We start from the raw sequence: 53,467 nt of genomic DNA, 5'->3' as shown, positions 1-53,467 counted from the left end.
GCGCAGGCTGAGTGTTTTTAAAGTGGTAGTGACCTCCATCATAGCTGCTGATGCTTTCATGTTCTACAGGATAAAATAAACTGCACTATTCCCACATGTTATTTTATGTTCACAAAATCAAAACTGGTGATTCTACTTTTTGCTCAGAGATGCACACTAAAGCATGACTGGATCTTTGTCATTATGGAACCCTTAGTCACCAGATAAGGGACAGTCTGCCTACTCAATACCTCACACTCCTGCCCAAATCACCTGGATTCTCACCTCTGCCAGCATTCATCCACGTTTGTGAGCTAAACAGTAGAAGATATTTTGAGCTCTTTTCATGTATGGAGCCCCTTATGATCCTGTAATAGATAAGCAGGTAAAGACAATTGATGAATGTGTGTTTGTGAATAAATATTTTAGAAACAGATCAATATACCAGTCAATATTAGCTCACTACAGGTAGACTGGTGTATATGTAGGATAATAAGCAACAAAAGAAATTGCGGTACAGAAATGCCACACTACCTTTGACACAGTTTAGAAATAGTTACCATTACATAGTTTTAACTTTAAAACATTCTGCTCAGTAAAACAAAACTAAGAGAACAATGCCAGATTGTTTATGTTAAAAAAAAAGTTCCATTTGCTCACATATCATCAGATTTCTTTAAACTCTCAAATACATATATCAGAGTTGGCCTAAAAGAACCTGTATCAGTTGGACTATATAATGATTTATATGCATCTGTGTATGCAAGCTGGAGGTTGTTATTTGAAGAATGAGTCTGTCTTAATGCTCCACAACCTCAGCAGCTGCAAGCTGGACTTATGAAACAAGGCCGTGTAAAGCTTAGCCAAGTACTATAATGAAGATGGTGCCATGAGGTGACATGAAAGATGCACTTATCTAAAGAGTGAAGTGTGGAAAAACTCTCAGTCACAACACACTGTACTACGCCGACACTGTCTGTGGAGCAAACAGACAGATGCTGAAGATTGTGATGATCTTCAGTTGCCCTACATTTACACTAGAGTTCCTTAGATAAGCAGCTCCACTGATGTAGCCAGATGGACAGACACAGCTTCCTTAGGACACTGACACATAGTTAGCTCTGCCACAGCTCACTAAGGACAACTGGATAACACAAGTTAGACAGGCTGCCAACTGTGTCACATTCAGAAACTTGGGCCAGCCACGTTACTGTTACTATGTATAGCATGACAGGCAGGCTATAAGGAATCAATGTTATGGTACAGTATATGATCAATTTAAGAGATTTGTGAAGATTAAGTGTAACCTATGGCTACAAACAAGTGAATCCACATTTTTAATTACTACTAAAACAAGTCAAGAAAATTATTTTAAAAAGACCATTAGACAAATACTGACTAGATAGTGAGTCTGTCTGTAATGAAAAACTGATAATCATAGTATTTCACCACTAAAGTAAATGCATCCCTCCATCTCATCCAGTTTCAAAACTGTGTAAGGTACAATGTAATACAATGGAAATGACAATAAACTAATATTGCATTAACATTTTAAATAATAATAATAATAAAATAAAAATACTACAGCAAAAAGTCTGATAAATGGCATTAACTTTTTTCTGACATTAGCTGCTGTTGTCTGATATGAAAGTTGTTGTTTAGCTAGCCTTACTTGTGTTTGTGTTGTCCCATGGTGTACCCACAGCATGATGGGTTACATTATCTGATCTCAATCAGATCAGGCTTCATTTGGCAGATCCCAGTCAATTAAACACCAGCTGAGGACCACAGATTACACAGCCCAGTGGAAAAATTAAAACCAGCTGCTGATGGCCGTCAGTGAGGACCTACTGACCCTGACTTTGTAAATCCACAGCCTACTAAACAGACTAACGCCTGTCATAGTGTAGGCTGAGACAAAACAGAAGAACCGGTTTTAAATGTGGCCCATTACACTTACAAAACAACAGCAACTGTGAAAACGCCTTGGATGACACATAGCAGGCTGACAAGTTTATATGTGCTGCAGATCACTAACACCCAGCTTTACGTGCATGGTAGTTATCAGTTCCTCCCCTACCACAGCTTCAACTGAGGCTGAAGTATTTAATTGTATTCACACACCTGGGTTGATGGCAGAGTAAGAGAGCACAAGTTTGAATTTTTGTAGAAACCAGGTTATTTAGAATTATCATTTCATTCTCATTATTCATTTTAGATAAAAGGAAGCATCACTGCCTTTCATCACTCTGAGATTTTCACAGCATTCCCTGTCTGAAGCCTTTATTATTGCACATACACTTTTCTAACAACCACGCTAAACATGCACTCTAAATGGCCGATGTCTGGTCTAGGAATTTAGCTGTATTAACTAAGTTTCTCTTGATTCCTAAACCATATCAAGAAAACAGGGTTTCTTGCTAATAGCAAGGTTAGGACTCTGGGAAGGGAATAAGGCTGGCCAGAGGACAGGACTGTTAATGGCAGTTGAGCTAGGAGTGGCAGACATACAAAGGAATGCTATTCACAGGACAGTTTATACCCTGGCACAGCCTTTGACTATCTTAAATAAAAGATTATGTCATGGCACTATAACAGAATTATTAGCTACAATGTTGTCGCCATTTACAAGAAAGCCAAACTTAACTCTAGGTACTGACTTTCCTGCACACCTCAATGAACAGCTCAACACATTTACATCGTGTAGCCCACCGTTCGCTCACACAGTTAATTATTTCCTGGATTTAAATATTACTTTCCATCTGTTAAAGTAGGCAAATACTGCTTGACTCCATCCTATTAAATGCAGTACTATTAGAAAGTAGTTCAGACGGGTAATACAAGTCTGTTCTGACGTCAGTGGAGCCAGTGAGCAGCAGCAGTGAATGTGGAGGCTATCGGTGGGGCTGTGTGATGAAGGGTGATGAGGCTGTCAAGGCTTGGCTCTGCATGAGAGATGATAACCAACACTCGAGTCATTACAGCTTACACAGGGTTTTGAACATGAACCATCTGTTCCAGTGATTAACACACAAGCCCTTCAATGACACACACTCACAAAAATCTAGACAACCATTAGCATAACACTGAAACTCTCGAAATAAGATCTCTGTATGTGCAAAGTAGACGTGCAGCGACTGGCCAATTTACTTGGCCAATTTCAATTTTCCAATTTTGGCCAATTCCGATTTTCTTTCTAAAAACTGCACAGATATTTTTATAACTTTTCTTTAATGAAAAATGAAATTGTACTAAAAACAAAACATTGTATTCAAGTTTAACATTTCCATTTTCTCTCTTTTTTCTAACAAAATTCAACCTAAAAGTGCAATATTTGTACTACTCCCAATATAAACAAATGCGACAGGTAACAGAAACAGAAGAATGTTACTACTGAGCAGTTCTTTTTTATTTTATTTTAATTGTATGCAGTTTGTATTTGCTGTGTTTTACCACTGGTTGGACACACTGTACATATGTACATGCATTTAATGTGTACCCAGTAATTCCCTCACTGTGTACTATTTGTCAGGGATTTGGACATAGTTTCCCTTCTCCAAGGTGTTTCTCTACGTTCCTCTGTGTGCTGCTTGTACACCAAGCGCTCCCAATATGTGAGTGAACACCCGCCCGGTACAGACACAAGCACGAGCCTTGCTCAAGGTGCACACGAGATGCTACACGCCGCACGTGCTACACTTTTGATCTGTGCCACTGCGTGCGCAATGCGGACTTTCATGCCTCTATATCTGGCTGGCACAGAATTGGAAATCTCAGAGTGATCAGCCAGTCACCAGTCAAAGCCAATCACTCGGTGCATCTCTAATGCAAAGAGACAAAGAAGTACAGCTTTTCATTAGACATTTGATCCAAAGTAGACTGGACAACAGGGCTTAAAATAAGATCTTAGCATATCTGAGCAATAAAACCTGTATACCTCATAAAAGATCACCATGTTTGGACACTGACTGGCAAACTGCACATGCCTTCACCAGATCTAGCCTTAAATCATAAAACATATATATTTTAGACAGTGGATACCTAAACCAAGCCCAATGGGACACAAAGGTTCAGGCCAAGTTCTGACAGAAATTTAAAAATTATATTCAGGTCTGGGTCAGATTCAGACACATAGGTCAAACTTTAGTCTGGATGGCAGGAGCACTCAAAGGTCTGCTTCATTAAATGATAAGAGTAAAAACACCATACAAATGGCTCAACTGCATCTGGCTCAGGTCGGGTTCAGACATTACATACTACAAGTCTGTAGGGTCCAAACAGAAATATGCAGCCCGATCCATGCTCTAATATATTTATCTCCTACACACAAACACAGCCACCTGTAGCAACCTGAACTGTGCCTAATCTGAATGTTTATAGAGGTTTTCAGCTGTCCTCCACTGTTAGATGTCCTTGACTCCAGGCACAATCAGACATACACACACTGCCTCTTATCGCTGCCTTGGAGATAATTATTTCCCAGATTTCCTGGCACAGCTTAAAAACAAATGCACACACAACAACACACATACTGCATTATGCATACCCAAACACATGTGGGAAGTAATGCTCAAGGTTAGATATTTCTATCTTTGTGACCCATGGATAAGTCCATAAGTGCTTAACTGGAACCCCTTGTACATTGTGGTCCACTGGGCGAGAGGTTAACTCGGCTCATCAAAGCCCTCCTGTGATTAGTGCCTGACAAGGAGAGAAAGTAAGTGGGCTGACTGATCATGCTTGCTAATTCATCAGAACCACCATAATAGAAAGAGTTCCCATATTAGCCCCAGGATTAAATCTGTAGAATGTAAGGAGTATATAAGGTGAGGCTGGGCAATTAAAATGTAAAGTAAAAATACAATAATGGTTCATTTATATCCAGGAAAAGGAAAAATCTATCATTCATGTTATTATTCATTTTAAACAGAGAGGAAAATGTTGTTTGTTTCCGTTTTGACAAGGCATAAAATGTAGCTGTCCTTGACTGGTCTGTGCATCAAAGAACCCGTTGGCTGAAATCCTGCTTTCCAGAGGGTCCAACCTATTCTGTGACCCTTCCACTGATAAATACTGACAGCTCACACTGACAAACAACACAGTCAGGAGAGCAAATACTGGGTAAATCTAGCTGCTCACTAAATCAAAACCTGTGCTGTGCAATCCCCTTTAGCCTTTAGCTACAATTAACTGAACTGAAGATTTGTTAGAGCAACAAGTGCAGCAGGAAAACAAAAAGACAAGGCCACAATGATCCACTCTAACAATCTCACAACAAACCCAGCAAATCATACCTGGAAAAAAAAAGCATAACCTGGCATAACTGAGCAGACTCTTCTTTTGTACTCACAGTAAAGTAAATGGTGTCGGACTAGCAGAGTGCATCCCCTTCCACAGATTGCAAGTGAAAGTTAAAATGTACAACTGGGTATGTGTGAGTATACGCAAAAATTTATTAAGAAGATTCATTTACACTAGGTGTACAGTGGGGATAAAAATGTATGAGGATTATGGAATTATGGAAAATGTCATTACAACTGGGTATGTGTGAGTATACGCACAAAATTATTAAGAAGATTCATTTACACAAATATTTATTAAATAGATTGTAATATTTGGCACTGCTCACACTTTGCACTGTAATGCACTAGGATGATCTGGACAGCTATAAGTGCAAGGCCATGTTCAGACTGAGCTTCAACTCATCACGTGACCAATGCAGTCCTTTGTGTTAAAACACAACAGGAAGTTGTATTTTACTGCACTCAAGTCTGAATGCCCCATTAACTGCACAAGAAGTAGTAGAGTTTCTGAGGTAGTCATGGATACACGAGAGCACATGTAGTATGGATGACAAATTAAAGAAATGAATGAGTGGAAAGTATAATAAATGTAGATGTTTTGGGCTAATGTGCTAAGATGCTCTCCACCACCATCAATACAGAAATCCAATGAATACTGTGTCAAAGAATGGTATTAATCTCTCCAGAGCACTGACGCTTGTCTGTCAGTCTGTGGTGGTGAAACACCTCATCAAGACTCTTACTGTTGTTTTTTTCACTTGATCTGTCACCCCGCTGTAGCACATAAATCCCACAAACAGTCTGTTGCCAAGGTGAGGTACCCTCACTCTATGGTGAGACAAAATAACAGCAATATCCAATTATAAGTGGTGACCCAAGTCCAATTCTGATGCCAAATCTCAAAATGACCTAGACATACTCTGGATATACCTGGATGTAAGACAACACGGATCTGAAAGCGGAATAACTCTTGAATGCTATCAACTTGTTTGACAGGGAAACCAATTCTACTGACAGAATAAAGGAGGGAGATCTACAATCTTAGATGGCAAGCAGGCCTGATGTGACACTGTGTGGGCCTTAATGTCAGCTGCGCTTTGATTAAGATATCTTAATGAGATTTAGCCTGGGGGAAAAGCAGTGAGATCACTGTGGATGAACACAAAAGGCACTCACATCCCAAACAATCAAACCAAATCAGTGCACAAAGGTATATTGATCAAGCCATGTGGATATGTCAGTCACTCACATGAGTAAATACCAGAGAAGAAAAAAAGTTTATGCACTACATTATTAATGCAAAACATGCATATAATATCAAATGATGCAAATAAACAATTACTAAAACAAACAATTGGATTAACTTGGACTTAACGTTAAGTTTAAAAAAACATGTTGCATGCCTGTTGATGCACTGTTTCTGTAGAGAATTGCTGTAAGGGTGGAGAAGTTAACTATGTCTGCATTATGCCAGTTAGAATGTGGGGTTTCTCAATTACCTGCTTTGTTTAGTGTGTCACAAATCTCCTTTCATCAGTACATATACTGTTGTTTACCTATCTATGAAGGAAAGAATTCAAATTAATTAATGCTGTTGCAGTTAGTCGTGCTGTCCACTTTCAAATTGTGGCTCAAACACATCAGGTAGAATTTGAGGTATTGTCATTGTTGAAAGCATAACTTATTTGTCAGTGTTTTTTGTTCCCTCATTGAAATGTGTTTCATGTAGCGACTCCCTCAGTGGTTTTGGTTAGGATAATGTTAGGATTCAGGCCACATCATTAAATTTGTGTCCCCTCTCTGCTGCAGATTGTCCTCTCTCTGTCCCTGTACCTTTCTGCAGGTATCCCTGGCTCTGGAATGCTACATTTCTGATGAACAGTACCCGGCCACATCATCCTGCCCAGTAGGGCTGCATGATAAATAATGTTGTGAGCAAGATTTAGATCCCAGTGTGATCTCATCCTCATGTGACAATGATTCCACCGTGTTTGCATTAGCAGGGAGATGCCTTGAATCAAACCAAGTGCTTCCTTGTCCTCACTAAGCTGCGTTAACCAATAGCAGTGTTACATCACGTGATGAGCTGTAGACAGGAAGAGAAGATCGATTCAAAAAACAAATCTAACATTTGACATTGTGAAAGATATTGCATGCCACCCACCAAGAGCTGGGGTCTATCAGAAGTTTCTTCTGTTAAAGTTAGTTTTTCCCCCCACTGTCACCAAGTGCTTGCTCAAGAGGTAGTTGTTGGGTTTTTCTTCTATAATAATAATAATAACAACAGTAAGGTATAAACCTTACTATGTAAAATGCCCTGAGATGATTTTTGTTGTGATTTGGTGCTATACAAATAAAACTGAATTGAATTACAATCCATCATTTAGCCCCAGACAAGCCCATCATTCACTTCAGACTAAAGGTTAGCTGAGAGCAACATGTAGCAACTGTCAAACTGACATTTAACACATGACTGCACTTTACATAGAAATCACTGCTCCTTGTCAGGCATTCAGAATAGTGCACTGGCAGCTAAAGGCTGATTACCAAGGTTATGCTTAAATTGGTGGAGAGGTCACCTGGCGCTCAGGTGAGGTGGGCAGTGCAGTCTGTGTGTTGGTCAGCAGATGTCATGGCCAGTAGTCTACACAGAGTCAGGAAACCAGTGTGCAATGAGAAAGTGCATGAAATAAAAACTGTAGACAAACTAGAATGCCATCACAAGTCACACTAAAACTGCTGGTCAGGCTGAATGATCACAAAGTCAAGGTGTAGTCTCTATAACCACTGACCAGCAACATCCGACTCTACACACATTAATATTTTAAACAGGCCTGTGTAAGATCAGTTTATACAACGGACCTGTTCTATCACACAGCCTGGCTACTGAATGCAATTGGAAACGTCTCCACCAGACAGCTGTATGTTCAAGTAAAATGAGAAGGAAATTCCACAACATCATCACCATCCAACAAATAGCTGTCACTGCTTAACATGCTTATCACCAAAATGAATGATAGCTATAGCGAAACAGTTTAGTAAGCGGCAATGTTAGCCCACAACGGTGCTGTTAATCAACCTTTTTGATACCAAATACATTTCTTTTAGCCCTTTTAGCCGTGCTAACAGCTAACGCCCAGCTCACCTGTGTTTGTGATGTCGAAATTCGCTGTTGAGAGAGGTTACTCATTAGTCTACGCGTGTACCAAAGACATTGCCAGTGCCGAGTTAATTTCAGCAGTGTTGACAGTGCAGATATCCGGAGCTCATAGTATTAACTTAGCATTAGTTATGTTATCCCGGGCTGACTGTCACCTACTGCAACCAGCCTTTCTTGAAATACAGTGGCTGTGTGCCGTCCTCTGCCTGTCAGGCTCTGTGTTTACCTGTGGGGCTAACGCTAAGGGGCTAGTTGCTTCAAGCTAACTAGCCATGTACATCACTGTGAAACAAACTAGTTGCAGCGATACACACACGTCTATTTCACCGGTGCTTACATACCTCTGCAAACATCGTCGAAAAGGCTGTGTGTGCGGTGGCTCTGGCTAACCCCACCTCATTGTAACATTCGAACAGGTTATTTTCTCAGTTAAAAACGGTCGTATTTCCAATCCTTGTACTCTATTCGGAGTGTCGCCATGTTTGCAGGGTTTGCCTCTTGGACGCCCCGTATGTCGACGTCGCTATGCGATTGGCTGGGAAACGATGACGCAGAACATATCCGTGGCTGATTGACAGACACAAATGCAGTGATACAGACGACTGACTGACTTAAAAACAACATTCCACCACCTTCCGACATCTCTTACGAGGTGTATTTAAATTCAATGTTATGGTAGCCTGTTAAATGGTCTACAATACTTATTATGCTGCTCAAATGTAACCTGCAACACCAGTCAGCAGATTTCTATCTAACATGATCTAAACATGTATAGGCTATGTGTACCCACAGAAGAAAATGTACAATTTTTATGCCTGTCTCTACAACATGTGTAGCTCACAGCTGAAAGGATTAGGACTGATGAGCTACAGCTTTCATCTAGGCCTATACTTTAATACTGTAGGCAGGCTAAAGGAGTAGTGGAAAGTTCCTACTGTTCTTGAGTTAGTTGTACTGTACTTACTTTCATGACTACTTTGCTCTTCAGCTTTGCTACATGGCAGATATAGCAGAAATATTGTACTTTTTTCTACAGTATTTATTTCACACACAAAGCATATGATCAGTTTAAATAATAGAATTTGTGATTATAGATTAAACTACACAGCCAGATATAGCCTAAAGTAGTCTAAATTTCCTCATCTCGACCAATTATGCACCAGTAACAAAAATCTAATAATATAACATTTACAGGACATTTTTTTCTGTATTATGAGTATTACCTTTTAATACTTATGTAAGATTTTATAATGAAGTTTAATTTGCAATGGAATATCTCTGATACTGTGGAAATGTTATTTTATTGAAGTAAAGGATCTGAATGCTTCTTGCACCACTGAATATGCATTTTAATATTCATAATATAGTCACCCCCTGATTCTAGTCACACAGGTTAAATAAAGTGCATTATTAGAAGACAGAATAAAAGAGCAGTCTGATCACACAGTTGGCCAGCAGTTACCTGCAAACTGGGTGATAATACATAATTTATTGCCACAGTGGCACCTTCATTAACCTGAGCTGTACCTAATACTGCCTGGCAAAGAGAGAACAAAGAGGAAGAAACAAAGAGTTCCAGTGTTACTGATAAATATTGCTGGCTACAGGTGATCTCACCATAGATTTGTGTTATGATGCACGACTCCAGGTGGACAGAGCTGTCACTGATGAAGCAAAAAATTGTCCCTGGCTCCATCACATCCAGAAGAGCGAAGCACACTCACCAGACTGCCCATTCTTCTAATTTCCAGGTGAACACAGACGAGATCTCCACTGCCTTCTCATATTTCTTGTTTCTCTATCTTCCCCTGTCTTTCTGTTTATTTCTCTCCCTCTCTCTATCACACATCACTGAAACACATGGGCACCTAATGACAGTAGACTTTATACCCACACTTTATGAGTTATGAGTTACAAGCTTGTTATGAGCAAAACATGTGACAAGCTAACTGGTGCGTTTGCATTCAGTAATGTGAGTGCATCAAAGTGTAAGTGATTTTTCTGAAGCAGCAACCAAGATAACAGCAGTTTGCTGATCAACCTGTTTTACAGGTGTGGTCATCTATGCACCATGGGCATTGCTTTTATAGTGAAGTTTAATTTTATGCCATGATTCTTTAAAAGATTGAACTGCACTTTCTCTGAAGGGCTCTGAAACTGGTGACTAGTGGTTTTAAGCAGGTTTTAAGAGACTGCATAACGTTACTAACATGCAGTGTGGTATCTTAACCACTAGAGGTTACTGCCAAGCCATTATAGACTTCTGTAAGGGTGAGTGGGTGGTCCAAGAAGAACTATTACTGGAATGCCTCAAATAAATCAGTTTGTGCAGTCCAGTCACAGTTTGTCAGATTAATAGAAAATCAACAATCCCTTTGAAGGAGAGCACAAAGGGACAGCAATGGCCAGCATAAAGCTGTAAAGTCAGAAGCCTTGCAGGTAAATGCAAAGTGAGAAGATTTCAAGCAGAGATCATTAACACACTTGATTTTAAAAAGAAGTCATGCGCTAACGGCCCATAAGATGAAACAAAATGGAATTTGTAAGATTGTCACATGCTGGTGTTTCCTTTTCGCCTGCTAACCCTTTTTGACAGCTAAGCACTGCAAGATTAATTTGAGAAGTTTAGATGGACAATTTTAAATAATTTTTTACTCTAAAACTATTTACCATTGCAATCATTTGTTAATGATTCATTTGACCGCTTTTTTAGACTGTAATGTATTAAAACCCTGTGTGCAGAACACACAGCACACAGCACAGCAGGTAATGTTGTAAGAACATTTAACATGATTAGCAATAAGGTTGGCTGATTTAATGGAAATTTTGGTTAAACATAAAGACATAATAATTATGCACATTTGTTGAATGATTTTAACAGCTCAAACTTCATTTGTCTTTTAAAGGAGTCACTGACATAGCATACTCACTTGTTCTGTTTTGTAAGCCAACGAGTGACCTGAGGGATGGCATCCATGATGGTCTGGCCTGGAGGAGGAGGACCGGTGTGTCATAGTTCAGAGATCAGGAAGTGGTATGTGATGGCCAGTGGTAATTTAATGACAGAGGAAACACAAGTTATATATCTTAGTTGTTTGCTAGAAACATGTCCAAAATGTTATTTTTAAATTTTCTGCCTGGTGCACTGCAGATTTAGGCAATGTGAGAATTTCACAAATACAGAAAGCATGAAATCTTTCAATTGAAGCAAATGTTACACTTAAAAATGTATCTTTTGAATACCAGATATCCCAAATAAACTCACACCATTCACTGGGTGAGAGGTGGCGTACACCCCGTACAGGTCAACAGTCTATCACTGGGCTAATACCAAGACCATTCGTTGTCACACTTACAGGTAATTTAGAGTTGCTAATCAAATTAACCTGGAGGTCTTTAGACTGTGGAGGAAGATGTACCCAAAGAAAACCCATGTAGGCCTGTGGAGAACATGCAACCAGCACAACAGCCCTCATCAGCCTCAAGGTTCAAACCTAGAACCACTTCGCTGAGGTAGCAGGGACACACAACCATTGCATTATAGTGCCACCCTATAAGCCATAATTGTGAATTATAGATAAACAACTGTGAAAATTAGACACTGATGTTGCAGCATTGTTTTTACAAAGAATTCCAACAAACAATATGTCCAGCCATATGTTGGCCGAGTGTTTGGAAGCTGAGGAGTCACAGTCAATAATCACTGTTTTCTGTCAATGAGGAAACCATAAACTTTTTACAGCCACTTTAGGTAAATATTTGATGTTCAAAGGATATATTTTACGTAGAGCATTTTTTTAAGTAATGAAAAAAGATCAGAGTTACAAGGTTTACAAGTTGTTTTTTCTATCTGATAGCACTAACACATGGAAGATGTGTTAGTTTTGTTGGCTGTGTGGCGCAGTGTGCGTCCTTGCATGTTTGTGCGTGTGTTGCTGTGGTGGCAGAGTGACACAAGGTAGATTAGGGGTGACACTGGCTAAATGTTTGCAGATGAGGGCTCCCAGTATCTAATCACCACAGTAACAAGGGTCACCACTGTGGGCCAGTGGGCCAAGTAGCCTAAGGCACTGTGGGTATTGATTGGGCAAAATATTTTCTTCAGAATCATCCATTTGTGGGTACATATGTGTGTGAGTGTGCCCTCAGTTGTTCCTCTGACCACTCGCCTGAGGGGAAAGTATGTTTGGCTGCTGTGCTTGCAAACTCCACTTAACACAACCTTCTCCCCCTGACCTCAGCATATTCCACACAGTGACAGTCCTGGCCGGAGGATGAGAGTGGACACATCTTGGGGCACAACAGCTGTGTCACTCTAGTGCTGTGTGCAAATTCCTGTGGTCTGGTAGTATCCGCTGTCAGACATGCACAACATAATTTAGATAGTTTACTGTCCCTGTGGGGAACATGCTTTTCAGGAAAAATATTTGGCATGACATTGCATGAAGACAGAATAACAAGCCACATGACTCTTCCCTATGAACGCAGACCCCAAAGCTACACTGACAAGAGGTTGCTAACCTCAATGGGAGTTGACCTAGTTAAGTAAAAACTGGATGATTGCTATCAAAAGAGAACAGTTTTTTAAAAAAGTCAATTAGCTTGACTCGGTTAAATTGAGTGGTTTTGTTGTTTATTCATTCTTCTTCTCAATAAACCAGCACAATGTTGCTCTTTTTATTTCCTCCCTCAGCCTTGTCATGCTTGGGTTTATAAAGTAAAATAATAACCACATTGAGACATGAAAGACCTATGTTTGACTTTTTAAAAGAATACAAATAAACCTGCTTTTCATCCATTAAGGAAATTCCACTAAAACATTGTGGGGATACTGTGGGCAGGAATACCACAGGTCTTCAGGGAACACCACAGGAGAATATATTTCCCAGAATCTGGGGCCTGTACAGCCACAGCAGCAGCTCTTTCTGAATCTGAATGCATTTTGTTTTGAGATAACACAGGTAGTAGAGCTTTTTGTCTCCCTGACTGTTCCTCTCTGGAGGGCCTGAAAAGAAAACTTTAACATAGGGTAGAAGAAGAGAAGGGAGTAGAGGGATAACATTTAGGAGAGGAGAAAAAGGTGCATTTTTCAAACGGCAAATAATTTGTCTGCCCTGACATGATGCTGCACAGGACCACTTCCTGTGGTTCAGGTTTCAGTGAGTGTAAACGTGCTATGGGGGGAGGGTCCACTTCCTTCACCAACCTCTAAATTTGGGGGCCTTAGATTTGTGGCAAACTTGGAAAGATGCAGTGAAAGAAAGGCTTTCTAAAAGATTTAAAAACATGACTACAGTGAATTGCATTAACACATGCAGGTAAAAATAGCCTCTTAAACATATGCAGAGGTAATACGATGTAAATAGATGACCTTATGTAGAAGGGCTTAAACAATAAAGGTTAATAATTGTTATAATAGCAAAATGTGGGATGAATCAGAATGAGGAATTGTACATTAGTGCATACAGGTGCTGTTCATGTGTGTGGTCATTTCTAAGATAAACAAGCTTGTTCAGACATTATGTTTCCCCTCCCTTTAAATTAATGTCAAGCTCACTATTTAACAGGGCATTTGATATCCATGTGGTGCCTTAGCCAATTGCCCTTGTTTATTTTAAAGCTGTGGCACACAAGGAATTGCCAAGGTCAGGTTGTGTGTGGCGCTAGTTGCCCAGCCTGTCTGTTTCTTCAGTGCTTTATTTTAGCTCAGTTTTGCAAAAGTGTTTTGATTGATTTTCTCTCTTTCCTCTCTTTATGCTGTGGTGTGTGTGTGCATGTCCAACTTGGGCCTGAGCAAGGCCTGTTGTGAGGGTTCTGTGGCTGCAGGTAGCGGACCTGTTCACTTAAACACTGTACCTCTAATGTACTCCAGATGATCCAGCTATTTATAACTCTCCACCATGCATGTGTGCGCACACACACAGTCCTCTGCCCTGTTGTAAACCTGGTGCCTGGTTTCATTTCTTGAGACTAGTTTGTTAAAAATGCACTCACACAAACACACACTCTTGCATTTATATGTGTTTTTGTTCTCTGCAAGACCTTTTACCTCTTTTTTTAATAGGTGGTGTAGTTTCAGACTTTTTCTGTCATGCTGTTACTCCCGTTTGTGTGTGAGTGTGCATGCTTTTGTGTATGTGAGTTGGCACAAACCTTTACCAGGCAGCTGGGGGAAGAGGGTAATGGGGCATTTAAGACTGTTTTACAGGACTTGAAAAAAAAAACATGCAAATAGTTCATATGACACCTAATGCCAGACTTTCCATAACATTACATAACCGGTACCTTCTGGGAGTGAGATAAAAGGGAGACAGCCAAAAAAACAAAAAAAAACAACAAGCAAGCCAGACAAGTAAGTATAATGTTCTAATATTCAACTTTGTGCAAAATAGAAAAGCTAAACAGCAACAACAATAACAGATTGGCCAGTGATAATCATTGCATTGGCAAGACTATGTTTTCTTACAGTGTTGGCCCCTTTCTGCTTGTCTCAATGTGGTTTTTGTACTTTTTTAAAAGCACACTCATACTCTCCAGTGTTGCACACACATTGTTGGTGAACAGTGCTGAGCAAATAGTGAGGCATAATGAGTGTTTTGGTATTTGTGTATAGAGGTAAGAAAAAAGAGAAGAAATGGAGAGAGTTTTGAAGAAGAGGAGGAAATGAGAGATGGGGAGATATACAAAGCAAAGCAGATTATGCAATAGACTAAGAAAAAGAGAATATAATATAGAGGAGGAGAGGTACAAGGAAATTTGGGATACGAAAGGGGGGAGAGACCGATGCAGGGAGACAGAAACAGACCACCTCGAAGTAATGAGAGAAGGAGCGAGGAGGGAGGAATGAAAGAAAGAAGGTTCGAGAAAGACAGAGACCACCCCACAGTGAACACCAGTGGGAAGGCTACAGATTTCAGTGGCTATGGCTCTGTTAGCACAGCTTCCCTCACGTAGGCCAACAGTGAAGCTGGAGTCACTACTACTGCCAGGTCATCCCACACTTTACCCTTGTTTGTATATGTGTACTTGTTTATGACAGGGGTCCTCAGAACACCAATAAACTATGTCTGTGCCCTTGTTATTGCTTTCATCAGAGAATAACTTAAGAGCTTTATATAATACAAAATGATGCAACACTCACTGTGTCTATGCTTGTGTGTGTGTTCCACGAATCTCCGAGCAGAGTCAGAACAATACTGTCTACTATGAACACAAGAAGGAAACACACGTTTCCCCATTGAAAGCCACACTCCCATCGTTGTGAATGGTCCTATGTTGAGTCACACAATGCCCTCTCTCTCTGTGGAAATAACACTTGCTGTGTTGTGCATGACCTGGGGCTGTTCCATACTGATAGTCCACAGATCAATGCATGATAATGTGGTTTTATAAGATAAACATGAAGAAAACCTCTTTAACTTTCATCAGTAGATCCCCTAGAGTTCCCCATTCTCAGCCAGAATTAGACATTAAAATAGCTTAAATCCAATAAAGGAACTTTGAGTATGGTAAGTAAATTAAGTTAGGAGAAAGTGTCTGTCTTTGATAAACTGTCTGTGTTTATATTCATAAAGCGGGGCCACTGTGATATTGTCTGGTATGTGAAGAGTTATAAGAGGCTTGTGCTTAACGCAATCTGTAAGATAAACAGCCCCAGGCAGGAGCTATGAGAGGATTCATATATGTTCGTTCCCTTCTTCCTGCCCCCTTTTCATGGGGTATTTTCTGCTTTTTCTCACTTTATCAGCTCATTCATTTTCAAACTCATCCAAACAACCTGATATTTTTGTTCCCATCCCATTCTCCTCCATGATCTGTTACTTTGCTCTCCTCTGCCTGTGCATCTGAGAAGTATTAGTGAACTGAGAGGTCATTTTGTTGAGGTGAATGTGGAGGCTCGTGGTCCAGCTGGGGGTCGCTATAGTCAGAGGACAGGGTCAGTTTGACAGGTCACAGGTCATGAAAGATGGGTGCTGCTGGCACCGACCTCAGGGAATGTGTGTGTGTGTGTGTGCGCTCATTATGTTACTGGGCTGCCAATTAGGAATCTACCCTGATTTCCTCTGTGTCACCTTTCTGTCATTTTGTTCCTGTTTGCTTTACCAAAACTCCAAATTGTACAGAGCAGTACTCTTTCAAAATTCTCACACTATTACTTCGTATTTACATTTGTTTATTTCTTGAAACAAGTACAATGCAGGTTTCCTGTTAATAAAAATATCAAGCCCAGGTTGAGATGACTGAAATGACACCAATGGTTATTTTGTCAGATTTTGAAAAGCTCTGCAGCCACAGAAAGCAATATGCCTCCACTCCTTATCATATCTGAACATGTGTATGTGGTGTAGAGCCCCTTTACATTAAACCATGAAGAGCAAGTTTGACCTCAGAATTCTGAACCAATTTCATAATAAATATACAATTAAGTATGAAATAATAACAAAAGCACATGATTGTTTTGAGTCTTGTGTTGTTAATAAAGTTTATTCCAGCAGTGATGAGTTGAGTTGGAGGGTTTGAGCAGTATTTCATTTTAGAGAATGTCCACAGGTACAATTTCTTTGATTTGAGATGCAGGAGTCCAAAGCAGTCAATCGCAAATAATAGTGCGCACACAGAAACATAGGTAAACACACTTGTTATCAACACACACATATACACAAACTTCTTCAGGTTGAAATGAAACACAGATAATTAGCTTTAATGGGAACCAGACATGTAAGTCTAGTCTCTCTTGCTCCTTCTCCTTTGTTTGTGTGTGTGTGCATGTCTGCCTCAGCCTGACTTCCTTTCCCCCCCGTGCCTTTTAGTGACGTTGAAGGTTAATGCAAACCAGGGCTTGTTAACCTGTAATGAGGAACTTCAGAGCGAGCGATGGAAGTGAGGGACACACAAAGCTGAAAGAAGTAAAAAGAGACAGGTCTGCCTCTGTTGAAGTGTCTAAACAGCGAAACAAATGACAACCTGGGCGCCATCAATATGGAGGAGGGAAATGCATTTTGAAAACACAAACAGGCCTGTATCTTTGACTTTTAGATCAGTTTAAGATACATACTACAAGAAGGTATATACTGTGATTAATGAGCAGGAGAGAGTGTGTTTGAGTGTGTGTCAGTGATCAAAGAGTCTATAAATCATTGCACTCTTGAATCCAGAGGGCCAGATGCCTTCACACTGATAACAAGCAGTCATCCCATTACCTTCAGACATCAAAGGTGGACAGCAGAAGCCCTTTTCCCACTTCTTCTTCTCTCTCTCTCTCTCTCTCTGTGGAATATATTTCCCTTTTTGGTAAGCATGAAAAATTGTGTGTGCATAACCTATATGTGTGTGTGTTTTGAAGCCTTAGAGGTGACATTCCTTTATGTCAGAGCAACAGCCTCAAGTTTAAGATAACATGGCCACGGTGATCTAAGGGTGGGAATCAATTCCCCCCTGTGGCTGGAGGGGGCCTCAGGTCAGAGCTGATGGCTTTACCTTCTGCACACAAGCCGTGATGCAAAAACACAGTAATGCTCCCATAATCACCCCACAGCAACCGTATAGAGAGATGAGGAATGCATTCCAGTGAGTTTGTATCTTTCATCTCTGCTGGTCCAGCTGATATAGTGGTCTTGCTCCTTTAGGATCTTCACTGTGATATATAAACATTTATTACAGGACATTCACTGACAATTGAGGAATGGTAACTTTTGATTTTAGGCATTAAAAGCAATGTAGGCCTCATCCAGTCTTGGTCTATTTTGTCATACCTTCCTTGACTCTATATAAGGACATAGTTTAGCCTATGCTCTTTTTATATTGAGCTATTTTCAGGTGCTAAATGAGTGAATGGACTATTTTCATTTTTCTTAAGAAGCTTGCTTTTGTAGGTTGTATGATCCAGTGGCTTCTAATTAAGAGAATATCAATCTCTAAACAATATTTTATAAGTTATATAAAAGTAATTGTATTTTACCTTTTTTATGTAGACTTTCTCTTTCTGTAAAAAAGGGAGTTTTGTGGCACAACCTGAATGTGTTTTCATTTCAGTGAAACTTAATCTGTAGGAGGCCCGAACAGCAAAAATCAAGACATGGATTTTTTTTGTTAATTTGATAACAATATAAATGGTTTTATACATCCAAGTGCAAAGCCAGTTTTGAGTTAAATATCATATGCACTTTCTAAGATGATTATGTTTTTCTCATGGTAATTTTAAGTCTTATTTTGATATTTTATGGTATTTATATGTGGGGGGAAATAATTCTTCTTATTTTTATTTTTTAATCAGAATTGCAGGTTGTCTATTCAGCCTGCATTATGGGCCTCATCCACCCCATTTATCTGTCAAAGCTCTTGGGGGTAACTACTGCAGCACCTGGAGGAGACCCCCATGCTGACCTCTGGCTTGGAGGACATCTGGGAATATCTTGTATGTCTCCCACAGCTCGACATTTACTCTGCTCAAACATACCACTGGCTAATTATGGCTTTCCCAGATCCCTGAGATCAAGAAATCACTACAGAATAAGTCATGGCTATGAGATGTTTTCTTTTGCCCTCTTCCACTGTGGTTTAGTTAACTGGCGATTCAGCAACAACCAATGAAAAGAAACTCTCTGCACTGACCTAAAGTACTGAAATTATGGGAAATGAGTTTGTTTAAAAAAAAATTCAGGTATTTAAAGCAATGTTTTGTCAGAGTAACTGCCCTCACCAGTTGAGTCTCTGAAATGTACCAGTTTATTGTTCATCCTCAGATTGGAGACTAAAGTTTGTGACTTATAATGAATATATACTCAGACAGCTGTAAAGTATGAAATATATTTTCACTTTTTTATTCAAGATATTAGCAAATATTTACAAAACTCCAAAATGCACAGACTCCAAATCCATTGACCATTTTATCCAAAAAAACAAAAATAAATAACTTTTATTTGAGAAGGGGAATGACTTTCAAACCTGTGTAGAAAAATAAATACAAAGTACTTCATTTGCTGTGAAACACTGTCACAGGGAATGTGGAATCAAATGCCCCCCGTCCACCCCCCTCAAAATAGAGCAGTTCCTCAGAGCTCATTTTGTTTTTACAACATTCATAGTCGCAGTGGTCTTTTTTTTCTTCATATCTGTCCAGTCTGTCCTAAGTGCTCCTTTGCAAACATTACAGTCCAAGCAAAGAGAAATATGACATGCCTGCCTCTAAGCCCTGGAGCACAGTGGCTGGGCCTCAGCTGTGGTTGGCCTGTTCATCCTCTGAAAGATGAACACGATCCTCTGGTTCCTCAGTATGGATAATCTGCAAAGGAAATTACATTTTGATTAAGAAAAAAAAAACTTATTAATACAAATTAATTGTTGAATGACTGAGGTTGTAGCATGTAATGCGTTTGTATTTCCAGTGACCTAGTTGTGACCAGTGAGGTAAAATCATGTAACAAGTGTCAGAAAAATCAACATTTCCCCCTTAAAACCCTAACATATCACAAGAATCACGTATAAATACACAGTGATGGCAAATTTGGTACTGTAGTATGGGTGGTGAAGTCCAATAGTGTGTGTACAAATGTGTTACAAATAATGTGTGTAGCTGAAGGTTTGTGTACCATGTATGCTGATCTCCACTGCTTTCCTAACTAAACTAAGACAGTTGTAACGATTTTAGCCAAAATATCCCTACTGGAACATTAATCCCTTACTCAATTACTTTGAGATTTCATCTTGGTGCCATGTGTAAAATGCTCATTATGAACATCTTGGCACAGCTTACCGTCCCTACACAATGAAAACTGACAGGAGCTCATCCTACCGTTCCGTCTGACCCACAGCAGTCCTGTTAGTGGGACGTCGTAGACAAGGACCACGCGCCCCCCATCCTCCAGACCGAGAACGCGTAGCTCAAGCGCTCGTGCGCCACGTAGCTGCAGCTGGTCCCTCGTGCGTCCAGCTCGTCGCTCTGCAGGACTTGGCACAGGAAGTCGATGTACCGGGCTGCCAGCTTTAGCGTCTGGATCTTACTGAGTTTGTCCGACGGTAAGGTGGGGATGATCTTACGCAACGAGGTGAATGCCTCGTTGAGAGATTGCGTCCGTTGCCGCTCGCGGATGTTAGCCATCACGCGCTGCGTCTGCAGGTCATCAAAGGAGTGCGCGGGGCTGCTGCTGGCCTCGCTGTCGCCGCTGCCTGCGCTGCCACCTCCACCATCGCAACTTTTTCTGCGTTTCTTCTTCCCAAGGCTCGGGCTCTCCGCGTCCCCCTCCTCCTCCTCATCTATGCTCCTTCGCGCCGCCCGCCGCTTCCGCGTGCCTCTCCTCGGAAGCTGTCGGTCGTTCTCTTCCTCGCTGTTCCCCGCACTGTCCATTGGGGAGTCCTCTTCCCTCATCGTCTTGTATAAAACTTTTCTGTGGTGTATAGGATCGCTAACCCCTGGCCTGAATCATCTGAACTTGTTACAAAATTTATAAACAGGACAGGTAATAAGAAGCGTGGCCTGCACTGGGGTGTGGGTTGGTATTACGGTAACTCTCATGCGCCACGGAGAGAGAGAGGTGGCTGCCAAACTGGGATGACCGGGGCTCTTATAGGAGCAGGCAGGAGGACTTGGGGGAGCGCTGTGATTGGGTGATGAGAGCTGTAACATAATACTGCAGGAGAAGCAGAAGAATAGCTATAATATTAGGAGCAGAGTTTAAGGCATGCAGACTCCTGTACGCAAGACTGGGAACGTGGGTGTGGTAGGGCTGTGTAGATTTGTGCATTTGTGAATTAAACAGAGAAACTGGCATTTCAATCGAGAAATTATCTTTGCAAAGGAATTTCTCTTTTCGTTATTAGACAAATATTCAAGTATGTCTGCAATTTCCCAATTTGTTTCCATTTCATTTTGATTTCTGAACTCACATCTTGTTGACCAGAGTTTGATTCACAGTCTGCTCCTATACATACTGCCTTTTATACAGGTCATTTAAAATCGTTTTCAAAGTGGCTTTTTAAAAATGTACTTGCTTTTATCGCAAATCGGTCCAAGACAATGATAACATAATAGAAATTCCTCCTCAAGCCATTTATCTGTTGCAGGGCGTCAAGTCTCCCTGTACAGGCCTAGACATTGCCTGAGATGGGAGCAGTGCTGGTGGTGAAAAATATCAGACCTACTGAAACACAGGAGGTTGTCACAGCAGGAGGTCACAGCTCGTATAAGCAGATCGAGGTGTTTATTTTCCCGTCAGCGGCCCCGCGTTGAGGTATGCGCTTAAATGCGCCTGACCCCAGCAGGGATCTCGACATTGCGGCTCAGGTTTAAAAGAGGAGCCGTCCCAGGGATCTCTCAGGGTGGATCCGTGCTCACAGCGGGATCGCTAAAGGCGGTGTACGGCTGGATGAAATGCAAACATGAGCTGATTAAGATGGACCGAGGAGGCAGAGAGAAAGAGGCAATCGCACAAACAAAGCTTAAACATGACCACCCCACTGGTCACTGTGGTCTACCGTGATATAATATAAAAACTAGCAGAAATACCTCTCCATGTAATTGAATAGATCTGGACACTTGTGGCCTGTGAACCATCCACCAGGAGGCCTCGCAGCTGATGACAGAGGATGGCGCATGACCAGGGGCACAGCAGACCTGGCCTGGGCCCTTTTTATAAGAGGCACCACCACAAGCACCTTTCGGGCCTGGGTCTCCCAGAATTAAATATTTCTCTGTTATTCTCTTTTTCATGTGTGGAGGGTCCGTCACCTAGCCTGCCTCTCCGTAGCTTGTCTCATACCTCTCATCATATACCTGACTCAGTTTACACCTCAGTGCCAAAGACAATATCCAGCGTCGCAGTAAGCCTTGAATTTACGATTCAGATCCGCTGCATTTCAAACTTATTTACACGTGACGGGGAAGATTTCAAGGGCCAATAAATCCGCCTTATTTGCTGTTTGAGTAGAACCAGGCTGCCACAGCTGTCCCGTGTCTGACGCACCAGGTGAGGCGAGCGGCCGTGTCGCTCTCCAAGGTGCTGAAAAACACACCTGAAGCTTTGGACTAGCCTAGAATCGTCTTTAAAATGTCATCATATAGAAAACAGAAAGTTGTGTTAAGTGTTACAATTCCGATTTACGTTCTTAAAATAGTAGCCTACTGGATGTAACCTTCTAATATAAATAAATGCACCTTGGTCACAAACTTGGCAGGCGCATGCTCAAATATGACGCACAATACTATAGATTTAGTCAAAATGAGTCTGTATTAAGTTTAAAACCCGATTATTTAAATGAAATCTTTTTTAATCGTTGCAATGCAGAGGAAAGAATGCAGCATTAGCCTATAGGATCTGTTTAATGTAGAATATTCTAAATGAAATATTCAGAGAAGCTGTTCTCGGCTTGTTTTTGTCTATTAATTAAATCATATACATACATATATATATACATATAAGAGTGGGATAGAGATGATAAATACTGAATGTCATCTGAGAACAGCTCATAGCTTCATTCATTTGTGTCAGTGTTCAGGGGAGTCTTCTTAAATAAAGGTTGCGTTGGCCCATGGTGTCTCAGGTGCTCTCCAGCAGGTCCATCATGAAGGAGATGTAGACGATGGCCAGACGAAGTGTCTCAATACGGGACAGTCTCTTCTCGTAAGCGAATGTGGGAACTTTCCTCCTCAGTTCATCAAACGCTTCATTCAGGCTAAACATCCTCTTCCTTTCCCGCACATTGGCTGCCTGCCGCTGGACCACGGTGATGATCCTCCTCCGTTTGGACTTGGTGTGTCCGTGCGCTCCGCGGCTGTAGTATCTCGGTGCGCTCATCACTAGATGGTCGGCGCGGAGCTCCGCAGTGCGCGCCCCGTTTTCTAGGCTCCGATTCCAGGATGAGTCATTCAGCCGTGTGTGGTTGTACGGACTGGATGGGGTATTATCCACCTGCTGCCTGGGTTCTAAAACATACTTTTGCGGAAACTCATTCAGGTTCATATCACTGACAAAATGTATTAACGTGGAGTCCACTAAGCGGCCTTGCATCTCCATATTCAGTCCCCAACTGAAGTCTCACAGAGAATATCGCTTCTATATGTCTGCTATTAAGTCAAGCGCAAAACCTGACGCCAATCAAAGATTTCAAGACTGTTTAAACTCATTCACCAAAGCAGCAGAGCATTTCAGCGAGCAAGTCCAAACTTCGCCAAATCCGGTCAGAGCACGACAGGGTGAGATCCTCGTTGGCTCACCTCCAAGGGCATTTCCTGCTGTTTTAATAAGTCGTATACGCCACCTCACAGCGCGACATCTTCTATGTCCCCTCTATCTCTAAATAAAGTCCATTTCTGACATTATTCGCTCGGTGAGTGGATTGAATCCGACTAGAGAAGCTTAAAAGGGCCAAGAGGAAGCTGGAGGGCCTCACCAATTGATGTGCTGTCCTCATGGAGGCTCTTAATGAGCTTCTGAAGAACGGAGGCTCTTGACAGAGGGTCATGCAGTCTTGTTTGCACTCTCCCCTCTGCTTCAGAGGCTAAATAATGACACTTTTACCACTTAAACAGACCAGGGGAAGACCAAATAGAACATTCCCTAACAGTCACTACACACCACAAGCTTTTCTGTTGCAAATTAAAGCAAATAACTGTCCGTTCCCATGGCGGGACAGAGTCCAGCGCTTTGTGCTTGGTCACTGAAAGCTCTGCATTGTGAGACCATTTTTTAAATTGCTGTTTTTAATGATGATGATAGTGGTGATGACAAAGTTAAAAGATGCACTGCACTAATGTTATGAACTCGGTCACCCATCCCAATTTGTCAGCTTTTCTGAAAGCTAATAACACAGTTGTATAAATACTTGAACAGAGCGCCGGAATGCACGAATTTCATTAATTTTTTTTGGAACTGTACAGAGCTGAAATGGTCTTCAGCTCAGAGTTTAAGGTGGTTTGGGTTAAAATAACTTATTCAGCTATTGTTGTTTAGGATGGCCATCCATCTTACTGGTCTGCCAGGGTTGTGTTTGCAGTCATAGGGCATATCCCACGTATGATGAGAAATTGTTCTAAATACTGTGCAAGAAAGATTCAAACTTTTGGCTTTACAGAAGTGAAACTACATAGGTGATCATAGTATGGAGTGGTTCATCCCATCAGGGAGGTCATAGGTTATGGTTCATGTCAGAACAACACCTGAAGCTTTGCAGAAATTTGCTGTTTGAATGATGTTGCTCTTCATACTGCTATTAGGCTTGAAGGGTCACATTGGATACTAAGCTCTACATATTTTCTTTATGTCTGAATGTCTTCTGTGAAAAAGACATAATAATGAATGGGTTAACAAGATATAAGGACATTTTAAAGTGCTTATCAGGACATTCATTAACAACTATAATGTGTCACATGATGTATTTTAACTAGTAAACAGACAATGAATGCTGGATGACATTATTGTAATAATATGTAATGATGTTTGAAATACATTCATGAACAGTTTGTGAATACTTGTGCATAGATACTTTATAACACACAGTAAGAACTTCTCAATAATGGGATTCAAACTAACTTATATTGTGTCACCAAGTATTCATTGATTTATGGATGCTCTATTGTTATCACTGTAGATATGTTTCACTTAGTAATTCTGCTTATAAATGTTAAATAGGGGTAGATGAAAGTGTTACTGCAAGTAATTAGTCATCATGAGTCAAAAGTAAATAAATGCCAACAGTAACTCTGTGTGGTTTTCTGCTACTTGAAGTCCCTTGTGCATTCCTATGCAATTATTACATATACACAAGAGTGTCAGTCTTGTATACACACTATGGCCAATGTGTATCTTCTCCATCTCCCTCTTCTTCCTCTCTCCTCTCTGTTTTCTCGGCAGGCAGATAAACATGATTGGACATTCCTCCGGTTGTTGTGGAAACGCTGAGAAAGCACAGCTGGGTGGGAGAATATGAGGTAATCTCACCCTGGGGCTGCTGGGTAAATATTGGTCTTAAATAAGGAGTAAAACCTTAATACATCAATGAGTAAAACCCCAAAAGAGACACACAGCCACACACAGACACATATATTGGGGTTTATCCCAGTTTTGTCGTAGTGGAGACACAGAGGACAGACAGTCATAATGACCCATTTCCTGCTCTGTTGTGTTATTAGTGGTTATACAAAGTCAAATTAATGAGAGGCTGTGATGTGACTAAATGTTTGTGGGAAGCAGCGTGAAACTTCAAACTTTGTCGTAAAACCTGAATGTTCAACTCAGAGAAGTGGATTTTTATCATTTGTGAACAAGATTAAAGAGTCTGTGAGGCTGTACTGAGACTCAGCAGTGCTTTGAGCTAGCACCAGAATGTGAACAGCTGCACAACAGCAAGGCTAACATGCTGAGGTTTAGCGGGTAGCCTTTAATGTTTACCATGTTCACCATCTTCTTTAGCATGCTAAAGTGTGCTAATTAGCGCTAAACACAAAGTACAAAAATTCAGCCTCACCAGAGTGAATACACCCAACATCCAAATGCAGCCTCTTTGACCCTAAACCCCCGTTGGATATGTGATCCATTATCACCATAATACCAGTGTAAAATGTGAGTAGGTAGTCTGAGAAGTATGCACTTTGAATCCTGTGTGTTGGGAAACATCATTTCACAAATTTCACATGATGACTGAATGTGGAAAAAGTGTGGAATTCTAACATGTAAGCACTGTGTAGTCGTTCAGTAGTTTGTGAAGATATGGAGATCACTAGAGAACTTTATGTGTCCATTGTGCTGTACAGAGCTGTTCTCACCATGTAAATCTGTCTTCCTACTTCTCCTCTGTCCTCAGTGTGATGCAAGAATATAGCCAAATCTCTCCCACTACCGCTGTAAATCTGAAACTAGACACTTCTCTCTCATTCAGTTTCTTTCTCAGCTTTTTTCTCTCTCCCCTTCCTTTCCTCAGTTTTCCCTTTGGTTTCCCTCTACATTGCTCTCATTTTCACAGCTTGTTTTCTCTCCTTGTTAATTACACATACACATGGTACGTCCTTCACCCCAGCTCTGTTGAAAAAATTATGAGTTTTACAAAAAGCCAGTTCCTCACCTCACTCACATCAAAGCAGAGACATCAAGTTGATGTTTTTGTAAACTGACTGCATATAGAAACATAATATGCATAAAGGAGAAATTCTGAATGATTATCTTTAAACTGTAAACCTTGTACAGCACGTTATGGCAACACCACACATAATTATAGTCATGCCAATAAAGAAAATCTGGGTTTTGAATTAAACAATCTGAGAGAAGAGGGGAGTCAGACAGGGTCGGGGGGAGTAAAGGAGATGAGTTTAACTCCTGACCTATCTGCCTCTTCTTCATTGTGTCACTCTGACTCTGCCAGTGTTTCTTTCCTTCTCTCTCCACACCCAGAAGCTGACTCATTGGTTCACTTGTCCCGCCTTCCTCTACACCTCGCCCTATGATTGGCTTGGCGCTTTAGCTAACAACCAAGCATGTGGTGTTTACACAGCTGGGTGGCCAGTGGAAGGTAGTGAAGGACTGTGGTTCTTGTTACCATTGCTAACTCTGAGAGACGAGACAGTCCAAGTAACTTCAAAACAGTGCTGATTTATTCAAAGGATCACAGGTAAAATTAACATTACACGCTCAGGTATCTTGCACCTCCAAACTGCTCGCAGGCAGATGTAAGATGAAAGACCCTGAACCCACCAGGCCTATACATTATATCCCTGGTGTGTAGCTAAAAACATTCTCACGACCTCTAGTACATGTCGTGACTTAAACATAAGAACATATTATGGCTAAGGCTACAGTTATACACGTCATAATAATAATATTAAACACCCTGTCTGCTGACAGTCATCAACTCTTCTCTCTAGTTATCCTTGACCAGATGTACCCTGTAGAAACTCATAAGCATGACTAAGCATTTAACAGTCTAACTAGACATCCTATCTCCACTAAACATTTCTAATACATAAAGTATCTATCCAGTATCTATCTGGCTAAAAATATCTAACAGTAGGATTCATGCTTGTGTGCATGTGCATGTGTGGAAGTTGGATAAACTCCACTACCACATCATATATCTCTTTGCGTCCCCGCATTATTCCCCATTCCTCAAAACATAAGTCTCCGACTCACCAGGCCACCACAAGCCACAAGCCCTCAGCTTGTCCTTTCTCAGTTACCTTCCTTCTCTTAATCCAACCTGTTAGCTCCTACTTTCCACCACCATACTAAAAATCTTATCATGGACCTCCCCACCCACTCCTCACCCATGTCAGCACCTTGCCTCAGTTCACCCCCACTCTGCCTTTTCTGTCTGAGTAATGTCTGTGTTTGTTTTCTGAAAGGTCACCCGCTCTTTACTGTGTATTTTAAGGGTGCCATGTTTCATTTGTTTAAAGAGTCATATTCTCATGTCTGGTGCATGCTGAGCTGCCTGAGAGACTGATGCCAGTCTTTAATGATGATAATAATGAAGATAAGAGTGGTGTGCCTTAGTCACTTTGGCAGTGTCAGTTTGTCCTCATGCCATTTTTTGACTGTAAGTGGGTTTGTCTTGTTTTTCTTGAGATAAATCATGATCCACTGAATTAGGGCTTTCCCCTCTTTATATTGAAACCATTTATTTGAAATATGTATACATATGGCAGTTTTAGATACTAGATTAGACTTTTTTTTCTCAGTGTAGTGCCAGAAGTGCTTAAGCATAAAGACAGCACTGAAGAAAAACAACTTTTGAATGAATTATTGTTTACTTTCCCAGCTGCGTTACTGATCATAGGTAGTGTTGGAAGAAGGCCGGTAACAGCACTCTCTCAAGCTGCCACAACATTTAGTGGCATCCCAATACAATTTATCTTCCATTCTTGTAATCTTGCAACTTATTTCTACCACAGGCGTGTTAAAAATACAAACAACATTAACAGCCTATGCTGCTAAAAAGTTTGAAAAAATGTTTCATTAGTCTATAAACATAACTAAGTCCTTTAATTTGCAATAATAATTTGCAATTTGGTGGTTGCAAAGGATTTAAGCATAACTTGTGCCCTTCCTCAGCAGATGGCCATTCTCTGAAAAGAGACAGCAATAACAGTCTCTCCTCACATTAAGACCACCAAATTCCATATTCAGCTGCTGAAACAGGGCAAAAGCTTAAGAAGAACTTTGGATGTGTGTTGAGGTTGTTGCTTTCTGGTGCCAGCAACATAGTCAGGTTTACGAACTGCCTTAAAAGCGCAGTTCGTAAAACTTTTTTTTTATCATTAAATTGACTATATTCCACTGATAACCTTAAGCTTTCACTACAGCAAATACACACTATGTAGAATCCAGTAAATGGAACTTGATGATTTCCAGTGTTTTGCAAATTCTTAGCCAACAGAAGGAAAACACTTCTTGACATATCATGTTTAAAGAATGTGCTTATGTACAGCTTCACAATGAAAATGAAGAAAGAATTACATAGGTTCTGGTTTGGACAATTACAGGACGTAAAAAAAAACACAATCCACAGCATTTATACTTATGATAAACTATAGAAGCTTCATAGTTGCACACCATGTATCTCTGGCACAGGCTATTTCTCAACAACTGGCTGTACATTTCTTCATACTTTTCTTTTTTGCATCTTGTGACAAATTTGCACTGGACCATTGTTGTATGTCTCCAAGCCTGTCATCATGAAGAAGCTGGTTCATCATTGAAAAGCCATATTGCATATTCGCCATTTTTAGAGATCATTAATCAAAATTAACCTAGTTGCCCAAGTCAGTGGATGGTTCATAGATCAGGGGAGTTTCTTTCATTTTCTTGTCAATGACTTTATAAGTGTGTTTCCAGCAATAATGTACACATCACTGTCAGTATGACCACCCACATTTCACTTTCTTTTTATCTATACCTTTCCTTCTTTCTTTTTTCTCTATCTTGACCTTTTTCCTCAGCTTAGCCCTGCAGTTTGACAGTTATCATATAAATTTAGTAATAAAACATTTAGTTGTATCCTGGGTATTGTCCTGTACACGACTAAACATGAGAGCATTTTTTCCAGGCTAAAATTTTTTTTCCCAGTCTCAGCTTATTTATTTTTACTGTGGTTTTGGGAGGCTGTGGCTGAAGCTCTCATGATATGCTGTGTTCCCTTCCTTACCCCTCCTCTCATTACTCTTCTCCACTTCTCTGTTTTCCTCTCGATTTATATGCAAAAGGTTTAGGGAGTGGCAACATTTTTTAGATTAGCTTGTTGTTCCACACTGTGTTCACCTTCCCATCCATGTCTATGCTCATGTGATTTGGCCTCATTCTATATTACAACTGTCTCTTTTGATTGTTACAATTGCTGCCCATAGTTAAGATTAAAACCAAGTCACCCTTTTCACCTTTTGTTCTGTCTTGCACTTTCCCTGTGTTTTGGGTGTAGATGTTATGGTTTGGTCTCAACACTGTCTAGACACCTATGAGCCTCCCATTACCTCCTGATTATACTGAGCCCTATTAATCTCACTGAGCTGGCTAGCCAGGGAAGAGTGCGCGCACACACACACACACACACACACACAGAGAAAGATACAAGTAGGTAGGTCCATAAAAATAAAATATTACAAGCTGCATGATAAAGGGCAAATAAAACATGTGGAAAGTAGGTTCAATGTTATATGGATATCAAAAATAACCAAACAATGAAGGAAACATACATTAGAGTGAGATTTGAGCAATATGAAAATATTTTAAATGTGTACATTTAAATGTGTTAAATGTGTATCAAATACAGAATTGCAAGATACACATATCGTATGTTACCTTGGTGTTAATCAGTCATCTGTCTCTCATCTTCAAATGGTCCAAAATGCTGCGGCTCGTCTCATAACAAGTACCAGGAAATTTGACCACATAACCCCGGTACTGGCCTTTCTTCACTGGCTTCCAGTCCATTTTAGAATTCATTTTAAGCTATTGATTTTTGTTTTTAAGGCTCTTAATGGTTTGGGCTCAGATCATCAAGCCAGTTTTTGTTAGAGGTGCCCAGTGCCAGATACAAACACTGGAGTGACCGTGCATTTACCGTTGCAGCTCCTAAATTGTGGAATAGTTTACCTCCCAATATTAGACCATCTATAGACTTGACAACCTTTAAATCATTGGTTAAAACATATTTATTCACTTTGGCTTTTAATACATAGTATTGTCTGATGCTTCCTTCTTTTAACTATTGATTCTGTGTAGTTCATGTGTTTATGTTCCTATTTTGTTTTATTCCTGTATTGATCTTATTTATTTTAGTTCTTACCTGTCCTTGTAAAGTACTTTGGTCAACCAGATGTTGTTTTTAAAGTGATATATAAATACACTGATTTGATTTGGTATGTTGCCATCTGCCTATGTGCATAAAAAGTACCGAACATTTACTAATAAAAAACTAAATCCTACGTTAAAAACATAAAGCAAAAGTAAATATGTACATGCAGTAAAAGCTGCTGAACTTAAAGGTTTACTTATGGGGTTCCTCAAGGCTCTTCTTTAGGCCCCACATCCTTTTTTTTAGTTTGTACAAAACTGATAAAAGTGTTGTATCTAAACTCTTGAAGTATAATTTGAGTAAAAAATAATCATTTTTGGCAGAACCATTTGTATCACTGAGCCATAAAAAACATATCATAGAAATTGAGACAGTTAAATTGAATAAAGACTAATTTCAAATCTACATGAAAGGTTCTGAGAAAAAAATTGGGAAATAGCATAAGGACTGCATGGAGATGAGGAAAATCAACTATCCTGAATAAACCTGCTTCCAAAAATGTCCAACAACTGCTTCAACTGCCCCATCTCACAAAACAGAAAACAGAAGTATTACTACCTTTAACTTTACGTCAGCCATACTCCCCCAGTGTTGTTACTTTCTACCTCTGTCCACATGTGTAATGTGACATGCAGATGAGGTCATAAACATTTTGGAGATCAATGGATTGAGGTAGAGGCAACACTATCGTGCTCTATTATTTGACCTTAATAAATCAGATGTTTCACTAACACATAGCTACCTAAAGTACTCACAAAATAATGACACACAGACCCAAACACAATTACCTTAGTGAAAATGGTGTCAGAGGAGACACCTGTCTGTTGTCGCCAAGGTTACTGAGGGTAGGACAATGGGTGTTGGGTGCCAAGGAAACAAACTAACTATGAGAATCCAGCTCAATAGTAAGCTTTACTTTTTGGGTCAATAGTGTGTGTGTGTGTGTGTGTGTGTGCATGTGCGCTCGTATACGCATGTGTGCAGACATTGATCTCTTGGGAGAGAGTTTAGCACTTCAGCCCCGCTGACTCTGTTAGTAGGACTTGTTTGTTCAAGTTTAAAAAAAAAAAAAAAAAAAGTTGCAATGCAGGAGTTTAAAAAAATCTCTCAGAAATGCCTTTGAAAATGCTATAAAGGGGTTCATAGATGTCAGTAAGCCTGTGAGAGATGGGCTTTCATTCGACTCAGCCCTGCCTGGACTGTGTTGGAGGATATATGGCCATAGTTGCACAACTCTGACTGGTGGAACACTTAAGGTTTTATGATCTTCTGCCATTTGGGGCTCTGGGATACAGCAGAGTGCCGACCACGTAACTACGCCTGGCCAATAAGGGTGTGCAAGGATGAGGATTTGTGGATTGTGGATGTGGTGTGTCTGTACGAGTTAAAGAGCAGAAGGAGCCAGTGAGTGTGTGGTATGGGTTGTGTGTGTCCCCTAAAACCCAAGCATTGCATCAGGGTATCGTTTGTTTTACATAAAAGACTCAGCAGGCGCTTTCACCTAGGAGCCTCCAGGCCTGGAAACTAACAGTGGACACAGAGACACACATCCATCCTACACACACACACACACGCACACACACACACTAAAGACCACTCCTATCGAATCAGCAAGAGGTGCATGAAAAGACCGTCTGGCCTGCTTAACAAAAACAACACCCCTCCTTTTGTCTCATCTTTTAACTCTCCCTCTTCTACTCTCTATCAAAAGACCATGAAGATAAATGACCAAGTCTAGATACGAGAGCCCAGTGGCAAGAGGGGTGTCAAAAGTGGAATGTGTGTGAACTACTCACCGCCTCCTATAAATCAGGAAGACAACCAGAAGGAGGAGAGGGAAAACAGGATGGTCCGCATGAGGGAGTGACAGGAGGAATGACAAAATACATGTGGTGATGGAGGCAGGGTGTACAGGTGCAAGAGAGGTGCACGTGGACTGGGGTTGAAATTGAGCAAATGAGAGTAATAAAGGTTTGAGGGGTGTATGGCAGGAATACCAAACAATCAACTCAACTTTCTGGATCATTGTTTTAAATGTCTATCTTAAGGTTACAATTATTGTGTAATTGCACAGCTCGGCAGTGAGGGTTTGACAGTCTGAGGCCATTCTGCAAACACAGAGCTATTTGCAACAACTATGTGATTACAAGTACATTGTGGAGTTAATGCTCTTCTGCTGAAGGCTAAAATGTGTGTAGCACAGGCTTTTATGAGATTTGTGTGTGTGTGTGTGTGTGTTTTTAAGTGCATAATTCTACTGGAAGCAGGATAAACCATGTAACATTTCACATTCAATTTATTACTAGAAGCACTCAGGTCTTATTTGTTACACCACTGGTGTATATAACAACAGTAGGGAGATCACGGACAGAAATATAGAGAGCATGTTGCATTGAATTGCATACAATTGTACAGGTGTACCTAATAAAGTGGCCGGAGAGTATACACACGCATCTATATCTCTTGGTAACCCAGCCAGGCTGGCTGTTTGCAGTCTTTATGCTACAATAGCTTCATATTTACCATACAGATGTGAAACTTCTCATCTTAAGTCTGCAGTTATAAATGTTAATCATAATTGTCAAGGACAACAGCTAGTTTAAAACAAATAACACCGATAATTACTTTTCTGACAAGCCCTGCAACAGTCCTCTTTTTGGCTAAAGTTCTGTTCTAATATGGGAAATGCTTTTTTGAAAAGAAACAAAGAATTTTGATAAGAGGCACAATGGAGCAGCTGACCTCACTGACAGAAACATATGATCAGGAGTGACAAAGATGAGCCCAGTTAATTGCAGCTCCTTATCTATCCTCTTTAGACAGCCCCTGATAAGCTCTCAAACTCTTTGCACCTCACAGCTAATTAGACTCCCCACTGAAAGGTAGGGGGGGTTGTTACGTTTGTGTGTGGAAGTGGGGGTAAAGAAAACACACTTTTCTTCAGAGTGTCTCTCAGCACTTTATCACTTGACACCCACTGGTCAGCATCAAAGAGTTAACATTTTAAATGGATCAAAATACAGAACTCTAATTGGAGTGAAAATTTTAATATTTGCTTTCCTTATCTTTTGGTTCTTCATCAAAAAAATACCATGTGAAAACTGGTTCATGCAGCACTGAAAAACATCAGTGAAACATTATTAATGAATGCACTGTTTGTCATTATGATCCATACTGTGATTCAGGTGGAAAATTGTGAATATTAGGTAGTAAAAAAATATTCTTGTTCCCTTGTAGCCTTCATCAACATGGTCCTGTCAAAGACTTCACAGAGGCACAAGAGGTAAGAAAAACATGTTTCTTGAAATGAGTTTGGTTGTCTTGCATCAGTTTATTTTTGTCCCACTGGCTCCATATCTGGTACACAAACCTGGCCTCTCATGCCAACAGATGGAGTTGACAAGGCTGAACTCCTGTATTTTTGTTTTCTACTGTAGATGTATGCAGCCGTTGAGCTCCCTCATCAGGCAGCATAAGGGAATTGCAATCCAGTAAGGACTGATCTGTCAAGCCTGCATTTATCCTCTTTTGTGCTCATCCACACTCTACAAAATGTCTCTACAGAAATCTTGTGTTACGACACGTCAGTTACTCCACCAGTGTCATTAACGATGTTGGGTATCACCTCAATCACTGCATACAATTACCTGAATTCCAAAGAATATATGATCCATTTTTCAGGCAAACTTTTCAATATCACTTTTCTTCTTCTTCTTGGGTTTTGGTAGATCAAGGTCTTCTCTAAAACCAGATGTGACATCACTACCAGATTCATGTTTCCTCTTTTTGCTGGGCTTGTCGCTGATGTAGCCGCTGGAGTCGCTCCCGTGCACCTCCAGGGGAGAAAGCTCCACCTCCTCTTTCAGCCGTTTCTCCTTCTTTTTCTGCTTTTTCTCACTGACTATGTTTCCATTTAGCTCCAGTGTTGTGTTGCCATCCTGTAGGTATGAGGGCATTACCTCTTCCTCTGTCTCTTCCTCTTTGACTTTGTCTTTCTTCTTTTTCTGCTTTTTCTTCGGGGTCTTGTCAGAAGATCCCTCTGTGGGTTCTGGGGTGGGTTCTGTGCCCGGTGCATCTGGCTGGTCTGCAGGGATGCCGCACTCTGAACTCTCAGCTAAAGCCATCAGCTCTTGGACCCTGAGACACACACACACAACCACTGTATTCAATCAATCAAGGGTGTAAACACATCTTGAAAATGTACTTTTAAAATGTTATACAACCAGTTTCTACAATTGAAAACAGTCAGACTAAGAAAGTACACTGTCAGTGATACTAAAGTTAGATTTCTACTATACATTTTTAATTAAAAATATTACTTAAAACATTAAATGCTTATTATTGAGTATAAGCAAAAGGAAAAAAGGAGACTCCAGATTTGTTTTGTTGCCACCCCTTCTCCACCACTGCACACTTGCCTAGTCCCCTCCAGTCGTCCTCTGATCAGCAGGACTCCAGCAGTGTCAGCGTCCAGAGCAGTCACCTCAAATTCCAGCGCTGCTCCGACCCTCGGTCCAGCGTCCCTCCAGGTTTCTACAGAGACCAGGTTGGGTTTCAGGATGCTGGCGTTGAAGCAGCCATGCACCAGGCACCCCACATGATTTACTCCTAGTTTATTCACCGTACCCTGGGAACAGAAAACACGATGGAAATTAGGGATGCACACTTTCTTAATCAATAATCTACAAAATTTAAAAATCAATTATCGGCTAACTGTTAACAATTTATGACATACATACTCATATTTAAAACAGTTATCTTCTAATGTGATCTATATTTGCCATAAAGTCTGACTATATTGAGAATTTAAAGATGAAGTAAACACAGAGTCAAGTTACTTGAGTTATGAATAAGACAACACAAAATGATGATATTTTTTTTTAAATTGCATGGCTTCCACTCATGTCTGTCGCTTTTTAACAACTGGCCAGGCCAATTCAATGCTGGTTTTATGCAAGACAATACAGTTAATCACTAACATGTTGATCCTGTTGGAAGCATGTAATGTTAATGCATGTTCTGAACTTTAGTAGTGCAGCTGGCTGTCTGACAGTCGCCTCCCACCCTACGTTAACAGAGCCTGAGACAGCAGCTAGATCAGACAGCAACTTAGTAGAAAGTTCATGCTGCAGCGTTCATCAACGCAGCTGCATCAGTGTGAGCACAGAAAGCTGTGCTCCATTGTTTCTTTCTTACATGGCAAGAAGGTGCACTTGTTTTACAGCTGGTGTGGCTCGTAGTCGGGTAGTCTGCAAACACGTTAACTCTTTCGCATTAAACAGCAAGAGGCACATCTAGTGCTGTAAGAAAACAGCAAACTACAGTACATTTTCTACAGTTAACACCACACGTCCTCGTTTTCTGCATTGTTGGCTAACATATATTCTAAATCGACTCAATTATTAACAGCGATTATCAATACATCATTGGCTTCCCTAGTGGAAATAAATGGATTTGCAATAGTGGGTAACGTGTAAAGGTTGTTTTTTGTAGGTTTGCCTTCACTCCTACACCCACACAGAACGTGTGTTGGTGATAATATAGTTACAGACTCGCTGGAATTGTTCATCTTGGTAGAACACTGTCAGTAGTTGGCCAACTGAGCAGACCTGGCTCTCAGAGGTGCCAGCCATTACTCAACCTGAGCAAACACAATGTAGAAGCTGTGTGGCAAGCCACATAGCTACTCTTTGCCTGGGTGAGGACAGGGTTCAGTGATGCTTTGTGTTAAGGGTAGGTTAGGTCTGGAAAATGGTTTTGCTTATTTTGGGGCTCTGAAGATTTAAAAAGTAATCACCTGACACCCACCTCTTTGAGGCCAAATAATGGGTCAACATCATTTAACTTGTAACTGAGCATCCATATGAATGCTCTCCTATTCTTTGACACATTTAATGGTGTATTATTGACTGACTTTGTATATGTTACTCTTGTTTGCAATACTGGTTAGAGAAAAAAAAAACATTTCTTTTGTTGAGGCAAACAAATCTCACTCTTGTGACATGGAGTATGAAAGCAGACACATGCTACAAATGGGAAGTACTGTAAGCACCTCTGAATGAGACGCCCAAATCAATAATGTAAATGTAAATCTAACCAGAAGTTTCCGTCCTTTTTTGGGTCGGAAGACAATAAAGTTGGCCTCTATGTCCATGTGGATGTAGCCGCTGTCGTCATAAATGTCTCCGTACTGGCCCAGTATCCTGGTGCTGTCGTAGGCTAAAGGTACTCCTTTCATACTGCAAGAAACCCATGGAACATGTTGAGCAGGCATACAAACACACTGATACAGTATAACATGATGTGACACTGCTTCACTATGTGATGGAACATTTTCATCAGTCCTACCAAGTTTTATTTATAGCCCAGTATCACAAATGTGTCAAGTGTCTTTACTGCGTATCTTCCACCTCTCACCTGAACTCACATTAGCTAGAGGTTTTAGGTGCTATCACAATGTTAGTGTACATCACAAGACAGGCGACAGGCGACAGCGACATAAACACACCACACGGCATCACAAGACAGGCGACAGGCGACAGCAACATAAACACACCACACGCAGGCTTGGTTACCTCTGGGAGAACTTGAGCAATTCCGCATCCAGCTCCAACTTTATCCCGGTCTTCTTCTTGTTCAGGTACATAGCTGGCAGGGCGATGTGTCTCCTGTGCGTGTTCATGACCAAACACGAGTACGGCGCTGACAGCAGCGCGGAAGCGGCGGCAAATGACGGGATCGTGCACAGGGCTTCGCCCGCCTTGCCCGGTATGAGGGGTACATCGGCCGACTGGACATGAGTCCGAACTTCAGGGAGTTCACTAGTTCTCACGTGTTTTTGGTCGTCTTCAGCCTGCCTCGAGTTCGCCATGCTGCTTAGGGAAACCGGAAGATTAACAACGAGTGGTTTCCGCTTTGAGAAAGGTTCACCACATGTTAAACATTTGTTTACGTTGCCATCTGCTGGTGAAGATGTGGCATTACAGCAGAAAAACGGAAATATAATCGTAATAATAGAACAATTAAAAGTGATGTCAGGTTTTTAGTCCTGTGCAGATGTGGCGCTCTCTGGGGCTCAGTGGCCCATTCACTCATAAATAGTCAGCACGCATTCCCAGCAGCCTCTGCTGCTGTGGGCACTAATTATTACACACACATAATCACTGTTCAACACTCTCTGGAATAAGCAACCACCACGACAAGGTACTGAGCCACATAGGTTGTCAAGCTTCTCTTCACAAGAGGTTCCAGCTGTGTCTGTGTGCATGCTGCATGATATTGTTTTTATTGTCATTCCCCCTTTTATTTTGTGACACAGTTTTACTGCCAAGTTTGAGAGGTGCTGTAAAAAAAGATTTACTTCACAACAAGTGTGTGCACCCTAAGTAGAACTACACACTTCACTGTGATCTCATAGGAATGCTGGGACTTCCTAAATCCTGCTCTAAGCTGATTATGGTAACAGTGTGCTGTGCCTGTTGTCTATGTTAGATTTTGTACACTTGATTTTTAAAGTTAAATACAGATAATAAAACTGCTTAAATGTACTGATTAAAGTGCTGCAATGTGGCTATCAGCTGAGAAATAGATACAACTCTTGCATACTTACAGAAATATGCACATATATACTCAGAGACTACACATACACTAAAACATACTACACACATTTACATTCTACATAACAGAAGCCATCGGTCTTGTTCAGTATGATTACATGGGCCTAATCTGCATATTTGGGATCATAACACTAGACTCATCTTGTTGTTCAATGTGTATGTGCAAACTAATGTATCAAATATCACTACAATGAAAAAAATCTTGCATTGAAATAATTCATCAGCATCACTCAAATTTCATACTTTAATTGATTTCACTTTTATAAGAAGCACTTATAAAAATATGTTTGATTTATAGATATGATTAAATTCCTGGTATACAAGCATGGATATATATGTCAGAACATTCCATTATCAGACATAGGGTTTACTGTACCTGCATTCTATAAATCCTTAACAAGACAGAAAGAGAAAAATGACATAAGCACAAGTGCTTCAAAACAAAGGAATCAGCTGCATGCTTCTTTTGTACTAATCACTTTGAGGCATCTGAGCTGATAAAATCATTCCTACTCATTAGATTAAAGGTCAGATGATGTCAAGCATACGTTTGTCACCTGAATTGTCACCCAAATGTCAGCTCGCCATCCTGGCTTTGGTTTGAGTTGAACAGAGGGTCTTTGAACCCTTGTTTGCATAATTATTCAGAAGCACATACGCCTCCCACTGTCTGTCAAAATGTCTTTCTTACTGTGGAGGAAGACAAGAGGGTTCCAAGGCAAGAGACTCCCTGCGGTCAGGATATAGTTACTGTGTATGCCCAAGGACACATAAAAGGAAGAACTTGCTGCATTTGTCTGCTGACAGAGAGCAAGACATCGCCATTGTCTCTGTTTCAGTGTGTGCAGGTTGCCTTTGGTGATGCGTCATTATGGTGATGCTGCAGCAGGTCCGTTGTAGGAGATCTGAGGAACACTGTTACTGGTGTTATCCAGGATCTCCTGTCAGTGTGACATACAAGCACACATGGTAACTGACTGTCCATACATGCACAGGCTATCGCTGCAGTCATATTCTCCTATACCTTCTCGGTCATCTCGTGTGAATGGTGCAATGAGTGTTCCCTCTCCAGGAACATCCTCTGCTGCTCAGAGCTGGCCAGGCGACACGTCAACCACGTTGACAAGGTACAGGATGAAATCCCTGGGCAAGACAGGAAAAAGGAAACTAGCCGGAAAAACAGTGGAGGTCATTTTAAAGAATGTTACATGTGTAGGATTTCCTAGAGTTTTTTAAAGTTACAGTATGTAACTTAAGGTAGCACTAGCATGAAACTCCAAATCAATCCACTGTGCTCTGCTCAGCACTCCCTCACGCTGCTCCACTGTGCTTTGCTACAATCTGCTACACTCTGCCACGCTCCACCACACTCTTCAGATATTTGTCCTTATGAAATTACAACAAATGAGAATGCAACAAAACTTATTGATCAAATAGAAATAACTGAAAATCTCTGACTGGTTAGAGAGGCCAGTCCTGCTCAAAACCTTTTAGAAGCTAATATCTCTGCACTGCTGTCAGCGCTGTTCAATTAGTCTGGGCCACAGGAGGCTTCAGCAGCATCTCTCCACATTAAGAAGTTTTGGTGCAGATTTCTACAACAAAACATATTTGTAAAAAAGCTACATACTGTAGCTTTAAGACACTAGAGTGGTAGGAGAAATGGAGTTTATGGGAGCCTCAGAAGAAAATCCTTTTTGGGATTAAATTAAATTAAATTAATTAAAAACTTTTTTGCAGTAACACATGACCTAAGCGAATATTCTGCAACTACCCTCAGGCTTATGGCCCTCAGGGGCGCTGAAGACCCTGAGCTGTTTGTGTGGGGTTAGGTTTTTGTCAGTAATTAACACTGAAAAGGGTAATGCCCTAACATGGCTCCTGCATTTTTGGCCAACTTGGAAGTCAGTCTAGTAGGGTTAAAAACAGTGTTTTCAGCTGATATTATGCTTTCATGGAACCTACTGTATATTTGGGGTCCCCTTGAGGGTTAACTCTGTGCTCTAATTTGGACACAACTTGGACACATTAACACAGACATATTTCAGCAACTTTCATAAGTTTTCACAGAATGCACACGTCACAGTCATAAACTTTTCATGTTGTGTTGTATTGCACTATGGTTTGTTGTGTTGTGTAATTCGTTGTTTACCCAGACAGGCCAGAGTCATAGCAGCCAGGTGGACTGAATGCATCGAGTCCGGCCGTTTGCTCAGTGCCCGAACGAACTGGAAGTTGAGGATCCCGCCAATCAGACCACAGATACAGCATGCTGAAAACAGGATCATCTGAGGGACACACAGAGAGAACGGTTCATGCTAGTGCAAATGACATAATTTATATCGTGTCAACAAAAGTGTAATAAACTGGCAATATGTGATGAGACTGGGAGATGTACAAACTATTACTGAGCTTCCATCTTTGTCATTCTGCTGTTTTGGACAATGGCTGCTGTGATGAGTAATATGAATCAGTCAAAATAAATCTCATTTCCTATTAGAAAATTGCATTGCTCTCAAAGCGCGCTGTCTCTTCCAGAGATATTGCACGGCTAGTAAATATGCTTGCTATATTTGTGTTTGTGTATGTGTCTGATTTGCGGGCTGGAGGGTTGGTGAGATTTTGCTTTCAGTATCAATCACATTTTAGGGATTACTTCTTTAGAATCGTTCTCAGTAACTGGGCAATATGAGAATCTGATTGTACTTCTAGCAGAATCAAATCCAATTGATTTAATTCCTCTCCCCATTGATTGCGTATATGCATGTATGCCTGTGTGTTTGTGTATTGTGTTTAGAGAGCAGGTTCTCTTTCATTGCTCCCCGCACAGATGCCTTTACTGCCTTTACCAGATGGAAAAGGGCATCTCCAGTTTCGGTCATTATCTGGGGAAGTGTGAAAAGTGGCTGGCAGGAGTCCTGAGCCAAACAAACCTAATGCAATCATCACCCCACAGGCAGACATGGGAGAGAGGGAAGGGAAGAAAATGAGGAGGTTTGAGAGAGTCAAAGCATCAGAACTGGGAGAATAAGAAGAGATGGATGGTCACAATGAAAAAAGGAAAGGCATGATGAGAAAAGAGGGCGACAACAACAGTAGGTGGGCATGTATAGAGTGAGATGCAGGGAGAAAAAGGTTGAGGGATGTCTCTGTTACAGCAGATTGTGCTGACACTGTAACATCATTAGCGCCCTCCCTACAGGAGACAGAAAGTCAGAGAGAAACATGAGGACTCAGAGTCACTGAGAGACTGTGAGACAATCACTGAGTGAAAAAGAAGGAAGGAGCGACAGGAAAAGAAGTGGAAAGGTGACTGCTTGTCTCCTCTGGTTTCCTCAGATGTCTTTTTTAGAGCACCCCATATGCACCTGCTCAGACAACAACACATGCAAACACATAGGGATATTTGGCAGCAGGGGTAAAATATGCAGGCCTTGTGTGTGTTATCAGTGTGCATATTTACGCAGCATACATATATTTGCACCCTTCAGACAGCGCACTTATGATTATACAAAATATACACTTCAGAGTATAGATTTCTATTTGATGCACATCATATTCTTTTGGGTTTTCACTGATTATCAATGGTGTGCAACATTAATAACATTTCAAAGGAAAACACAGCTTTCCAAAACATAATGAATGATGATTTGAGTTCCATCATCGGCCCCAAAGCTCTTTTGCCTCACTAAACGCTTGTCATCTATTTCTGAATTTTGTTTTCAGATACAGTAGCTACAGCATCATTGAAGTCTGTAACAGATGACATGGATCAATAATGAATACATAAATCTGAGCAGCTTAAAGCAAAACAATAATAATAGACAAAGATAAAATAATGTTCTCCAAACATTTAGTTTTTTTGTGTGTTTTTTAAAGCTTGAAATGTTAAAGAAACTGTTATTACTGCCAGTAGCCATTTAGCTTAGCTTAGCAAAAATGGAAAAAGACCTATTTCATTGTAAAAAAAAACTAGAGTAAAAAATAACAAATTTCTATTTAAGGGGGTTTCTTCCTGCAGTCTCCTCTAGTTGCCAGACCATAAATAGTCTGGCAAATAATAAAATGGCATATTAGTGTCAAATTTTTGTATGGATTAAATGAGACGCTTGCTACTGCTTTCAAACCTGTTTTAGAGATATGAAGCTACAGCCACTTAGATTATTTTAGCACAAATGTAGGAATTAAGAGAAAACATTTAACTTGTTTCCAAAGGCAACACAATTCACCTACCAGTACCTTTAAAGCTCATTTGTGTATTTCTGTTTTTAACACTTGGCGAAAAAACAAATAATTGTATTTCCCAAAATGTTCAACTATTCCTTTAAGATACTGACTCCCCATATGTAGGTTTCATTATTGTGGAGCAGTTCCTGTTTGCTGTAGCAGGAATATGTATGCTGTTTATAGAAAGAGCTCTCACCAACTAATAAAAGAAGAAAAGACAATGAGAAACAGAAGAACAAAACAAAAACTATGCAGAAGTACTTACAATAAGTCCTGTCCTCTTTCGAGCACACAGCACTCCACACATCCCACAAAGCAGAAACTGAAAAGCAAGAGGTCAGTAAATAAGTAAATGTTACAGAAGCTTTTGTGGTTTGTCAATGAAGTTACAGGTTAAAAAATATACAACATAACCTGTTTTTATCACGTTCTCCACCCATGTCGACAACAGGAAGTGTGACTGTATTCCTTTCGCTCGGTCATTTGGATGCAGTTTTGTGTCTCTAAAAATAGAATGTGTCATTGTGGACTTCTAGCAGGAAGCCATGTTGTCCTGGGTGTCAGTGACTGAGAATAAACTGGAACAGCACAGCAGTGTATTATGGTGGCACAATGCACTTGCAAGTGGGACAATGATGATCTACGAGCTGTATGGTTCTGCTAAAAGTTGATGGAAGCTGTAATGTGCATGTATGTGTGTGTGTGAGATGCTTCTCCTTGGCTTTCTCTAATTTTCACTTTCTATATCTTAGTATTTATATGCAACTTAAAACCACTCTACTTTCACTTAAGCTTGAAGGTTTATTTGTGACTGTTGATACTTTGAAGAGTAACTGAAGTTTTACTTATTCGATGTCTTGTTGTGCTTTCTGGCATCCTATCTAATGGCTTTCATCAGCAGAATAAATTTACCAAGTTAACAGTTTTGGAAAGAATGTGTTCTGTGGACTTAAAGAAAAAGACTGGCCGTTTTCTATATTAACAGTATTTTCAACACTCCCCATACAGAGACTAATACTAACAGTCTCTACTCACTGTTAATATATGTCAGTCTGTTAGTCTTGAATTAGCTTATTCATCTGTGCCATAGACCTCCATTGTCTAAAAAAAAAAAACACGCCAGTGAAACACACTGCTGCCCTGGGTGACATGTTTCCTCATTACGAACCACAAGACCATAGTATTTGTTAAAAATATCCAGAGATCTTGTGCATGAGCCTTGGACTCTTACTTATTTCAAATGCTGTAAAAAGTTAATGGCCATTTGGAGCCTCTGAGGCAACATTTAAACAAATAACAAGGTTTTTTGTGTTCTGAAATGAGGAAACGTCACCCAGTGCACTGGTGTGTTTTACTAATGTGTTTCTAATCACATTTGAACAACAATGGAAATCGATGGCACAGCTGAAGAAGCTGATCCTGGACTGACAGAATGACAGATATTAACAGTGAGTAGAGGCAATGCATTGTTATTTTTAGTCTCTGTATGGGGACATGCACTTGTCCTCGGAATATCAAACACACAACCTATATATATATTGTCTGTCTCCCTATCTCTGCTTCTTGCACACCCACCCAAGTCTCTCAGATGCTCCAAACACTGCTAAACCCAGACACAGATGCTTCTTTATGACTCATATCGCCTGAGCCTCGGGCACTTACTGTACAGTAATTCCCAGTAATAACAAATGAACTGTTTCCCCAACTGCTGTAGCAGTCACGGTAAGGTAGCTCATATGGCTAATTATGGCCACTAAAAGTGTCAGAAACTCAACTTTTCAACATTCATCAGCAAAATCAAGACAATGAGGCTGAGAGCAGCACTGTAACAGGAGGTGAAAGGTGAGAGGATTATTGTAACCAAAAGCTCTGACCTTCCTAAGCCCTGAACAACAATTCAGGAATGAATTAATAAAACTGATCTTTAGCTCCAGCACAGAGGCATTTAGGGAGCCAAAGAACTAACAAACAAACATAATAGAAAAAGATACTGCGTCCAAAATATTTTAGACTGAAAGCACACTGTTACCGATCAAGCAACCAGCATGAACAAAAATCAGTTTAATACCCCAGTAAATCTCAATGAGGAATTGTTTAACTGTTCACTCTTAAACAATGAAATGTGTATGATATTAACAGAGAATTGTTTATTAAAGCACAAGCTTAGTATCAATATGAAGCATTTAAGTGAACACAGGACCAATTATAGACTATACACTCTAAATACTCAACTCTAGCCTATATTCTGAATGAAGGCTAAGAACATTTCTTAAGTTAAAAGGCTGATAGTTTCCTCAGAGTTTAGCCGTGCCTCAACACTCCATTACGTATCCTCTCTGAAAGTAGCCCTAACAAGGGATAAAGTAAAATAGTTGTTACCAGGACGTACACAGAGCCCGCTCCAGACCGGCGACGCATCGCGCGGCTGCGGCTTGTGCTCGCCCCGGACCCAACTAATGCCCACGGCTCCCAGGACGATGCTCGCCACACCCAGGCCCACCTCCACCAAGGACAGGAGGAGCAGGCTCCACAAGATCTTGCGACTGGAGCACATCCTGCCCCGGGCATCTCTCCAGCTCCAGCAGGAGGAGACGGACAAGAGGGGAGAGAGGAGCCCGCTTCTCAGTGCTCCGACGGCGGCGCGCGCTCTACTGCTTCATGCTCGGCTGGAGAAGAAAGGTTACCCGAATAACTAGGTCCAAGGAGAGGGGGAAGGTTGGAGCGAACTTGCTTAGCAAAGTGTGTGAAACTGGAGGGGGGGCAATAGCTGGCTATGCGGTTGGACAGTGTAAAAAGACACCCCACCGGTGAAGTTTCTCCCTAGCTGAAGTGTGCGTGTGTGCCACCCGGAGCTGACCAGGGTACTTAAACGCCGCTGCATGCACACACACATTCGAGCACACGCGCGCGCGCACCACACGGGGCCGCCAGGATTTTTCTATAGAGATAAGGAGTCGCAGCCTCGGCGCATGTGGACACATTCAAACGCTAAATAGTTGTTGAGGACGGAAGGTCGCTTTAGTCCATCAGCTGCTGGAGTCTACAGACTCTGGATCAGTAGAATAAACGAGTTAGTGACAAAATAATTAGCAGCACCTTTCAACAAAAACACAGCTCAGGGTGCTTTTCCCAGTATATAAGGCAAAAACACACTGCAATATGATGCAAAAGAAATACAAAATCCTGTGCGTTCTAAACAGCTGAGTTTTTTTGCTGTTCCCTGTGGAAATAGTTCTTGTCAATCTCATAATATTTAGACTTCTAGTCATTATCTCTTTTTTGTACAACTGAACTAAAATGTCTATAGACTTTGGTCCAGAGTTTCAGCATTTGTGCTGACTCAACATCATAGGTTTAATATTTATTCCTGGGGTTGAAACAACTTAACCTTTATAAAAGTCACCAGTTGTTGCTGTGGAGTGGAAAACCATATATCCCCATATTTGGTGATTTTTATTTGATTTTTTCTGTTAAGATAAATCAATGGATTACGATGATGCAATAGTGATATTTCTCTGTAGCATGATAGAGGTAGACAAAATAAATATATCCCAGTAAGAACTGCTTGTGCAGACAGGTACAACTCAGGTAGCAAACACAATCCCATAAACATACATCAACTAGTTCAAGCTTTCTATATGTGAATGTAAAGGTTTTTAACTGATCAATGATCAATCAACTCTGGTACAGAGGACAGCTCTTACTGCCTTACATACCAGCAGATTGATTTTTTATAGTCCATGTTTGTGTTTGTAATGCAACTTATCCATAATTCAGATCCTCTGATTGTTGTTCATGTTAGAGCACAATGAGGCATCTACTGTAATGGAGTAGAAGAGACAAAACTAAGAAAGAGGTGATGGATGTACGAGGTATTTGTCACAAAATAAATAAGCTGTAATATTATTGTTTTTAAGTCTTTTCATTGGATGATAAAATAAATATAGACCATTACTCTATAATATTTCTATTCGAACAGTCTTTAAAAGATGTCAGTGAAATTTTACAGAGTCACTTTTGGCCAGCTCAAATGTGGCATCTGTTCTCCATCATGCTTGTATGTTTGGTTACATAAGTATATTTTATAGCAGAGGCTTTAATAGAAATAGCTGCTGACTCAGCCTAACAGACTTTTATTAGTCAGGATAAGATGCAGCTTTTGGCCCTTTGCGTGAACGGTACTATAGCTTCTGATCAATGGCAGTTTACATACTACACATTCTTTCTCTCAGATTTTTTTTTTTTTTTTGCCATTCAACACCAACCAACATCACCCATCTCCAGCACCTTGGCCTGCTTTTTACTGTTTTAATTATAAACAGCAGGATTTTCTATCACCGGCATAGTGGTGGTGCTGTAGCCTACTTTTCCTGTACGGTGCAGTGAGCTAAAAATAAAAGTGCTTAATGTCAGGTCTTCTGGCCCCCCAGTGTGTTCAGTGACGAAAACAGCTCCAGGAAGCTGTGTGCGGATGTATATTTATCAGATAGGACCCTCCATAATGCTACCAAGTCTGTTGAGTTCATATACTGTATGTGCAGGCAGCAGACCAACAAGGTCCATCCTTCAGATGTGGCTATAAATAGATGCAACAAAAGAATAAGAAAATAACAATATGTGCTAAAATATTATTATTCTTAAAAAAAAATTTTTTTTTTTTTTTTTTACAATTGTTTAAAATATTGAACTTTTCCTTTATGGGTGACAGCTGGACTGGACAGGAAAGATAGTATCTGCTGACATGCCCTCATCCATCAGCACACATGATGGAGAAAAAGAAGGCAGCTCCAAAACAAGTCAAGCTTCAATAAATCAATAACAGCTCTCAAACTTTCTTTTCTCTGAGACAAATAGATGGCTGGAAAGGGAGGGGGAGGGAGGGGGGCAGCAGTATGTATTGCTTCTGCATTAATCCTTCACTGTAGCTAATTTCACTAAATTACCTCCTATTACAAGCACTGGCAGGACTGCAGTGTCTTTGTCTGACTGAATCACAGGAGCCAGCATCTTTACTCACACTAAACTATTTTAAAGCTGGTTTTAGATCAGTTTGATTGTTGACTTCTTCTTGTTGCAGTCTGTCAGCTGAGGGAGATTGAAAGGAATGATTCAAAACTGTGACTTGTTCAAACAGACTATCATTGAAAACTGTGCATACTTTGTACTTGACAGTGCTGTATTACTACAATTAAAGCCAGACCTTCAGGAAAAGAATGACACATACACAGTCCTGCACTTTTTTGTGTATCTTTTATGTTGGCCCAAGGCTGCAGCAGAGTGGAGATATATATATATATAACACTGTATCCAGCTAAGTGGATAAAGAGGAGGTACCTGGAACTACAGCTTCCCCCGGAGGCCCATTATAAGCATCTCAGTGGTGCCATCCACTCTCAGTGTGGCTCTAAATCATTAGGAGATATATGGCTGCTGACCTATAATGAGGGCACACGTCAATCTATCATCACTCCCAGGAGATGAGAGGAGTGAGGGAGATCGAAGGCACCACAGGCTACTTGGGGATTGTCTGTGTATCTGAGATGCTTCAGGCTTGTGACAGCTACAGGTCCGACAGCTGGTCTGCTGTTACATTGTCTCCTAAAGGATTTGGGAACCTTTGGAATACACTGATATGAATGAGGAATAATTGAAGTGCTCTGACACCATGTTTTCTGATGTTGGATTGCCTGTTAAGACAAGTGCACCAGTTAACCATGCTGTGCACTAGAGGGCTGGACTGTACTCCCACAGCACAGTAGTGTTTCAGTTTATCTTGTTCCTAATCTGCACAGGCATAACACAGCCTTAACCACACGTTGACTTCTTCAGGCAATTATGAGGGCATGAGCACACCTGAATAAGAAAATATACTCATCTATCGGAAAAAATGTGAAGTCCTGACATGACATTGTATAAAAAGGTGAGTGTCATTCAAAATGTTATTCAGTTTGCCACAGGTGGACTGCTAGACACATCTCAATAAATGTACAAAACTTTCTAAAAACATGTTTTACACTTTGTCATGATGGATCAATGAGTTTAGATGAAAAAAAAGACAGTTTTATCCATTTAAGATTATATCTACATCACAGTAAGGTGTGCAAAAACTGAAGCCACTGTGAATGCTGCAGAAGGCTCCAGGTGGTCTTTGGACATGCCTTTTTCTGTCCCATTGCAAATGGTTGAAGGGAAAATGGCAAGCATTGAAACCCTGAGCCCCAGATGTTGCCACACACAAACACACACTGTAACTGCCTTTCTGTCAAACAGGAGTATGGATTGTTCATCACTTATTTCCTGTTGCATGGTTTTTTTTTTTCTCAAGGAATGGGAGTGAAATAGGACAGGTTGTATTTCACCTTTTACTGATGACTTAAGGAAAGTGCCTGAACCTGAGAGGATGGTGTGTAGCAGTGTGTATCTGTGTGAGGAGTGGGGTTGGATTAAGTTGGCAGATAAAGGAGGAGATGGAGCAAGCACTGACGAGACCATGGCAGAGGAATGGAAGGATGACTGAGGACATCGGTATTGCAGAAGAATGAAGGAGAGAAGAACAGAGAGAAGAAAAAACACTGAGAGGAGGAGGAGGAGGAGGAGATGAAGAGAAAATATGCAATGAATCAGTAGATTCTTGTGTGCTCTGACAAAGACAACCAATTTTAATATCACCTCACCCTCTTGAGCTCACAGCAGATAGGCATTTAATTCACCAGGCCTTTCTCTCTATTTAGCTCTTTTTCAGTGTCCTCCACTTAACGTTATGCACAGGAGAAGCACACACTCCTGCTCAAATCTCCATGCTGCTCTCCTTTCACCTCATGACTCAAAGCTGTATCCATCACTCCCCCTCCCACAAGAGGCTGAGCTTGATGAGCACACAGTGAGACAGTGTCAGTCACTGAAGGTCAAAGGTCACACTACTGGCTGGATTAATGAATGCCTTTGCAGTGAAAGGGGTTAGTGACACAGGGCCTAGCTGCTTGTAAGAAAAGGTGATGCTTCCCTCAATATAAAGTGTCTATATTAGCAAGTTTGTGGAGAGACTAAAAACTGGAGAAGTAGAGCATTATATCTGTCCACCTTGAATGTAAGGTAGATGTGTTGCTGCCTATAGAAGTGCCCCCTAAACTGGAAGTAGGTAGTGTTTAAGCAGAGTTCCAGCAGAGTGCATACTGAGAGGTGAAATGTCTTTGATCTAGAAATCTAAGTCCAGTTGATTTTTTCAAAGTTTTTTCAACAAAATGAATATGAATAAAGAGTAAAATATTACCATTTCCTTTGACTTTCCTTCTAGTTCTGCCCTCTAATGCTTCTGTCACATGTTCAGGTTTGCAAACCCATATTCCTCAACAAATGACAAGAAATTGCTCTCTCCCTCACACACACAGACACACACATAAACACATAATATGTGGAGACATTATTCATTATGAAAAGTAAATGGAATAAAGAGACATATCACCAGCAGTAGACATTTATCAGCCATCAATTGGCTGTAACTTGTTTTTTAACCACAGCTGTTCCAGATATGCAAAACAAACCCAATAAATTATAGTAGCCTCATTAGTCTGCATGCAAACTTAACATCCATTAACATATTCATAAACCAATAATGGAATTAATAGACTACCACTACTGACTTCAGGAGTTACAAAGAATGAGACCTTTCCTCAAAAACAGCAGAATATACTGTTCATCTACAATGAACTCAGCATCTGCATGTCTTTTAGCACATTGTGCTGTCTGTTTGCATTTCTGCCTGTGTGTTCTTGTTCCTCAAACATTATTTGTTTATTTGCATCTCTCTCTTCCGCTCTCTCTCCTGACGTGACCTGGCTTACCTGTCAGTGAGGTGATTGTTTTGTCATGGTTACATTGTCACCTTTAAATTTTATCCATCGCTCTAAGCACACAAGCACATGCACACAAACAAACACCTGCCCTCTTATTCTTAAATGAATTGGTGGTCTTGCAGGACTGAGTGTTTTTACTAAATCAAACTTTGTTTTACATCACTGTCTTGTGTTTTGAGTTTCATGCTATTCCTCCTATCTGCATGGCATGAAAATCAAGTTGGAGATACAATATATGAAACTTGAGAAAGAATGATCAGTTGATTTATTCATTTCTTATGCCACAGTGAAATGAATGGCAACTCAATGTTGCCTGGAAGGTCTAAAAGAATTGATTAAAACATGTGTTATGGGCTTTGTAGATTAAACTGGGGTAAAACATGCAAAACAAAACTTCATTCAACCAAACTACAGACTTTAGAATAGCCACATAACAATACAAAGAAACAGCAATGTGTGTGTGATGAGTAATGAAAGTGAATGGTAAGTCAGACAGCTGCAATGTGCTCCCCATCTCCTGAGGGAGAACTATTGATCAACAGGCCAATTGATTAGGAGGATTTATTTTCTTGGTGTCTAGGTTTACCATCTGTGTGTGTAGCAACTCATGGTGTCAGCATGAGCTCTGTTTTTAAACCCACTATGTGCTGTATGTTCATGGGATTATAAAATGAACTAAAACTCAGCTACACCGGAAAAAGTAATCTTCATCTTTCTAGCAATGTTTTGTAACATTTTCACCATTTCAATGTTAAAAATAAGAATAAATAAATAAGTGTTTGGCCACTAAATGGTAGACTTTGTGTTCAAACAGTTAAAACATCTAAACTATGTTTTAGAACTACTTCCTGTTCTTCCTCAACTTCTATTTCTCAGCATTTGGGCAGCAACAAGGCTCTTATTAATTATTAAACACCTAACAGTGGGGGCTGCAAAACAGATGCACACACACACACACATTAACACAAACATGCACAAATGCAGGAATGTTTGTGTGAGCCCCAGTGTGACCAGTGTCCTCTTTTTCTCCAGTCACAGTGAAATTGGATCTCAGTGTCTGTGAGGTTGTACACTTAAACAGCAGCCAACCCACGTCCCTACTGGCTTCTAATGGATGGACAGATGAATGACTTAGTAAGCAGAGTGCAAGCCAACCTGATTCAGCTCTACTACAGAGCGCTGAGACCTTGAAACTGTTTCTCTATTGTGTAATGTACAGTCATGTGAGGGATTACAGAAACCACCTTTTAGCTGAATGAATGAGAGTCCAGTGTAATAAGAAAAGTCGTGCACCCTGAGCTTTGACCTGCATCTGTAAAAGTCACTAAAACAGTAATCATATCATCATCAAAGGCTAAAACACACCTCTGTTTCACCTATTTTCATTTGAAGCCGTTTTATTTCTCTGCAGGGAGAAGCTTTAGAGAACACAGAAAAGAGAGTGAATCTGAGAAACAGGCTGTTGTTGTTCTGTTTCACCCTCAGTAATGGTATGACTTCTATTTACAGTATGGCACCACAAGAGGGCCCTGTCATATAATGAGTCTGTCAGTGTCTACAATAAGAATGTTACTCTAAGAAACAGCTGCTTTACACTAAATAAGTAAAACATGAGGACGCTGTGGCAGGGAAACTTGTCTTAAATCAATTTCTGTAGTTTTATTGAATGCATTTATCATAAAATCTTATTTATTCATTCGTTCTTAACATCTTGGAAGTGATATCAAGCTATATTGAAAGTGACTGGACTATGTTGTAATTCTGCAATTGTGAACTATTTCATTATTTGTTCATTAAATTTTAAAAAATGATTTGAATGGATTGATTAATCATTTAGTCCATAAAACATCATGTGCTCCACTACATTGCATCATGGAATACATTACCCCACCACATACCTTATAGAGCTATGGCTTTTAATTTGTGACCCTTGAAGAGGTCTGACACCTAGGTTGAGAACCACTGTGCTAAAATGTCCAGTTTCATATAAAATGAGCTCCATCTTGATCTGCCACAGCTACAGTGCCTTGCGAAAGTATTCGGCCCCCTTGAACTTTGCGACCTTTTGCCACATTTCAGGCTTCAAACATAAAGATATAAAACTGTAATTTTTTGTGAAGAATCAACAACAAGTGGGACACAATCATGAAGTGGAACGAAATTTATTGGATATTTCAAACGTTTTTAACAAATAAAAAACTGAAAAATTGGGCGTGCAAAATTATTCAGCCCCCTTAAGTTAATACTTTGTAGCGGCCAACACAAACTAGACTTTTTCAGTAATTTGTTGCTTTGCTTTCCTTCATCAAAAGGACCTAAACAATTGTTAACCTCAGCTCGAAAATGATTTTCAGAACTCAAAGATCTCCGGTACAGCCTAACACTAAACAATTCCTCATGATCTGCCTCTGCAGGGGTACTAATGCCATCGGAGCCACACTGTATAAAACAAATACATGAAACGATCGATTTAATTCATGTAGACTGATGAATGCACTTTTGACTGTTTTGGCATTTTGTGATGTGACTTTGTGGTGTTGGGTGCCTTTAATCCTTGTGTATTTCATCTCACTCCAACAGTGTGTGAATACATTTTATATACTTCTGTTTGCAGGAGTGTGTGTGTGTGACAGACAAATAACATATGTACAATAGGTCAGAACAAAACTATCTGCCCAGTTAATGTAATTGTAATATGATCGTTAAATTGGCTCATGGATAGATGTTAAAACGAACCACCCTGTTGTTTATCTGTATTCAATGGCCCGTGAGTCAAAATTCACACCTAAAGTCATTCAAATGAATCATCATTAGCGTGGAAGGAAAATACTTAAACAAGTCTCACTCATCCACTAACATGAATTAGCGAATTGCGTGTTTGCTTAACTGCAACTAACAAAACGAGGATGTAGGTAAATATTGAAATTCCCTTCGATTGGTGGCCAGTCTGTAAAGCACCGGGTGAGCAGGCGCTCCCTATTGATGAGCTTCAGCTAATCCATCGCATTTCCCTGTAAATAGCTTTCTGCATGAGAAAGAGACCCCCCCCCCCCCCCC

General features: G+C 40.5%; 5 protein-coding genes across 8 annotated transcripts in view; all 5 read right to left on the bottom strand.

Moving 5' to 3' along the window:
* The window catches only part of snx13 (sorting nexin 13), a 22,260-nt gene extending 13,258 nt beyond the window's left edge, over positions 1–9,002 (bottom strand). Inside the window, exons 1-2 of one of the 3 annotated variants that reach the window (XM_020587995.1) lie at positions 8,784–9,002; positions 265–347 (exon numbers count right to left, since the gene is read on the bottom strand). In XM_020587995.1, the coding sequence (XP_020443651.1) occupies positions 265–276 (12 nt within the window). In that variant the 5' untranslated portion in view covers positions 277–347; positions 8,784–9,002. Of the gene's footprint in view, positions 1–264; positions 348–8,427; positions 8,631–8,783 lie in introns of those variants that run through there. The other 2 variants (XM_020587994.1, XM_020587993.1) reach the window with 2 other exon arrangements.
* Positions 9,003–19,302: 10,300 nt separating this feature from the next.
* twist1a (twist family bHLH transcription factor 1a) lies at positions 19,303–21,105 on the bottom strand. Its single transcript, XM_020587991.1, has 2 exons — positions 20,234–21,105; positions 19,303–19,723 (listed from the first exon to the last, which is right to left on the bottom strand). Exon 1 carries the CDS (start codon positions 20,804–20,806, stop codon positions 20,261–20,263), a length of 546 nt encoding a protein of 181 aa, XP_020443647.1. The 5' UTR covers positions 20,807–21,105; the 3' UTR covers positions 19,303–19,723; positions 20,234–20,260.
* Positions 21,106–22,930: 1,825 nt separating this feature from the next.
* Positions 22,931–23,700, bottom strand: LOC109952763 (fer3-like protein). The gene has a single exon (XM_020587992.1). The coding sequence runs from the start codon at positions 23,448–23,450 to the stop codon at positions 22,974–22,976; it is 477 nt and encodes a 158-aa protein (XP_020443648.1). The 5' UTR covers positions 23,451–23,700; the 3' UTR covers positions 22,931–22,973.
* Positions 23,701–33,001: 9,301 nt separating this feature from the next.
* polr1f (RNA polymerase I subunit F) lies at positions 33,002–37,638 on the bottom strand. 2 transcript variants are annotated; one of them, XR_002273810.1, is made up of 5 exons: positions 37,290–37,638; positions 36,812–36,953; positions 35,133–35,341; positions 34,331–34,851; positions 33,002–34,296 (listed from the first exon to the last, which is right to left on the bottom strand). XR_002273810.1 is itself a non-coding variant. In XM_020587988.1 (4 exons), the coding sequence occupies exons 1-4, from the start codon at positions 37,583–37,585 to the stop codon at positions 34,392–34,394; spliced, it is 1,107 nt and encodes a 368-aa protein (XP_020443644.1). In that variant the 5' UTR covers positions 37,586–37,638; the 3' UTR covers positions 33,002–34,391. The 2 variants fall into 2 exon arrangements, 1 of the variants encoding a protein (XP_020443644.1); XM_020587988.1 differs by having other exon boundaries at positions 33,002–34,851.
* A 1,010-nt stretch (positions 37,639–38,648) lies between these two features.
* tmem196 (transmembrane protein 196) lies at positions 38,649–45,111 on the bottom strand. Its single transcript, XM_020587999.1, has 5 exons — positions 44,965–45,111; positions 42,823–42,879; positions 40,483–40,618; positions 39,355–39,473; positions 38,649–39,271 (listed from the first exon to the last, which is right to left on the bottom strand). The coding sequence occupies exons 1-5, from the start codon at positions 45,109–45,111 to the stop codon at positions 39,200–39,202; spliced, it is 531 nt and encodes a 176-aa protein (XP_020443655.1). The 3' UTR covers positions 38,649–39,199.
* Positions 45,112–53,467: the final 8,356 nt, after the last annotated feature.

The sequence above is a fragment of the Monopterus albus genome, unplaced genomic scaffold, assembly GCF_001952655.1.
Source record: "Monopterus albus unplaced genomic scaffold, M_albus_1.0 scaffold493.1, whole genome shotgun sequence".
NCBI lineage: Eukaryota > Metazoa > Chordata > Actinopteri > Synbranchiformes > Synbranchidae > Monopterus > Monopterus albus.
The sequence above is the reverse complement of the archived record's forward strand: the minus strand, read 5'-3'. Positions and strand labels throughout refer to the sequence as shown.

Excerpts from the sequence above, each read along its gene's own strand:
- polr1f (XM_020587988.1), bottom strand. The coding sequence starts at position 37,585 with ATGGCGAACTCGAGGCAGGCTGAAGACGACCAAAAACACGTGAGAACT. Across the intron at positions 36,954-37,289 it reads TTGCTCAAGTTCTCCCAGAG|TATGAAAGGAGTACCTTTAG; the intron begins GTAACCAAGCCT and ends GGTTTCTTGCAG. Across the intron at positions 35,342-36,811 it reads AAAAAGGACGGAAACTTCTG|GGTACGGTGAATAAACTAGG; the intron begins GTTAGATTTACA and ends TTCTGTTCCCAG.
- tmem196 (XM_020587999.1), bottom strand. The coding sequence starts at position 45,111 with ATGTGCTCCAGTCGCAAGATCTTGTGGAGCCTGCTCCTCCTGTCCTTG. Across the intron at positions 42,880-44,964 it reads AGCCGCGCGATGCGTCGCCG|TTTCTGCTTTGTGGGATGTG; the intron begins GTCTGGAGCGGG and ends CTTGCTTTTCAG. Across the intron at positions 40,619-42,822 it reads GAAAGAGGACAGGACTTATT|ATGATCCTGTTTTCAGCATG; the intron begins GTAAGTACTTCT and ends TGTGTCCCTCAG.
- twist1a (XM_020587991.1), bottom strand. The coding sequence starts at position 20,806 with ATGAGGGAAGAGGACTCCCCAATGGACAGTGCGGGGAACAGCGAGGAA.
- LOC109952763 (XM_020587992.1), bottom strand. The coding sequence starts at position 23,450 with ATGGAGATGCAAGGCCGCTTAGTGGACTCCACGTTAATACATTTTGTC.